At 47.3% G+C, this 69,870-nt stretch overlaps 15 protein-coding genes across 15 annotated transcripts; 10 read left to right on the forward strand and 5 right to left on the reverse strand.

Annotated features, from left to right (window-relative positions):
* Positions 1 to 7,625: 7,625 nt before the first annotated feature.
* On the forward strand, positions 7,626 to 8,724 carry CLAFUR5_11717 (uncharacterized protein; the record flags this gene model as incomplete). Its single annotated transcript, XM_047910865.1, has 5 exons — positions 7,626 to 8,118; positions 8,179 to 8,263; positions 8,314 to 8,344; positions 8,397 to 8,472; positions 8,528 to 8,724. 5 exons carry the CDS (start codon positions 7,626 to 7,628, stop codon positions 8,722 to 8,724), a joined length of 882 nt encoding a protein of 293 aa, XP_047767216.1.
* A 1,037-nt stretch (positions 8,725 to 9,761) lies between these two features.
* Positions 9,762 to 10,649, reverse strand: CLAFUR5_11718 (uncharacterized protein; the record flags this gene model as incomplete). The annotated part of the gene is made up of 2 exons (XM_047910866.1): positions 9,762 to 10,398; positions 10,504 to 10,649. 2 exons carry the CDS (start codon positions 10,647 to 10,649, stop codon positions 9,762 to 9,764), a joined length of 783 nt encoding a protein of 260 aa, XP_047767211.1.
* Positions 10,650 to 11,856: 1,207 nt separating this feature from the next.
* On the forward strand, positions 11,857 to 12,459 carry CLAFUR5_11719 (uncharacterized protein; the record flags this gene model as incomplete). The annotated part of the gene is made up of 1 exon (XM_047910867.1): positions 11,857 to 12,459. One exon carries the CDS (start codon positions 11,857 to 11,859, stop codon positions 12,457 to 12,459), a length of 603 nt encoding a protein of 200 aa, XP_047767212.1.
* A 574-nt stretch (positions 12,460 to 13,033) lies between these two features.
* Positions 13,034 to 14,179, forward strand: CLAFUR5_11720 (uncharacterized protein; the record flags this gene model as incomplete). Its single annotated transcript, XM_047910868.1, has 2 exons — positions 13,034 to 13,946; positions 14,001 to 14,179. 2 exons carry the CDS (start codon positions 13,034 to 13,036, stop codon positions 14,177 to 14,179), a joined length of 1,092 nt encoding a protein of 363 aa, XP_047767085.1.
* A 1,289-nt stretch (positions 14,180 to 15,468) lies between these two features.
* CLAFUR5_11721 (Sporulation protein RMD8) lies at positions 15,469 to 17,394 on the forward strand (the record flags this gene model as incomplete). The annotated part of the gene is made up of 2 exons (XM_047910869.1): positions 15,469 to 16,921; positions 16,976 to 17,394. 2 exons carry the CDS (start codon positions 15,469 to 15,471, stop codon positions 17,392 to 17,394), a joined length of 1,872 nt encoding a protein of 623 aa, XP_047767445.1.
* A 913-nt stretch (positions 17,395 to 18,307) lies between these two features.
* CLAFUR5_11722 (uncharacterized protein) lies at positions 18,308 to 18,772 on the forward strand (the record flags this gene model as incomplete). The annotated part of the gene is made up of 1 exon (XM_047910870.1): positions 18,308 to 18,772. One exon carries the CDS (start codon positions 18,308 to 18,310, stop codon positions 18,770 to 18,772), a length of 465 nt encoding a protein of 154 aa, XP_047767447.1.
* An 860-nt stretch (positions 18,773 to 19,632) lies between these two features.
* Positions 19,633 to 20,289, forward strand: CLAFUR5_11723 (uncharacterized protein; the record flags this gene model as incomplete). The annotated part of the gene is made up of 1 exon (XM_047910871.1): positions 19,633 to 20,289. The coding sequence occupies one exon, from the start codon at positions 19,633 to 19,635 to the stop codon at positions 20,287 to 20,289; it is 657 nt and encodes a 218-aa protein (XP_047767087.1).
* A 967-nt stretch (positions 20,290 to 21,256) lies between these two features.
* CLAFUR5_11724 (DNA-directed RNA polymerase II subunit RPB2) lies at positions 21,257 to 25,030 on the reverse strand (the record flags this gene model as incomplete). Its single annotated transcript, XM_047910872.1, has 1 exon — positions 21,257 to 25,030. One exon carries the CDS (start codon positions 25,028 to 25,030, stop codon positions 21,257 to 21,259), a length of 3,774 nt encoding a protein of 1,257 aa, XP_047767434.1.
* Positions 25,031 to 27,545: 2,515 nt separating this feature from the next.
* On the forward strand, positions 27,546 to 29,272 carry CLAFUR5_11725 (uncharacterized protein; the record flags this gene model as incomplete). The annotated part of the gene is made up of 4 exons (XM_047910873.1): positions 27,546 to 27,609; positions 27,687 to 28,110; positions 28,161 to 28,494; positions 28,556 to 29,272. 4 exons carry the CDS (start codon positions 27,546 to 27,548, stop codon positions 29,270 to 29,272), a joined length of 1,539 nt encoding a protein of 512 aa, XP_047767009.1.
* Positions 29,273 to 29,793: 521 nt separating this feature from the next.
* Positions 29,794 to 30,123, reverse strand: CLAFUR5_11726 (uncharacterized protein; the record flags this gene model as incomplete). Its single annotated transcript, XM_047910874.1, has 1 exon — positions 29,794 to 30,123. One exon carries the CDS (start codon positions 30,121 to 30,123, stop codon positions 29,794 to 29,796), a length of 330 nt encoding a protein of 109 aa, XP_047767439.1.
* A 195-nt stretch (positions 30,124 to 30,318) lies between these two features.
* On the forward strand, positions 30,319 to 30,792 carry CLAFUR5_11727 (uncharacterized protein; the record flags this gene model as incomplete). Its single annotated transcript, XM_047910875.1, has 1 exon — positions 30,319 to 30,792. One exon carries the CDS (start codon positions 30,319 to 30,321, stop codon positions 30,790 to 30,792), a length of 474 nt encoding a protein of 157 aa, XP_047767435.1.
* Positions 30,793 to 32,814: 2,022 nt separating this feature from the next.
* CLAFUR5_11728 (MFS-type transporter ucsD) lies at positions 32,815 to 34,565 on the forward strand (the record flags this gene model as incomplete). Its single annotated transcript, XM_047910876.1, has 2 exons — positions 32,815 to 34,435; positions 34,483 to 34,565. The coding sequence occupies 2 exons, from the start codon at positions 32,815 to 32,817 to the stop codon at positions 34,563 to 34,565; spliced, it is 1,704 nt and encodes a 567-aa protein (XP_047767605.1).
* A 97-nt stretch (positions 34,566 to 34,662) lies between these two features.
* CLAFUR5_11729 (uncharacterized protein) lies at positions 34,663 to 35,814 on the reverse strand (the record flags this gene model as incomplete). The annotated part of the gene is made up of 1 exon (XM_047910877.1): positions 34,663 to 35,814. The coding sequence occupies one exon, from the start codon at positions 35,812 to 35,814 to the stop codon at positions 34,663 to 34,665; it is 1,152 nt and encodes a 383-aa protein (XP_047767604.1).
* Positions 35,815 to 36,512: 698 nt separating this feature from the next.
* CLAFUR5_11730 (U4/U6.U5 small nuclear ribonucleoprotein component snu23) lies at positions 36,513 to 37,154 on the reverse strand (the record flags this gene model as incomplete). The annotated part of the gene is made up of 1 exon (XM_047910878.1): positions 36,513 to 37,154. The coding sequence occupies one exon, from the start codon at positions 37,152 to 37,154 to the stop codon at positions 36,513 to 36,515; it is 642 nt and encodes a 213-aa protein (XP_047767514.1).
* A 1,476-nt stretch (positions 37,155 to 38,630) lies between these two features.
* Positions 38,631 to 39,191, forward strand: CLAFUR5_11731 (uncharacterized protein; the record flags this gene model as incomplete). Its single annotated transcript, XM_047910879.1, has 3 exons — positions 38,631 to 38,672; positions 38,734 to 39,054; positions 39,111 to 39,191. The coding sequence occupies 3 exons, from the start codon at positions 38,631 to 38,633 to the stop codon at positions 39,189 to 39,191; spliced, it is 444 nt and encodes a 147-aa protein (XP_047767515.1).
* Positions 39,192 to 69,870: the final 30,679 nt, after the last annotated feature.

Genomic DNA, 69,870 nt, shown 5'->3' on the forward strand with positions numbered 1-69,870 from the left:
TAGACGTGCTCGCGGTGCTCCTCCTTAGTCTCGCTATAGACTAGAATGTCGTCGATATAGGCAGTATAGAACTGATCGAGGAACTCCTAAAGGATATCGTTAATAAAGTTCTAGAAGGTACTAGGCCCGTTATAAACGCCGAAGGGTATAACGAGCGACTCGAATAGCCCGTAGCGAGTACGGAAGGCTATAAGATACTCGTATCCTTCTACTATTCGTAACTTATTAAACGTAGCGATAACATCGAGCTTAGTAAAGTACTTAGCCTTAGAGAGGCGCTCGAGCGTCTCCTAAATTAACGGTATTAGGTAGCGGTTCTTCTTTATAATAGCGTTGAAGCCTCGGTAGTCTACGTAGAAGCGTAGGCTACCGCCGGGCTTCTTAACGAACATAACGGGACTACTAGCGCTAGAACGGCTCGCTCGAATAAACCCCTTCTTTAGGTTCTCTTCGAGGTATCTCTTAAGGACGATAAGCTCTTCTCGGGACATAGAATATAGCGGTCCGAACGGTATCTCTATACCTTCTTCTAGCTTAATCTTATAGTCGTAAGGGCGATAAGGAGGTAGCTTGTCTACGGCTTTAGTATTAAATACGTAGAGGATATAGTATGCCTAAGGAGGGACCTTCGTAGTAGGGTCGGTAGGTGTACGCTTCTTATCAAGCTTCTCGAGAGCGATGTCGATATTGCGGAGAGAGGCGGCGAAGACTTAAGCTTTAGGCTACTCGGTAGTAGTAGTAAAGGTAGCGGCGTTTACCTAGAAGATCTTAGTATACTTAGGACCGCGCTAAGGCGGCGGAGAAGGCGGAGGTGCCGGAGGAGCTTCTAGAGGGAAGCTAATAGTAAGGGAAGTCTAGTCGATAATAGGTTAGTATCGTCTAAACTAGGGGAGGCCGAGGATAAACTTCTAATACGGCAGGGACGTAAGGAAGCTAGTGATTGACATACGCTTATCTCCGAGGGTGATTAACGTGTATATAATATAAGTAATCTTACTAGTAGTAGTCTCCGTGCCGTTAAAGAGTTTAAGGGTACGAGGGTACTTTAGTTCCTAGGGTTCGAGGTTAAGAGAGGTCGTGAGTTTATAGTCTATAAAAGACTCGCCTAGTACGCTAGTATCTATAAGAGTGAGATTAGAAGAAGAGAGTTTCTTTAAGCCGATATTTATATTTGTAACGAACGGTTTATAAGCGTAGTCCTTACCCGTCTCGTCGTATAGGTCTAGCTATACTATATTAATCCTTAACTTCTTTCCTCTCTTTACTTTCGGTAAACGTTATTCTTAGTCTTTATCGCGTCAATAAGGAAGACCTAGGCTTTTTCCTACTTAGCGGGAGTAGTAGGAGTAGGCTCGATAGCGCCGATAGCGCCGCGAACCGGGTTACGGGCGTTACGGGTAGCGAGCTACGGATAGTTAACTACGATATAGCCTAGACCGCCGTAGTAGGTATAGAGTCCGGCCTAGTAACGGCGAAGCTTCTCTTCGGGAGTAAGCTTACCGTTAACGAGGCCCTAGACTCGAGGGACGGCGGTACTAGCGCTAAGATCTATAGTATTACCTATAGAGACGGGAGGGAGAGCCGTAGGAGCGGCGGCGCCTAGTAGAGTAGCGAAGTGGCTTCCGGGACTACGAGGCTAACGACCTTAAGAACGGGAAGCGAGGAGAGAGGCGGTGTATTTTATATTAGAGTCGAGGCGCTAGTAGGTCTCGACGAGCTTACGGAAGCTTATAGTACCGACGTCCTTATCCTCGAGGGCTCGAAGAAGCTCTACTAATAAGCTACGGCGGAGAGTGCTCTTCTTAGTCTCTTTGTTATAGCCGGTAAACCCGATGTCGCGGTTAAAGGCCGCGAGGTACTCGGCGAAGCTCTTGTTCTTCTAGAGGAGGTTATAGATAGCGTTCTAGGCGGTAGCTCTACGGTCTAGATTACTAAAGGTAGTACGGAGGTCCTATATTAAGGTGAGGACGTCCGGGTAGCTAATAGTCTACGTAGCGTTATCGATATAGTATTATACCTAAGCCGCGGCGTCTCCCCGAAGGAGGGAGAAGACGTACGTAACCTTGTCCTTCTCTTACGGAAAGTGGTCGGCATTGGCTAATAGCTTAATAGTAAGCTATATCTTAAATGCCTCGAACTTACTCTTATTACCGTCGAACTCGTCTAGGTCGTTAACCTTCTTAGAGAAGTACTAGCGGCGGTTATTGTCGGCGTACGGTACGAGGTTCTAGAAGGTGTTTATAATACCTTAAAGGTATATTACTTAGTTGTTTACTTGCTCGACCTACTAAGCGGTCTCGCGGAAAGAGGAGACGGTACGGTTAATAAGAGCGTAGGCGGTATCGGGGTTAGTATTTACCTAGGTACCGAAGGTAGCGGCGTTCGAGAAGGGGATATTAGCCTACTTACTAAAGTAGAATAGAGTGTCTGAGTTGTCGGGGTTGACACCTCTATCGGTAGTATGGTCACCTATAAGGATGACTCGAGTAGTTAACGGTTTGTTAGTCTTTCGTAATGTTAGGGCGAGAGCCTAGCCTATAAGATATAAGAGTAAAAGCGAGAATATAGGTACGAAGTACAGATACAAAGGGTATAGTATAATTGCTATACAAAACGAAAGACGAAGAAAGCAAGAGAGGCCTAGGGAAGGCTAGATACTTATACGTAACCCTCGCGAGTATATATCCCCGTATTAATAGGCCTAACCCGTACGAAGCCGCGCTTAGTAGCTTTACTCAAAATCTTATTCTAACCTGCCCTACGTTCCGAGTCTTCTACGTACTTCTTCTAGGGTCTAGCGTAGTCGCGGGTGCTTACGGGAGTGCCGTAAGTTATATAGTCACGAGCCGAAGTGAATCTATTAAGGGTTAGTAGAGTAGTAAATTTAGAGGGCTAGGTCCCGTAGTAAATGTTACGGGGTATATAATTCTTAGCGCTTATACACTAAGCTAGACTGTTACTTCTTGACGACTTCTAAGTACTCTAAGGCTCTTCTGTCCCTACCTTCTATACACTCTATAGGGAGACTATAATAGGTATAAAGCCTAATAGTCTTACTAGACGATCGTAAGATCTACCGTCGGATCTAAGCGATCTATATCTATAGCATTAGAGCTAGGTCATCCTACCGCCCGCTCGCCTCGATATTAAGCTTAATTTAAGCGAGCTACGGAAGGGGGAGGTAGCGTAGTAGGTAGTATAGTAGGATTTACTTATATAAGTTAAGGCTCTATATAACGAAGAGACCGTTTAGGCTACTATATAACAGCTATCCTAGAACTAGTATATACCCCTATTACGTAAACATAAGATTGACGATCGTACGTCTAAAGTAGAAGATAGTATAATCTATATAAAGAACGCCTACGGAGGATATAGCTTATTTGTTCTAGAAGTTACTAGCGTAGTAGAACTTCGTACTCTAATTACGAAACGTTTCTACGATATACCCGCGGCTAGGTATCTCGGCCGTAAAAAGATATTCGAGTTGATTAGTAGATACTACCGCTAGCTACGTATAGTATAAACGATTAAGAGATTCGTCCGTAATTATATTATATATAGAATAACGGTTCCGTTAAATCAGTAGTATTAGGGCCTCCTTATACTATTACCGGTACCCTTCGGAGTATAGGATAATATCGCTATTAACTTCGTTATAGATTTGCCCGTAAGTAAGAGCTTAACCGATAGACAAACGTATAAGAACGTCCTTATAGTTACGGATAGGCTTACTAAGGAGAGACACCTGATTCTAGTACTATAGATAGACGCCCTATATATTATATACATCTTTATCCGCTATATCTTCGTACGTTACAGCATTCCTAAGAGTATCGTCTCGGATTAGGGCTCCTAGTAGACGTCTACGTTCTAGAGACGAATTTACTCCCTACTCGGTATTTAATAACGACTATCAACGGCCTTTTACCTAGAATCCGATAGATAGTCTAGAAACACGAATAAGGTTATAGAACGTTACCTTAGGGCCTATATTAACTACGCCTAAGATAATTAGGTTGATTAGTTACTACTTACCGAGTTTACTACTAATAATTATATATTAGCTACTACTAGAGTATTACCCTTTAACGCTAATACCGGTCGTAACCTAGAATTTATAGATACTAGTCTAACCACCCCTATAAAGCTCATACCCTATAAGTAACGACTCGATATAGGATCTACGAATACGTTTACTAAGCGTATAAACTAGATATACGTATATCTAAGGCAAGAAATTGTATTGGCCTAAGCGTTATAAGTAGATTTTATAAACGTATATCGCTAGCTACCTCTAAAATATAATATTAGCGACGAAGTTTATATTAATACTACTACCTAGTCAATAATACGCCCGTCTAAGAAGCTCGATATTAAGAACGTAGGGCTATACGAGATTACCGTAGCACTCCCGTATTAAAATGCTTACCGCGTTATAATATATTAAGAACATATAGGCCGTAGGACAAGTATGTAGGTGTGGGTATGTCATGTGACTAGATCACGTGACTAGGGTTTGCCAGCCTATAGGCTAGCAAACATCCGGACACCTAGCATCTACCTATACTAACACCGGCGATACTATATATAGATACACGCTATCCTATTAGGTCCTTCTTCGTCTTTTGTATAATCCGCCGTCTTCTACTACTACGCAACTCGTACCTATTTAATATAATACCTAATTAGTTAGGTAATCTCTATAACACTTTCTACGCCTCGCTCCTATAACTAGCTACTAATAACCCCGAACCTAGACAGATCCTAGTACCGCCGCCTCTAATCTAGATTACCCGCGACGACGACGGCGAAACATCCGAAGAGTACTTCGTAGAGAGTATACTCGATAGGAAATATTTTAAGCTAAAGGGAAGACTACTAAAATACTTACTACCGAAGTAAGACGAGTATAAGTACCTAGTAAAGTAGAAAGGATACCGCGATCCGAGCTAGGAGCTACTAGAAGTATTAGTAGGAGTAGCCGCCTCTATTATAGACTTCTACTATAACTTTCCGACGAAGTCTATACCCGCCGACTTTAAGTAGCCGTACGACTAGGTACCTAATAAGGACCGAGTTACTAGTATACTACGATATTATACTAAGTCTAGCTAGATACTTACGGAGAACGCGAGTACGTCTATACTAGTAGTTATACCGTAAACTAATACGCCCGTAACGGCATCTAAGCTATAAGTAAGGACATTACGCCGCTCGATAAGACCTAATATAAGTACGATAGAGTTTTATCCTATAGCCGCCGTCGATACGCCTATAGTTAACCTATAAAGCTCTATAGAAACGAACGCTATAGATATAGGCTCGGATACTTAATACGCTAGGGCTACTATAGAACCGCGTATACCTACTTCTATAAGGATAATAGCGGATAGAAGTCTCTATAATAAGCGTTAGAATAAGTATGTCGCTATATACCCTAAGCCTCTATATAGCCGTACTAGCTTAGCCGCCCGACGGATATAGTAATCGATAGTAAGGAGGATATTAAGGGTTTAGAGGATGCTTAAGCTAAACAAGGTGGACTAGAGGATAATATAGTTTTCGTAGATATACTACTATAGAGACAGAGCCGTCCGAGGACGAATAGCGATCTAAAGGGGGGGGTCCTATTACGGTTTACTACTACCGTAACGTCGCGCCGCGGCTCTTCTCCGCGGGGAACCCGTACCCCCGCGTACTAGCGCCTTAGCGCTTCCTTATATATCTCGCGCGCTTCGCGTTTCTCTTTCGTAGCCTTACCGAATACCGCTTGTTTTACGGTAACCCTATACTATCGTCTTATAGATTACTACCCGTAATATATACTTAAGGAAAAGTATACGTTTTAGATAATAGGGACTTATACGAGTAAATAATTACTAAAAGCGAGAGTATTAAAGGTAAGGCCGCCTTATATATAGCGGAACCCGTATATCTAGCGGAGAAGAGAGAAGGGTAATATAAAGGGCGACCCCTTAGGTCTTACTACGGGCTAAGCCCGTACTTCCGACTATAGACTTTGTCGCGGCGCCCGATAGTTTATATACTCTCTCCGTATCGAACTTACTATATACTACGACGAACCTTAGTATATATAACCTACTTTACTACCGAGCGGGCTATACTACCGAGCGAGCTACTTTTACTAAGAACTATACTACTTCTACTTTTATTACGACGGTATCTTAACATAACGACATCCTATAGAATCGTTACTAGGAGAACAATTCCTCTTTAGATTCTTCGCTATCTAGCAAGTCTACTTAATAGGTACGTACGTTATGCCCCGACTCGCTATATCGCTTATAGCGTCGTAGCCTTAGTATAAGCCGAACACTATCTAGCGACTCTCTACTTACTTCCTACCTCCTAGTATCCTCTAGAGGTATTAATTACGACGCCTTATCGAAGATTAGAGACCCTCTAGACTGAATATACTTGCGCTTTCGTACTTTCCGCTATATAAGGGCCTTGTTAGACTTACGTAGCTTACTAATCTCGCTTTGTATAAGAGCTATCTAATGCGCTATCTCTCTACTCCCTCTCTATTATCCTATTAAACGACCTTCCTCTTTCTACTACGCCTTTCTAAACCCGTAGCGACGCTCTAAGACGTAATAACACCTATTATAAACTCTATCTCGTCGAAGTTATAGGTGTCCTAGTTAAGGATACTATACTTCTCCTTTATATTACGTATAAGTAAGAACTACTTCTCGATAACGTCTAGATCTTCTATTAGGGCTCGCTAACGATCGTATCTACGTATTATACAAACCTTTAGCTCATAATGCCGCCTAATGAACCTGTCTGTCCAATTAAGACTAGCGGGCTTAAGACCCTTCTCTTATAGTAATGAATTGGCTATTACTTGTATACTAGCCTTTAATAGCGGGAAACCTCTAAGATCTAGCTCGAGTATATACTTAAGTATCACCCCCTCTTCTAGCTCTATAAGCTTCTTCGAATTAGGCTCGTAGTCACCCCGAGGAGGTCGTCTATTTAATCGATACCCTAGTATAGTTCGAGACGCGTCGTATACCTTTGTAGTAAGTCGATTTGTGATTGTCGCGTCGCGTTTCGTAGCCTAGATAGCTAAGGTTAGTTAGGCCTCGTTTGAAGACAATATACGCTATAATAGTGGTTGTATAGCTATTATCACGTTAGAAGTGTAGGAAGTTATTATACGGGCTCATATAGGGTGTTTCAAAAGCAGGTTATGTATTGCATATGTCTATCTAGAATGGACAAGTGTTGCTCTTGAAGAGGCTGTAGGTGACTAATCAGTCACCTAATTCTTAGCGTACGTGGCCTCAAGTTTCGATAATAGGATGTTGCCCATGTGCACGCTCGGATCGCGACAGCTATATCTATAGAAGTGGTACAGTTCTTGGCAAAAGTGGCCCGCTCGGTGGTGTGGCCTGCTCGGTAGTGAAGTACGTTATTATTTACCCCGTAATAATTTTGGTATTAATTTATATATATAGCTTAGCGTATTACGGTAGTAACGCTAAAAATGGCCAATTTCAAGTCGCTATATATTAAGCAATAATCTACTTAAGTTACGACCTATTTGACGACTTTCTAGTTTAGCCGCGCTTGCGAGATGGTGAGGATGCGAAATGGCCCCGGCATATGTTACCATCTTGCTCTACTCAACTCTCCAAGATTTTGCGCACATCATGTCGCTCCAGACTGACCGTCTGTTACTGAAAGATCAACTGCCAACACTTGAAGACAACCGTCGCAAGCATGTTATATCGTGCGATCGCTGCAGCTTGACTGACCGCTGTGAACAGGACGATGCTCACTCGACGTCGTGGTACCGGCGTTTGGCAATACTTCTTTCCGCCACATGTATTCTCCTTGGCTTGTCGGTACTCTACCTCTACCACCAGATCTCTGAGTGCTCGCTCGACGAGGGATTCGCGAAAGGGATGAGTACTGAACTACCAGCAGCTAAGGCCGCAATCCAGCTTACCAAGCATCGGTTCACCGGAGGTCTCTACTTCGATGAAAACGGGAGGGTGTATCGTCATATGTTCAAAGGTCAGCCGCAGTATGTTGGCATACCGAGCCCAGCCATCGACGATGCATGGGCACAGCTTATTCCGGGTGAGTGTAACCGTGACTTCACGTGCTCAGATAGAGTGAACTGTCTGATGATAATACCAGGCCTGTATGAGAATCTTGTTGGAAGCGAAGCTGCCTTCGTGGCGGGCAGAACCTGGCAGGATCCAGACGGAAGATACATGATAGGGTCAGTCCAAAGCCTTCTCTGTCGTGGAAGGCAATACTGACGCGTGATAGCCTCGAAGTCATGCACACCTTGCACTGTGTTGTGAGCTCTGGGCAGCCGTTTCGCCTTGATAGAGGCTGACCATGTTGCATAGAACTTCATCCGCAAGGCCTTGGATGTCGACTACTACGGTGGGAATGGGACGGCTCACTCGCATCGTCTGCATACTGGTAGGGGGACTCGCGCCAGATCGGTAGCAGTGATACGCTGACCTCGCTCTTCCAGATCACTGCATCGACCATATCAGGCAGTTCGTACAATGTCATGCTGACCTGACGCCACTGACCTTCAGCTGGTCGGATGAGAAGGATAATATAGTGGCGGATTGGGACGCACTGCACACTTGCCGTAACTTCTCCAAGATCCAGGAGTGGGCAGTGGACAGAATCCGAACGCAGCCGATACCGCATCATGGTGGTTGAGGGGATGTCGCCATGTGTCCACGGCTCCAAGTCTTCCTGTTGGAGTTCGAGAGTCCTCAGCCGAGTCGGATAGAGCTGTGCACCCGCCCGATGGACTGGGTCACTTAGAGGCTGGCGATCAGAGGTCTGCGTTCTAGTCTGTCCAAACAAGCCTCCCGATGCTGAAGCAGCAACGTCGTCGTACTACGAACTACGCAGGCTCGCCGTGTCTTCAAGCAACAACAGGTTGAGAGGGGTGGGCACGTCTGCGTGGCAAGCACAGTATGGTGCTGGTGGACCAGCTGGTGGTGGGGTCCGTTAGCTAGGGGTTCTATACGCGGAAGGGTATGCCAGATTAGGCGCATGCCTTTGATGCCATAGCCCAACATTAGGATGTGATCCGTCAGCCACCGGCCTTGAACGATCCCAGAGCCACCATCGAACGAGAGCTAGCGATAAAGTTGATTGCCACCGCGCGCTTCGAAGCGAAGGTCTTGGCTTATATACGCTGGCGTATAGCCCACCAGCTAGGCCGTATTCATGCAGTCAAGCTTGCACCGCGTCACCGTATGCTGAGCCCGGGGCCATACGTCCTTTGGGCAGCTCTTCAGAACTGAAGTCGATACCCGCACCGGCACTATACTTTGTCACCAGCCTTTGGAAGCGGTCCCGCATCATGGCTCGCCGATCACGATGGTTCAGCCCTCGGCAGGCCTCCTCAATGAGGCTGGTCATGCCATGCCATGTCTTGGCGATTCTGCAGAGGACCTTGCGCCGGTAGTGATGGTGATCCTCGAATGGAACATGCTCTTGCATAGCTTCGAGTAGTCTCTAAAATCGATGTGCTAGTATGTATTGATGTGCTACATTATATGTCCCGCCAAAGCGAACGGAGGACTTAGGCTGTCGTGAACCTGATTGTGAGTCCCATGTTCGAGCGGGTCGGGACTGAAGATCTTGTGGGCGACTGGAGGTATCAAAAATCGGCAATGCGAACATGGAAGCAGAGGTATGACCATCTGGGTAGGTAGGCAAGCAGAACAACGATCTTGACATCTCTACACAGGCACCACCAATGGCGTGAACGCCACTCTCGCGTTCCCAACTCCAGCCTCACTAGGACTCAAATACCACTGGTTGACCAGACCATTGTCCGACTCCACCTGGTTGTTCACCCAACCCGGCCTACCTTCGCAAGCCAGGTTGCAAGTCTGGTCGGCCCCGGCCTCGACTCGGCATATCCAATCGTTGTCACACGCGAATCCAGGCGGGTCATACCACGCCGCAGCCTCACTCCCACCGCAATCATGAATTGCTCGGGCAAAGTAGGTAGACCCATCATTCGCCAGACTTCGTACCGTCGCTCTGAGGCCACCTGTGTTATTGAGACTAACAACCTGTGCATCTGCGAGGGTAGTGTCGAAGGTCGAGAAGAGGTTCCGTATTTGCATGAACTGCCCATTCGCTGGACTGCCGGTTGCCTTGAGCTTGAAGCTGGCTGGTGTTACTGCAACGCGCACAGTGCTTGTCGGTGTGACTGTGGTGGTGAGTGGTAGGCATTTGCACGCTGACGAAATCTCTGCTGGCTTGGAGAAACCTTTGAGGCAGGCGGGTTTTGGTTTGCTCTTTGATTCGCGCGCGACCTTCTGCAACGTTGCTGGGGTCGGCTGGCAGATTTGGGTGGATGTCACCGTCCTGTGAACGTGTCAGTGCTACGCTGTTTCCGGGGACAAAGAGATGACGAACACGGTCTTCGATGCTGTGACGGTAGCAATGCCCTTTGATGGTATCGAAAGCTACGAGCTGCAGAAGTCGAGCGCCGGCCTCTGGGCTTTGGCGCTGGCCACAATCCCTTTCACGGTGCTGCAAAACTTCGCGTTGCTTGCGGCGAGGACATTACGTCCAGCGGTAGCACAGAGAAGAGCTGCGAAGAGTGGAGATCGCATCGCAGCGGTGGTGGACGGTTGCAAGAGGTGACAGCGTGGGACGAAAGAAGGCGGCCGCCCACCGTCTGATAGCTCTTTTGCGAGAGCGGCACATCACACTCTTGCCATGGAAGCATGACACGCCAACATCTTGATCGAGCTGCTCGATGTGCATCCCAGCCAGCCACGTGCGAAGTGCAGTACGGTATATGCAAGCCTCTCTCGTGGCAACGCCCCAGCTTGGTCGTAGCGATTGGGCACAGCCTTGGTCCTGCAGCCATAAAGTTCAACCTCGATCTAGGCTCTGAATATGTGCCTTGGCAGACATTATCACGGCAGGACTGCAGCTGCCTGCGAGGGCTCGGACGGTGATACCGAGCGTGTCATGGGGAACATCCAGTGTCGCTTGCTGCGGTCTACAACAATGCAGAGCCCAAGGAGCATCAGATCGAAGATAGAATGGCTTTGTTCATCACGTTCGTGGGTGTCCGCCGCTCTCTGCAACGGACCGCCTCACTATGTGCTCTCCTGGGCCAACACCATTTTGCCCACAGCTACGAGAGTCGGCGCATGTTGGCTGAGACAATCAATCGTGTCCTCTCTTCCAACATGTCAAAGCTCTTCACGACATAGGCTCACTGCTCTTGTGCAACACTCTGCTGACCTACTACACTCGGTTGGCACTGCCGGTGTCGCAAATGGCTTATCGTGACCGTTAGGAAATCATTCGATGAGCGCGAAGACAGATCGAGGGCGAGAGCAGTGAATGCTTCGTCTGACTGTCTCTGGCCAAGTCAGTGGCGAGCCAGTACACATCGTTCGCCATGTTGGGCGCGAAATTGCTGCCTCGAGCCACACAAGGGAGGATGTGGACGGAGTCTGACTGGATGACGTTGATTGTGATGAAAGAAAGAGATAGCACAAGTACAGGCTGCAGGTGGAGGAGAACCACATGACTCAGCCTTGGCGTCGGCGACACTTTCTCCCATCGCACTCGACACATGAGGCAACGACTGTCAACCCATACATTACTAGATATCCGCCCCGATATAAGGGTTAAAAACTCGCATCCAATGCGAATCCGCCTGTAGTGAGGTTCATAGTCATCCACTCTACGTCAGACTGGAGTAGGAGCTCACACCATTCCACGACAACCGTGCCGGAGATACGTAACTTCGCCTTCGACTACAGCGAAGCAAACACAAACCAACATTCCCCGATTGGAATCATGGCAGAAGCACGTGCACCTACTACGCCAACATACGACTTCACGTTCGACAAAGCCTTGGAGCCGTGGAACATGCAACAGCAGGAGTGGCTTGGTCGGCATAACCTACAGAACTCGCCCTCGAGATTGAACGGCCTGGCAACGGCCTGCGCCGTCTTCAACCCGCAAGGTCAGATACTGCTCGTTCAGCGTGCTGCCCATGACTCCATGCCGAACGTGTGGGAGCTCCCGGGAGGTGCTGTCGACAATGAGGACCAGACTATTCTCCACGGCGCAGCTCGAGAGTTGTGGGAAGAGGCTGGTCTCGTCGCTAAACACTTCTCCCATGTGGCATCTGAAGGCCCAGATCGCCCGCCAGGCTCGGTGTTCCAGAATCGCAACAAGACCAGAACCTGGAGTCGTTTCTGCTTTCTTGTCGAAGTAGACGACTGCACTGCAGTGAAGCTAGACCCCAATGAGCATCAGGACTTCGTCTGGGCTTCCGAGGACGATGTGCGGGCCCAAAGGCAGGGAAATTTGCTGCTTACCATTACGACGGACAGTGTCATCGTGACAATCTTGGAGGCCTTCAGACTTTGCGAGGCGGAAGGCGACGACTCATGAAAAGATGGTCCTCATCGATGTGACGACAGAGAATCTGCGCATGAATAGGTGAACACCTGTTCTCGAATACGCTTCACGGTTGAGCATTCGCATGATCATCCGGTCGCCGGGCCCCGGCGCCTCCTGGACAAGAAGCGAAAATCACAGAATGCGGCATCTGGCCGATCGATAATGTGTGCAATGCAAGCTGCAAGGCCGTGGGCAGCGATGCTGAACATTACGACCAATCTTTGCAGCTACTATGTCCTGGGGTCTGCCTATCAAGGTTTGGCCGCGGCCGAATGTCTCTTCTCGCTGGGCTATCACCAGCCGCACGTGATCTTGCAGCAGGCATATCTACTGCTGGCCTTTCTACAAAAGGTCAATGCAGCACGCATTTCTGGTATGCTATGCGTCAGCAGTCATCTTATCTTCCAAGTGGAGCTATTTACCCCTCAGCAGCTTCTTCCCGCCTGAGCATTCTCTTCTTCGGGACTTCATCACCTACAGCTCCATCTCTGGCCCTTCAGGAGAACATTGGCAGCCGCACGTTTTAGCTTGACAGCCCTGCAGCTTAGGTGTTGACTCAGCAATCATGGCGATTCAATCCACAGAAGTGCTGATCTCCTCCAACGGCATCGCTGAAGACATTGCATTCTGGACTTCGGACGAACTTGGCTTTCGCATGGACCAGATCTACCCTGCCGATGATCCAGCAGTCGCAACCTTATCAGGTCATGGCTTGCGCCTGCGGCTCGACAAAGCTGCTACGACCCATCCCGGCACGATACGTCTGCTATGCGACCATGTGCCACCGGAGAGGAAGACTTTGACCTCTCCATCAGGAACAACAGTCGACTTCGTCTCCGCCGACATTGAATTCCCCCAGCCCCCAACCCAGCATGCCTTCCGGGTCGGCCATCTTGCCGATGATGCACCGTGGATCGTAGGACGTGCTGGCATGCAATACCGCGATCTCATCCCTTCGCGACTCGGCGGAGCCATAATCGCCTCCCATATCCGCATCCCAGACGCCGGACCTGTCCCAGACAACGTCCACTACCATGCGATCGGCTTCCAGCTGATATACTGCTACTCGGGGTGGGTACGTTTGGTGTACGAGGATCAAGGACTACCTTTCATACTTCATGCAGGTGATTGCGTCATCCAGCCGCCCAGGATTAGACATCGAGTGCTGGAGTCCAGCGCGAATTTGGAGGTCATTGAGATCGGTGTGCCTGCCGAGCACATCACGACTCTGGACTGGGACATGGAGCTGCCCACGCCGACGAGGAGACCCGAGCGCGAGTGGGACGGGCAGCGGTTCGTGCATAGCCTGGCGAAGGATGCCATGTGGAAATCGTGGCGTATACCCGGCTTTGAGGCACGAGATACTGGTATTGCTGCAGGTACACAGGGTGTTGCAAGTGTCTGCGTAGTCAGACCTGATAAAGGGTCTACGGACGCGAACGTAGTAACAACCCATGACTCGGACATCTTGTTCACCTGTAAGATCTCACTGCTCGATCTTCCGGGTGTGAATCTGTGCTAATCTGCTACAGTTGTCCTGACTGGTTCCTGCTCGCTACGCGGAGTTGGCTACGGCGATCATACTCTGCAAGCAGGCGACGCGTACACAGTACCACCCGGAGTTGAGACTAGCCTTGATGCGCTATCGGCTGATTTGACTTTGCTTGAGGTTGCTCTGCCGGGAGATTTCGTGACTACTGTACGATCTTGAGAATAATCACAAAACGCTGCAAGGCTGCGAAGTGCGACGGTGTCATTAAGCTAAGAAGGACTGAATTGCCGCTGCAGTTGGGAGTGTGAGAGTATGTGACGCAGGAGACGTACGTGAATGATGCTGGGACGTCGTTGAACCCCATACCGGGTCTTGGCAATACGACGTATTGTCTGGGTGGGTAAGGCAGTATCACATCGGGCAAGCATGATCCTGACACAGGGCCCAAGGGCTGATGACAAAATTGACTGCTGCCGGGCGCTTCGTCTCCCTATCGAAGCGCAGGCCGTTGCTTCAACATGCTGGCGTATAGCTGGGTAGCGAGGTCCGATTGCAGCAGTGGAGCTTCTGAGGTTACTCGCGTAACGTTGGCAAGACATCTTGAAGGGCTAGGGGAGCACTTCAGGGCCTGCGAGACGTAGATCCTTGCCAGAGTACGCGGGCAATGTAGTCTCGAGGATGGTTAGGGTGGTCTCAAGGTATAGCGCCCTCGGATCGCTATCTTTCCGCAGGGTCGCCGTGCGAAGGTTCATCAGAAATTCCCTCCTAAACCCGAATAAAGTCCTCCTCGTTGTGGTGGTGTCGTAACATCGCAGAAAAGGCATGGCATTCCGCGGCCTCATAGTGCCTCCACGAACCGCAGCTCAGCGGCAGGAACCGCATAGTCCAACTGCTCAGGTGGAGAAAGATGGAAATGCCCTTACCTCAAGCCGATCAGAGGTGCTCCTCGACCGGGAAGGTCTCCATGAATAATCCATCGTGATGGATCGCGAGGAGTGCTGCGCGACCTGCAGCGGTTCTTGACTCCAGCCGCACCGCGTCTCAATTGTGGAGACGCCGTGAGCGTTTTCCATACAAATACATGGTTGACATTACCGACAATGGCGAAAAAGCTCCAAAGCACGAGGATGATGACATGTGTCTTGGAGGAGAGGAACGTGGACGCGGAGTTGACTACATGTATGGAGGGCATTGTCTCGGTTTCGCATTCGGCTCTCGGCAAGACAGGATGATCTCATGCTTTGATCTGGGAGCTTCTTGTGTGATACAACCAGACGACAGCATTGTACAGTAATTCTAATCGAGACTCTTGGTTGCATTGGACATTCACTTCACGTGTTCAATATTGTGATTGAGCGATAGTACATGGGCGCATACCAACAGACGTACCTGACCACCTGAAACCGGCCCAACAGCAGAACCATGTCGGTCGCAGGTCCGCGTGCAGGGCCACCAAAGCGCAGCCCAACTGTGCTGGTGAGTACATACAGCAACACAAGAACGCCGCAATGGCTATGGTACTAAGCCCTCCCCAGGTCACAGATTCTCGCGACACGAAAGACAGCCGACCAGCACCACCGCGACCGCAACCACAACGCGCCGGCACGCGCATAATATCAGTCGACAATGTGCTGCAATATGCCAGCGAAATACCCTCAGCGCAACGACGAGCTCCACCTGGAGTGCGGCCATCACATCACAGCCGAACACCGTCTGGACGACACCCTCTAGATCCGAAGCTCAGGGGGAGGGGGGTGCCATTGACAGCGGCGCACATACCGGCCAGGAGTAGCAAGACGAGTGAAAAGCTGGTATTGCTGCCAGAGACTGCTGAAGAACCTGATTCGCCGGAAGAGGATGAGGATCGAGCACCGCCTACGGACGAGGAGCTGAAGAGGAGACGGAAAGGAGGCAAGAGTGAGGCTGAACGTCTGCCAAAGAGCCAGAGAGTGGCAGATCCGCAGCTTGCAAGAGTCACAGCATATTGTACAGCGCAGAGCTACAAGCTGAAGAGCACAGCGCAGTTTGTGAGGGAACAACACGGTGCGAAGACGAAGCTGTACGATGATTGTCTGTATTGTGTGTACCAGCTACCTTTGCTAGGAGGCAGCGATGGGTACCGCGTACGCAGCAGTCCTGTTGTCAAGCATCCTGGTGGGCGGAGCGTATTGGACGAGCAGATCGAGGCCAACGAAAGGAGACAGTATCGAGAAGGCTGGGGCGAGGAGAGTGAAGAGTACTCGGTGCGAGGCAATGCATCACCCTACGACGGCACACCAAATCATGGCACACCACCTCAAGAAATGGAGCAGAAAGACTTCGAAGCATCAGTCACGACCAATGGTATACACGACTCCTGGGACCAGGAACGAGAAGCGCGGAGGAGGGAAAGCAGCGACTCCTCGGCCTTCAGCTTCCCATCACCTCATGCTGGCGTCGCACCCAACGCTCATACAGTCGCCGAACTCTTCATCTTCAGCTATGGCGTGGCAGTCCTATGGAACTTCACACCGAACCAAGAAAAGGATCTCCTCGCAGACATGACTTTCTCCGCCCAGTCCGCCATGCCCTCCGGCAAGCACCAAGCACAACACCTTTCGCAAAAAGCCGCCGCCCTCGCACCACCTTCAGCACTCCCGCTCATGACCCGGCCGCTGGACGAAAGTGACTTTGAGACAGAGGAATTCCACTTTCAATACGACAACACAGCTGAGAAACCACGGATATACAACGACATGATCACATTACGGACGAGCGATCATATGATCAAGCTGGCAATGTCTCACGCTATCGCTCAGAGCACGAAGCTTTCATTCTTCGAGGAGAAGATGCAGAAGACCATGTCCGAAGCACAGTACGTCCCGCGCCAACTGGCGTTGGAAGGTAGCCTAGGCATGGATCGGAAAGAGATCGTCGGTCTAGTCGGTCGTCTCTTCGAAGGAAGAGTCGAGGTCAACCTTTGTAAGCATCACCCTCCCTTCCCCCTTCCGTCCCCGACTAACACCCCTCCCCCAGCCTCCAACATGCTCGACACCCCCAACTTCTTCTGGGACGCCGAACCCACCCTCCACCCCCTCTACGACGCAGTCCGCGAATACCTCGAAATCAAACCCCGCATCCAAGTCCTCAACGAGCGCTGCCGCGTCTTCCTCGACCTGGCGGAAATCCTCTCAGATTCAATCGCAGATGTGAAGATGACGAGGATTACGTGGATTATTATTATTCTGATTGTTCTGAGTATTATTGTCACGTTGAGTGAGGTTTTCCTGAGGTTTGGCATGTTGGCGAGTGGGGCGAAGAAGGAGAGGGAGGATGCTGCTGCTGCTGCTGCTGCGATGTTGATGGCGGGGTGGGTGCCGTTGGGGCCGATGGGGATGGTGGGGAGTGCGGGTGGGAGTGGGAGTGGGAGTGGGAGGGTTTTGGGGGAGTTGTGAGGGGCGGAGGGTGAGAGAGTGAGAATGTGAGAGAGGGCGTGGAGGTGTTGTGTACAGTTCTACGTGTTCTGAAGCGTGGCGTTTCATGGCTGTACAGAAGTTGTGCCCAGTGCTCTCAATGAACTGAAAGAGTCCCATTCAGCCGGACTTCGGTCTGTGTCTCTTCTGGTGGTATGGTGCACTGCATGAGTTGAAGGGGTTCTCATTCAGCCGGACTTCGGTCTGTGTCTCTTCTGGTGGGCATGGTGCGCTACAATGTCTTGTGTGATGCGCAGCACTTCTGAGCAAACTTTGCGGTCTTCGGCCAACGGCGATACTGTTTCGCCCGCATGGATGATGGTGCAATCCTTGTGCGACAGCGGACCCCTCCCTATTTGGAGAGGGAGTCGTTGCCTTCTTTTGGACCCTGCAGGTGCGTCTGCATAATGCGGGCTGTGTAGTACCGTGTCACAAGCATGCTGCCATGACCGAGACTCAGCTGAGGTTTGGATCACATCTCAACGCACACATGTCGTGTCTGGGATGCATGCCGATTTGCAACAGGAGAAGCACCCGTGCTCATGGCGAAAACGCAGCCTTGGTGGAAACGACTTCACTATGGACCACTTCTGTCCACAGTGCGAGGAATCTACCAACCGCTGGACGAGGCTAGACAGGAGATTCGGGTGCTTATAGTGGAACCTGGAAACTTCACGGACGAATTGAGATGCAGCTTGAGAGTGGTCTCATCGCTGGACACACCGATCCCGAAGTATGAGACCATATCTTATGCCTGGGGCAATGCGTCACGCCGGACGACTCTGCGACTGCACGGAAAGCATGTTCAGGTGCCCAAAGGCTCTCTCGCGGCTGTGCGCAGGATGAGGTTACCCTCGCAGAAAAGGTATTGAAGAATATCGCAGAAGTACAACTCATGGCCAACAATGTCATTGCTGCTTGTATCTCCAACAAGAGCACATCATCTCAAGCCAGCCAAGAGCGGGCAGGCTTTCTACTGTCGTGTGGCAATTTGGACTCTCTCCAGTATCGGTTCGAGGACGCAGAGCACTTGGTGGAAGGCTTGAATCGTTTTCATGACTGCGATCCGAATGATCCCGGCAATGAGCCTAATGCGCTTGCCTCACGCTTCCATACCGTGATACGTGAGGCCGCTCAAGATCGGACTTTTTTGGCTACAGACACTGGGCACATGGGCTCTGGACCTAAGCTCGCTCGCAAGGGCGACGTAGCTTTCATCATGCCTGGAGGTCGCTATGTCCATATCCTACGACCCGTGGACAATTACTACCTGTACGTGGGAGCTGCCTACGTTTACGGCATGATGGAAGGCGAGGTCTTCGATCTTGGACTGGAGCCGGAGTGGGTCAATATCAGATAACGCTCGGCCGCAGGCACAATTGACCTGCCCACTACAAGTGCTGTAGCTGACAACTCTAAGTAGTCACTGTGTGCAGGAAGACTTCGATGCTTGGTAGCTGACTTTTTCCCTCTCGCAGCTGAAGTAGCTTGTGCACTCTCCCTGAAGCAAAGACAGATGACAACGGGACTTGACGACGACAGAACTCCTCAGAGATAGTGCACGATGAATGATATGCTTAGCTTGATACTCATTGCACTGGTGTCGATTTGTCAGCTGGCCTGTAGCTGTATACTGGCTCGCTCCGCTGTCAATGTACATAGTCTCCACTGTCAGCTGGATGCCTCGGATCAGATCGACGACCTCAAGACGTATGAAGAGGACACTAGACCAACTTCCGATCATCAACATCACAACCCTTTCGTACCTCGCAAAGTCCTCGCCGTCTTTGGTGCAACTGGCCAACAAGGCGGAGCAGTAATTCGAAACGTCCTCGAAGATCCTATCCTAAGCGGGCAACGCACCATCCGAGCCATCGTCCGGAATCCAATGAAACCATTGGCACGGTCTTTCTGAGCCGCAGGCTACGAACTCGTTCAAAACGACCTAGATGACAGGCCCCTCTTAACGTCTCGCTCTCGCAGGTGCAACCTGTGCCTTCCTCGTAAGCTCCAGCGTCTTCGATCTACGAACGCGAGGTCGCTCAAGGCAAGATGCAGCAGACGCCGTAGTCGAGACCGGGTTGAAGCACATCATATTCATCACGCTACCATCTCTTAGAAAGGTCTTCAACGGCAAATGTACGAAACTCTTGCTTGCCCTTCGATCCAAAACACGGCATTCAGCAGTATATACGAAGTCTCCCGATCAAGCGTTCTTTCATGGCGGTGGGAAGTTTCCTGCAGAATCTTGAGAATCTGCTGAAGCCAACGCCAAGAGAAGATCACACATTCGTGATCTCTACGAGTATGAAGCCAGAGACGAGTTTGCCGAGGGTTGATGCGAGAGATGCTGGGGTGGTTGTTGCGGAGATGTTGAGAGAGCCAGAGGAGTACTGGGGGAGGATTGTGTATGCGGCGGCGGAGTTGCGTACTATGAAGGACTTGGTGGGGATCGTTGGGACGGGAAGCGGAAGGGATGTAAGGTATGAGCAGATGCCTGAGGCCGATTCGAAGGACTTCCTGAAGGGCATGACTCTGGTCTTGGCTGAGGACTTTGGGCAGACGGTGGCTTACTATCAGGAGTATGGACACTTTGGCCAGGAGACTGCGGATTGGACACAGCCTGCGATGGAAGGTAAGTTGGGCAGGCTGACTAGGGTGGCTGAGTTTGTAAATGATTTGGAATTCCGAACGTATCACTACTGCGATCGTCAAAGCACGCCATCAATGCAACCCGCCAAGAGGCTGTACATCGAGACTCAGTTGACCCTGAGCACGCACAATGACCCCAACCACTTTCCTGACAAACCTGAACCGCTGTCATGTGCACGCAGAGTTTCACTCACTTCGCCCCGACCTTATCGGGCCGCGCCGTAAGCACCCGCGAATAGCGCTCATTCAGGTGCCATTGAAGCATCCACCAGACTTCTCCCATTAGTTCGCCACGGAAATTATATGCACACACCAACCAACTGACAGCGTGCGAGCATAGATAGTAAGCACGGCATTACCATTAATTACGTACGGCTCTGTGCTCCCAGTGTGGACCTACTTTCCGTCAGGTAGTAAGAAGACCAGCACCATAGATGAATAGTCCTCCCGACGTGGTTGGACGGAGATCCAGCTCGATGGAGAACGATTCGGACGACTCTTGCGGCGATTCATAGTCGTGGCTGTTGAGCATGACGAAAAGTGAAGGACTTCAAGCACAAAACAGACGAGCGCTTCGGGAGCGTTGAAACTTGTCAGCCGATGCAAAGGACAGCAAACATCGACCATGGCTCAGGATCTATCGCTGCTCAGGTCATTTCGATAGCTAGCCTATCGAATCTCGCCGGAGTGGACTTGGTCCTAACGGACATCTGGCATCGTGCGACAGCCTCACGCAGGTCGCTCTTCTACGCATAGGTCCAGCACGGCGGCACATCCAAGCCACAAAGTCTGTGGCTAAGACGGCAACGCGCTCGGGGGCAAAGGACTTATTCGCCAGCCGTCGGAGCCATAGGACTGGTGGACTTTGGAATAGCGCTCCCACGCGATGAGGCCCGAACGATGGCAGCACGATAACTTCAACTGCTTAGAATTGCGGAAGAAACCGAGACTCTCGAGAAACTTCGGTCCTATTTCGCAGCTGTTGTTTAATCAGTCTACTCAGCATCACAATATTGGTATAGTAGTAGTTACTGTTACAGACCTGGTCCTCAACACACCAGGCAAAGTTCTTTCTTTTGCGCTTTCACCTCCAAACCGCATCGCAACCTCGTAGACGCTCCTACGTTCTCATGCTCAACGTCAAACACTCACCGAAACTCCATCCCATGCTGCTTCCTCCACCTCATTCGTTCTACCGAATGCTGATACCACTCCGCGTGGTAAACATCCTCGTAGCCACATTCATAGCCGCCAGCTCCTGGAACAGAAGCTTCGCTGCATACGGAATGATAATCTGCGCAATCTTCGTCTTGTTCTTGCAAGGCCTGCACTCGAATTGCTGCTTCTTCAAGCTCGCAACCGGTGTCATCAACCCACAGATCTCGCAGATGTGAACGCGGAAAGCGTCAGACACATCCAGCAATCTCTCCTTCAAGAAAGCTGAAGCACCGTGCGCAATCATACAATCGCGCTCCATCTCTCCAAAGCGGAGACCACCATCTCTGGCACGACCCTCGACAGGCTGGCGCGTGAGGATCTGGAGCGGACCGCGAGCACGCGCGTGAATCTTGTCGTCGACCATGTGGCGAAGACGTTGGTAGTAGGTAGGTCCGAGGAAGACTTGGGCGTTGAGTTTCTTGCCGGTGTGGCCGTTGTACATGACTTCGAAGCCACGTTGCTGGAAGCCGTGGCTGGCGAGAATGTCGGAGACGGATGTGACTGTGACATCTGTGAAGGGTGTGGCATCACCTTCTTGGCCGTTCAGTGCGCCGACCTTGGAGAGGAGACACTCAATCAAGTGAGCAATTGTCATACGGGAGGGAATGGCGTGAGGGTTGATGATGATGTCGGGTGTCAGACCATCTGCTGTGAAGGGCATGTCCTCTTGTCGATAGGTGATACCAACAGTACCCTTCTGTCCGTGACGAGATGCAAACTTGTCACCGATCTGTGGGACTTTTGTAACTCGTGTTCGCACCTTGACGAAACGAAGACCTTCCGTGTTGGTGGTGAGGAGTACCTGATCAATGACACCATTCTCAGTGGACCTCAACGGTGTGCTGACATCACGCTTGATGTGCAGACTTGTTCGTTGACCAAGCTCCTCAGCATCTGGAGGCATCGGAGCGGTCTTTCCGATAAGTATGTCCTCGCCCGAGACGCGCGAGCCCGGAGTGATGATCCCATCTTCATCAAGCTTGTCGTAGGTACCCTGCTTCATGCGCATGGTATCAGATCGGATTGGTTTCTCGAAAGCCTCAACCACACTCATTCCGACTCGCTTCTCTTGATCCGTGTATGATCGGAAGAAAAGTGATCTGAACAGACCTCGATCGATACTGCTCTGGTTCATGATGACGGAGTCTTCTTGATTATAGCCAGAGTAACACGCGATCGCGACAATAGCGTTCTGTCCTGCAGGCAATTCTCGGAACTTGAGATACTCCATGCTGCGCGTAGTCGCAAGTGGTTTTTGGGGATAGTACAACACATTCGCCATAGTGTCCATCCGCGTGTTGTAGTTCGTCAAGGTCACACCCATGGCTTGCTTTCCCATGGCACTTTGGTATGTGTTCCTTGGAGACTGGTTGTGATCAGGGAAGGGAATAATGCTGGCGCAAATGCCCAAGATCATGGCTGGGTGGATCTCGCAATGTGTCCAAGTCCGGACATACGGATTCGGCTTCGACTTGATACGCCGATGTGGATCAGCTCTCGTGTCCTCCATTGGCACGCCTTGTCGCATCAGCTTGTGCTCTTCCAGGTCTTCAGGTGTCATGATGATCATGGCAGTCTCTTCTTCCTCGGCATCGAGGTACTCGACAACACCGGCGTCAACGAGACCCTTCCAGCCAAACACCTTCTGCTCTCGCTCTTCCTCGCTGACACCAGCGAGCTCCGCAAGGACGTTTTGGTCATCCGCCAGTCTCTGGCAATGCTCGCGCTGTAGGACTAAGCTGCCGTTGTTCGGGTTCTTGGGATCATTCTCGACGACGAACAGCGGTCGGCAAACCCTGCCAGCATCGGTGAAGATCTTGATCTCACGCTCTCTGACGTCGCGAATGATGGTCACCTCGAAGCTGAGTACACCCTTTCGTCGAAGGCTGCGCATCATGTTGGTGAGGTCATTTGCATTCTTGTGCACACCGATCCACGTTCCGTTGAGGAAGACTTTGGTGGCCTTCGGATTTAACACCGGATCGTACTCCTCCAGCAGATCCATACCACGTTGTCGCATGAAGTCGACCAGAGGTTCTGCAGGAGTACCAACAGTGACGTAGCACATCAGGGATAAGTTCTTGACCAGACCGCAAGCCTGCCCTTCTGGTGTCTCTGCGGGACAAACAAGACCCCAATGAGTGTTGTGAAGTTGTCGAGGCTTCGCGATCTTGCCGTCACGGCCGATGGGGGTGTTTGTTCTCCGCAAGTGGCTGAGCGTCGAAGCGTATGTGTATCTGTTCAGCACTTGACTCACCCCAGCCTTGGCACTTGCCGCCTTCTTCTGGTCGCCCCAGTTACCTGTCGCCAAGCAGTATCGCAGACCAGATGTGAGAATGTTCGTCTTCACCGCGAGTGTGATGTTGAACTCCCTACCAGTCTCCACGCAGCGATGAAGGTAGGCCTTCATGTCCTTCACCAGCTGCTGAAACTTCAGGCGGAACACCTGCGCCATGAGCGGGCCTGCAAGGTCGAGACGCTTCTTGCCGAAGTGGTCACGATCGTCCTCATCTGTGCGACCAAGATGGCATTGTAGCAGTCTGTTTACCATATAACCCAGGAAGAATGCTTTCTTGGTCTCACTGCCCTCTTCTTGCGATATGTGGGGCAGAAACTCCTTCTGCATGATGTCTTTTGCGTATCGTATTCTGCGGTCCTTCGTACCTTGCTGCTGTCCACGACGACCGATGTGATCCAAGGCACTATCCCGATCCTGTATCACGAATGCCTCTTCCAGACACGGCTTGAGCATTTCCAGCATCTTCGTGTCGGACTTGTTGCAGATGTGATTCAGGATATCCTCGTCGGAGACAACGCCGAGCGCCCGAAAGACGATCGCAATTGGAATGTCACTCTTTATGTATGGCACCGACACCTTGATTGTCTCGCCGTGTGCGTTCGAGTTGGCGGACTGCTTGTAGAGCTTAAGCTGCATCGAACTGATCAAGCGTGTACCTTTTTCAATTGCACTTCTGATCTCGGCCACCACAGGTGTGTTTGTACCCTTCTTCTTGAATACCTGCACAATGTTTGCAGCACTCCGCTCTTGCGCAATGAGGACTTTCTCACTGCCGTTGATGATGAAATAACCTCCTTGGTCGAAAGGGCATTCCTGGAATGCATACAGCTCTTGCTCGCTACGGTTCCGCAAAGTACAGATCTTGGATTTCAACATGATGGGTAGCTTCCCGATAAAGATCTCTTTCTGTGTCTCCGGCGGGTTGTCTGGGTCATCATCCCAGTGCAACTCTGTCTGCCCGTCGTGGTCCGGCGGGTCATTCCAGTAGCCTGTATCATCCAGCCACCCACCCACAGATCGCTCTCGACAAAGCTTTTGCCTCTTTGTGATTGACAGAAACATGGGTGAAGCATATGTTAGGTTCCGGAGCCGCGCTTCGTGAGGGAACAATGCTCGAGTACTGCCGTCGCCTTCTGTCATGGCTGCTTGACTTATGGCGACATCCTCAAGATGCAGCTCGACGCGTCTTTTGATGATCGGCTGGTTCGACTCCTCGTCCTCTGCGGCGATGTTTTGGTCTATGATGATGGGCGGCGTCTCGGTGACAATCTCTTGCATCGTGGTACTCGCAAACTCGTCGAACGAGTCGAGCTGTTGCGATACCAGGCCCTTGGCGTCGAAGAAAGAGTGGATGACAGTCCAGCAGTCCTCGGCGGTGATCATGTTCACATCGATGTCGTCCTCTCCGCCGTCCATCTGCGCCATCATGGCGTCCCCGTTGTATGCCATGTTTGCGAGCCCTCACTCCACTTTGCCGGACCTCCTATCTCCCCCTGTAGCTGTGCGCTTACCTTCGAGTACTGGTGAAGGTCAAGTGGTGGCAAGGCACGCGCTGCGCAAAGGCGCGCTCCTTTGTCTGCCTGAATGTATCCAGCGGCGGCGCGTTCGGTGGATGTCGGAGGCGGTGGTGGTAGTATCGGCCGGGTGGATATGTCGTCGGCGATGGTGAGAGGAAGAGGCGATGGGGCGGTGGGGTGGGGAGGTGTGTTGATGTGTCGGTGATGTGGATTGGAAATGTTCCTGGCATGCCTGGTCTCGCATGCGACTTGGGCTTCACGCGATGCCGAACGGAAACAGCCGCAAAGCCGCGGGGACAAAGCGGCTTCACTTTCGCGTCAGAAACGACCTCCTCCGTTCTTTCACAACTAAAAACCTGTCATCTGCACAGTGAACGGTACATGTATCTACACATTCCGACGCAACCGCTGGACGCTCCTCAACCTTGCTGCAATGTACACTCGACAGAACGCAACCACACAACCATAACGTCCAGAGCATGAGGCCCCTCCGAAACAATCTTGTTGTTTTGCTATCGTACTGTCGATGGGCAAGAAGAACATACGCCTGCGTGTCCCAGCCCGCACTGCGCTCATCGCACACTCTAGTCAACATCAGAGTCGCTTCGTAGCACCTACTGAATGAGGCACGAAACTTGAGCAGACTGCTAATGTCATATCACGGTGCACTGTATGCTTTGACCTATGCGCCGTGGGCTTTGCTGAAGCTGTGTGAACGATGGCTGCTGGTTGCACTGGCTGCACATAGTCTGCCCGCGTTTAGATCGCATGCTCTGATTCAATGCACCCACGCTCTCGGCACCGTAGATAGAAGCTAAGTTATCTCCTTCTCAGGCGCTCGCTAGGTGATGGCCCGGGTTATTTAATTAGGCAACGCGGGCCCTGTTGCCAAGCGCCTAAGAGCAAGATCGCAGATTCGGCCAGAACTCCACTATCGAGCCGCCAAGACTAGAATAACTTTTGAAACAACACAACAACGAGGCTGAATCTCGTCAACCAAAAAGCGCGGTTCTAGATACTTAAGGTAAAGATAAGATGCATCGAATCTGTATATCCCTCTAGCTAAAGCCGCTCCCGTAAGCCCCTAAAAACGAGGGCCCTCGTTTTGGCTTATCTTTAAAAGCTAGCCCTCCTCGACGACGACACGGTCGCATCGGCAGTCTACGACAGGCGATATATAGGCGCTTCGTCTCATCGCTCCGTAGAGCAGCCTCTAAGTCTCCACGAAAGAACAGCCCCGTTATACGTCGTGTTGTAGCCTTCGAGGGCACGCAAGCTTAAGATTGGCCGAATCTGCTACTTCCCTTTTAGACCCTCGCAAGCTCGGACAGCAACACCGAAACACCGAGCGACAGAGATGTGTCTGTGTAGGAGATAGGATAGAAGCATGATATTGCTGTGCAAGCGTCGGAGTACCAGAAGGCATGGCGTGACTGGGTCAATGAGATCTCCGTCAGATTCTCCGTCAGATTCTGATTTGCAGCTAGGGTCTCGGATCTTGTCTTCGTAATTGACAAAGCTCAGCTCGTCATCGCGCCACCGGTGCGAAAGTATCGCATATCCTGGGATACGATCTATGTGTTCCTGGATTTCGAGCGTGTTGACGTCAATGAGCCTCACTGCAAAATCGGCAGCATGAGACGTATGAACCCAGGGTCGTGACGGGACATTGTCCATGCTAAATGTCATGGTTCTCGTGGACGGCGAGTCGAGCCGGCGGCAATAGCAAAGCTCTTGTGGATGCGCTTACGTTGAAGGATGTGGCACTGCAGCAACATCATGGATGTGCTGACAAGCCTCGTTGTCGCCGTTTCCGTCGCTCCGTTGTGTGTTGCGAAAAAGTATGGGCCGAAAGGCTTCGGAGCAGTGTCACCTGCTACGGCTGCAAAGGACAGCATCGCGAGTGATATGGAGTGGAAAGCACCGATCATTGAACGTGTTTGCCCGCTCCCCTGCTATGTTCTGTTAGTCCACACAATCTACTGTGTAGTGTTCATGAAAAGATGATCTCTAATGACTTGTATGAGAATGCGTGTCTTTTTCATTTTATCGATGGGGAACGACACCGTGTCGGTGGTCACGAGGATCGAGGGCCTGGCTGTACGGTCCTGCCAATGATACAGTACTGTGGTCCAGACCATGGCCGATGGGGCCCAGCGTCGCATGTATATCACGCCGCTGTCGGGCGATGGGGAAAGATGGAGTGAAGTGGAAACAAAGACGGTTGAAGTGGAGGAGAAGCTTGTTCAATGGCAGACGTGGCAGACCTGCGGGAGCGGGTAAAGGTTCAGCGCGGGCCAGAACACACTTGGCAGCTGCGATGGACAGGGATGACCGCGTCTTCCAGTGAGCTGCGCCTCAACCAGCCCTTCAATATGAACAACCAAATGCCAGCCTGATCTCGTCACCTCATACCTCTCCTCCAGCGTAGTCATACATCAAGCATAATGTCTGGTCTACAGCCTCCCCGCGTCAACACGCAAGACGTGAACGGTCAGGACACCGTCTCAGGTACATCTCAACCAATGCATGAGCATGCGCATGGTCAAGCTTGCGATGTGGAGAACTGATCACACGATGATATCCAGAATCTTCCGATGACCACTTCTCCTCCGCCTCAGAAGGCACTCCCAACCCAACCCGCCTCTCCGTCGAGATCCCCATTACACGAGTCGAGCGAGTAGACGACAAGGCCGCGCACGGTGAAGTCCCAGGCACACCGGCATATGAGCAACGAACGGCAGATGCAGTCCCAGACGAGGTAGAGATTGTGCCTGAAGGCAGGAGATCACGAAGCGCAACAGTGAGTAGGAGTCGTAGCGCATCACATCTCAGCCAGAGCAGCAGACCGCAGACGCCAGGTGGCAGCCCGATCCCCAGGACGATTGTCGAGAGAGTAGACAACAAACCAGCATATGGTGAGGTAGACGGCACAATCGCAAAAGAGCAGCGCATGATGGACGCCGCGCCAGATGAGGTACGGCAAGCGCCAGCCGTGGCTATCGATGGTAGGTGAGTTGGCTGAGGATGATATGTCGGTGATGGCTGCTGATTCGATGCAGCGGACAAAGTGACAGCAAATCTCCAGCGAGAGGGACGGATCTAGATCAGGACCCTGAAGAACGACAGACGTGGTTCAGAACGATGTGGGAGAGTGGACTACAAGGAGACAATGCAGCCCAACCAGAACCACAAGCGGACGACGAAGAGGCAGCTGACGATGCGGATGACGACGATGACTTCGGCGACGACTTTGACGAGTTCGCTGAAGGCGGAGGAGATGATGACTTTGGCGACTTTGACGAAGCAGAAGAGGTCATGACACCCAAACCTCCCGCGCCGTCTGCGGCAGAACCACAACATATAACGCCAATCGCAAGCATATTGGCAGGTCTTGTAAGTAGCTCCTTGAACAATCGATCCCACTCTCAATGTGCCACAAGCTGACTTTCACCAGCCGCCCTTAGATCTGAAAATCGACCTTTCAGAAACGGACCTCCAAGACACAATCTCCCCATACCTAGACACCATATTCCCGGACTCAGCGCCACCTCCGTCTTCCCTCCCATCTCTGGACATGTCCAACTCCTCACCCTTCCTCTCCGACCGCTCCCTCTCGCTCTGGCAACAACTCGTCTCCCCACCTCCCATGCAACCACCCAACTGGACGCGAAGCAGAATCCGCCGCCTCTTCCTCGTATCCCTCGGCGTGCCCGTCGACTTGGACGAGATCCTCCCACCATCAAAACAAAAACGCCTCATCCTCCCAAACATCAGCCTCACCTCCCCACGAGCCTCCAACGCAGCGCTGGACCACCTCAAGCAATCCGACGTCAACGACTCCTCGACATCAATAGACAGCAAGACCGGCGCATCCAAACGAGCCAAGAAGCGGGAGACATTACGAGGTCCCCCTCCCGAACCAGACTTCGACGCGAATAGAGCGATGCTCATCTGCAATACTACCGACGAGGTGATGAAGGGGATGGAGGATGCGGAGTTGCGGGATCATGTGTTCACGTTGGAGATTTTGAATGGAGAGGCGAGTAAAGTGCTGGAGTATTGGTTGTTGAGGAAGGACGAGGCACTCAAGGAGAAGGAGGCGTTGGAGGGGGTGATTGAGAATCTGGTGGGCTTTGTGAAGAGTCGAGCGACGGGCAAGGGGAAGAAGTGAGGTGGTAGCGGTAGCAAGGAGATGTGATGCATTCTCCTGAGCGCTTTCTCGGATCTGGTGTTGGTGTCACTGCCCCAACTTTGTGGCATTGAAGGTAGCCAGTACTTGGTGGCGTAGCTAAATGCATAAGCGTAAGATGTTATTTCCCGCCATGCTTCGGGGAAATTCTTTCGCGCCATCGACGCTTTTCTATGATTCATGTCCTACTCTATCAAACACCTGACTGACATGGCCTCCCACATCTCGCATCTAGTCTTCGTGACATGCGTCCTCCCATCGTGCTGACCCCTGCATGGTAAAGGTGATGATGCATAGCGAGACTGATAACGATAGAAATGATCGTTTGGTGAAGCCCGTCCATTGCTGAGCGCTTCTTCTTATACACCGGAGATACTGTTGCTTGGAGATATGGACGCGCTAAAGATGTGCGGTCGTACTATCGCACAAGTCGTGGCAGGCGAATTACTGCAATCGATGAAATGTCAAAGGCCCATTCACCAACTCCCCCACCGCTACCCCCTCTAATCCCAAAAAACCCCCCTGGCCCTCCTCTCCTTTAACGCAGTAATCTTCCGGTCTCGCGCTGCGAAGGGAGTCTGGTACGCCCGATACCCGTCGGAATACAGCTGCATCGCTTCGAGGTATATTTGCCGGCAGGTTAAGAGGAGAGCGTAGTTGGGTGGCTGCGATTGTAGGAGGTTGATGTGCTTGGTTCGTTGGTGTGAGTATATGTTTGTGGCGCCGCAGAGGTAGACGGGTTCGGGGGCGAAGACGAGATCGTAGATTTCGTTGCGGAGCTCTGCGGGGAGGGAGAGGAGGAGTGCTGTTGCTGGAGGGGTGGGGTTGGACATGGTGGGGGAGATGGGGGGTTGGTGAGGAGTTGGTGTTCTTGGTACTCTTGATTGATGTTGACTCGATATCCCTTGATCAAATGTGGCCATGGTGACGTTCCGAAGTTCGCGCGAGAGCATTCACCTCGCAAAGTCACCGATAACAGCATATCCCTGTCAACTCATGGTTCCGATAAGGACCATCTCGTATCAACCATGTCCTCCTCCCTCGAACTTCTCTGTCCCACATCACCTCCCCCTCCCGCCAACGCTCCCACCTCAACATGGGCCGCCTACATGATCCTCGTCACCAAAACCGTCGTCTCCGCCCTCAACAACCGCAACTGGTCCCACCCCTACCTCGAGCAATACATCGCCCCCAACCTAACCGCCTACATGGAACACGTCGAAAAGCCCTACATCAAATCCCGCGAAGAGTTCCTGACGGCAATCAAGCGCAGCAGCGAGAATAGTCCAGAGTATCAGTTTGAGATTGTGAGTATAACGCCGGAGATTGATGAGAAGAGGGGCACGGCGAGTGTGTGGTATAAGTTGTTGATCAAAGGGCATCCGCCGGGGACGGCGAAGGAGAGTGTGGGGATTAGTTATTGTACGAGGAGTAGGGGGAATTGGAGGAATGTTAAGCAGATTAGTATGAGGGGTATGGGGCCTGGTGATGCGGGGGTGTGATGAGGTCTTTGTCGTGAGGTGGTACCTGGTCAAAGATGCTGGGATGGTGATCTGCGTGTGAGAGATCACAACTCGAAACCATGGGGACACAGCACGTCTCGTTCGAGAGGTGGAACCTCTCCTGCCGTGCGTTTGTAAGCGAACGGATATCATATAAGAGCTGGCTCCGCGCTCAAGAGCGTGAGGTGGAGCCAGATGACCCTGGTGTTCCTGCAGCTCCCAGGCAGAAGATCCACAAAGCCTTCCGACCAAGCAACATGGAGCAACCACTCCCAAGCGGACAGACGCACCACGAACCATTCGGAACGATCGCTCAACTTTCGTCTAGCGTTACCCTCGATGTCCTCCACGACTTCGCAGTCGGTACGGACAGTCCTTTGAAGTCGCCAGTCATCGAGCTAGCCATGTCGGCGGCGGGAACCTCAGCCGGACTCTCCTTGCAGATAGCACTAGCGACGGCCGAAAGCCACAATGTGATGACCTGGTCATCCGGGTCAATCTTCACATCTTGCGGGCCAGACAAAGGATGCTCGTGGAGAGGGACGGATGACCTGCGGACAAAAAGCTGTGGTAATGGCAGGCGACGATGAAGGCCGTGTGTCATCGAAAGACGGTTGTGACGCGGGATGGAATCTTGAGTCTACTGCCAGAATATTGGCACGAGTGCGGTGAAGTGGCTTCTCTTCCTCGCAGGCCAAGAGGACAGAACCCGCACATGTGCCACACCATCTGTATAGTGAGTTGAAGGAAACGGGAGCGTGTCGTATGGACGGTACATTACCGGCCGAAGATGTCTCGTCGTGGGCGATTACTCACACAGCAAGTATGCGTTCAGGTCTGCAGCGTGGAGCGGACTAGCTTCAGAGGCACAGATTGTTTTGGACAATGACGCCTGGGCCATCGAAGTCCGCCATGGGAGATAATATGCCAGTGATGGTCCTCACAAGTGGTATGCGTCTCATCAGCCAAAAGCTCCCCAGTCGAGCGCCACTTCGTATCCTTTGACAGCACGATGGACTGGAAGTAAACGGCGTGACTCGCCCAACGCAGCAGCTCTCACATTCTCCGCCAAGCCTTGACCCTGTGGCAGTCTCCCACGTGGCAGCGCCGGGTATACTTTGACAGGCGATCCACTTTCGAAAGATCAACAGCTGAAGTAATCTCCACACACGGACTAAAGATGATGATTCTTGTTAGGTATCAGTGGTATCGCCCGGCTCGCCAACATCAGCTCAACGGATATGTGGGGTACACCGTTCTTGGCTTCCTGAGGTTCCGGTGGCGAGTGGTGGCTTGCCCAGACATAAAGCCATCGAAGCCCACGAGAGGGGTTGATGCTTGGTAGCAAAGACTCGGGACTTGAGAACGGTTTGCGCTATGCTGACTGATGAGTATCGCTACAGTGTGCTTCACATCTTCCGGTTTGGCTACGGTGGTTCGCGAGGGAACGCGAGGTTATGACTAGGACGATCGTGATAGCACTCGCAAGGCGCACTGCTAGCAGACGGCTTGGTCGCAACAATACTCTTGAACACTGTCACTGGCTCTGAAGCCTTTGTGGACTTGGAAAAGCAGTGCGTTGCGAGCGACATGATTGCGTGTCTTTTAGTGCCAATACTCCTTCCTGCTATCACAAAGGTGACAAAGCCAACTCCTTGTCAGCCTGGCCCTGATATGCCTAGCGTAGGTCGAATGCTTTCACTGGTCTTGCCAGCACGTTGCTCGGCCGAGTACGGCAATAGTCATGCACTTCCTGTCGGCAAATCACTTAGCACCTCTTGAATCCATCTACCGCCCGTCTCGATCTTTCGTGGCGTTCTGGGGCAATGTGGGGTTCCGTATCTGCTTCTTGGCCCGCATATGAAAATCTCAGGACGTGCTCTCTGGTTCTTATATCACCATCACTGTCTGCGCATGACGGTATCACGGCGTCTCTGGAAGTATCGTGTTGCTGGCCACGAGTAAAAGGGGTCGTCATTTCCTGCACCATCGACCCAAATATACGACAGGCGTCAGGTCGACATGGCCACCAAGGACGAGATCACCCGCGTCGAGACTGCAATGGCGGTCAACGATAACGAGCTGCACCAAATCCCAACAATCGAAATCGACAATTACAACGGCCTCACCCTCAAAGCCTCCCTTGTCTACACCTCCCTACTCTTCGTTTCAATCTGCCAACTCTGGACCGTCGTCGGCTCTGGTGCCTTCTCCCGCGACATTGCCACCTCCTTTAACCGCCCCACCGACGCCGTCTGGATGTCGCAGACACTAGTCATTACCGTCATCGTCCTGGGCCCGTTCATCTCCCAGGGTGCTGATCTGTGGGGGCGAAAATGGTTCCTTTGCGGTCTGACGGGGCTGGGCGCTGTTGGGAGTGTTATTACCGGTCGAGCGGATTCTATGGAGATGGCGATTGGGGGGCAGGTTATTACGGCGTTGTCGCTGGGAAATCAGACGTTGCTGTATGCCATTGCGTCGGAGATTCTGCCAAGGAGGTTCAGACCGGGAGCGCAAGCGGGTATTACGGGTTCGGGAGGGTTGGGGGCGATTTTGGCGTTGTTGGCGGGGTCGTATGTGGTTAAGGAGTACACGGAAGGCTGGAGGATCGTGTTCTACATTGCGGCGGCTCTGTTGGGCGTGTCGGCGATTACCTGCGTCATCTTCTACAACCCACCACCGAGAGCTCTGCAACAGACTCTGAGCCAGAAAGAGAAGCTGGGTCGAATCGACTGGCCTGCTTTCGGACTACTCGCCATCGGTGTTACACTCCTATCCATCGGCCTATCCTGGGGCCAAAACCCATACCCCTGGAAATCCGCTCGCGTCCTCGGTCCTCTGGTAGTCGGTATAGTGTTCCTCCTGGCCTTCGCCGTACACCAGACGGTGCTCAAAAAGAACGGCATCATACACCACACTCTCTTCAAGCAAGACCGGAACTTCGCCCTAGCATTGGGCTGCATCTTCGCAGATGGCATGATCTTCTGGGCCGGCAACAACTACTACCCCTTCCAAGCTTCCGTCCTGTACGAAACAGACCCAGTCCGAGTCGGCTTGATGTTTGCCATCGCCTTCATCACAGCCATCTTCGCATCGGTCGCTTGTGCGATTTACTCTTCCTCCTTCAAGGATGTGAGAGGACCTCTGGTAGCGTCGTTTGCCTCGTTTTGTATCTTCAATGTCCTCATGGCTACGATCAAGACTGGGCAAGTAGCGATAGCTTGGGCATATCCCATCTTCCTGGGTATTGGACTGGGTTTTAGCTTGACTTCGCTGGTCACGATAGCTCAGCTCAGCACGCCGCCAAACCTGGTCGCTGTCGCTACTGGGCTGATTATCGCCGCTCGCTCGCTGGGTGGTTCGATTGGTCTTGGTATCTTCACAGCGATCCTCAACTCTGCGATCGCTGGGAAGCTGCCGGCAAAGATTGCAGCGGCTGTGGTACCTCTAGGTCTCAACCCTCAGGCGCTTCCGCTGTTCATTGGGGCTCTCGCTGCGCATAATGATGCTGCGCTGTTCGCCGTGCCTGGAGTGTCGCCTCAGATCATTGGAGCTGGCGTACAAGCTCTTCAGCAAGCATACCTGGAGTCTTTCCGCGGCGTATGGATTGCTGCAGCTGTGGTGTCTTTCGTCACCATGATCGGTACGTCTCTTCTCATATCCCAAGAACTCCTGCTAACGCTTTCTTAGTATCCTGTTTCTTCGTCAACCCAAAGCCCAGCTTTACTATGCATGTCGATGCCCCTCTGGAAGCAGATTCGAAAGAGATATGAGTGGTGGGAGTCGTGTGTACATAGGAATATGTAGTTTCACCAGAGGCTCTCGTGGAGTGTTGCGCACCTCTCCCACTGATTCACAGCGGCATCCACTCTACGGATCCAACGGATCAATAGGATCAACCACCTCATTCCTCCCATTAGGCCTCCACTCGACCGCAAAGTCCCCAATCTTCGGCCCAACATCTCCAGTCACATATCCCAGCTCCCTCACACACCTCGCTGCAAAACTCTCACTCGCGATATCATTCCTCTGACTCTTATCCGAGATTATTAGGACCGGCTTATCCGTCGGCACACCTAGCACCTTCAGCGTTCTGGCAGTGTTGCGTAGATTCGTGGTGGTGTGTCTCGCATTCGGCTCAAGGGCAATGGAAGCGTTGTCCATGCGGTATTGGTCGATGAGCCAACGTCCCATCTCTAGGCCTTCGTTGTAGATCGTCTTGTTGGGGTGGACGTTGCCGCCTGATGGAATGAGGAAGGGTGCGACGCCGCCTTTGTTGAACTCCGCTACTGCGATGCGGAGGCGTGTCTTGCCCAGGAAGGAAAGTGGGACGCCGTAGATTTCTGGACCGAAGCCGGGGATCAGGATGGCGGAGTAGTTGTAGTTGCTCCAGTCGAGGGTCTTGGCTTTCGTGAGAGCTGGGGCGTTTTGGCGCTGCCAGAGGTCGGGAAAGTAGAGGACGTTGTCGCGGTCGTTGGCATCGAGAAGTGTCAGGCCAATGTCGATGGCGTCGCAGGGTGGAGTCTTGATGGAGGTGGGTTCGGTCAGCTGGTAGGTTCGGAGAGTCTCCAGGAATAGCTTGTAGTCGGGAGAGTTCGCCGGGTACGAGATGGCATGGATCTCCGGATAGAGTGGCTCAGTGCCGTTTCCATACACTTCCAGTAGACGGTTGGTGGCATTGACATACTGCGGCCAGACTTGAAGTAGCGAGGCCGGAGCACTACTGGCATTCAGGGCGCCGGTCAAGATCCGCTGGTCGTTGCTATTGATCTTGATAGCCTCGATGATGCACGCTGGCTCGGGTGTGCAGCCTATACTCTGAGCGAGACGATCCTGTCGTGTATTCCGGAGATTGTCGATCGTCTGTTGCACACTATGCGGCCATGCTTTACTGTTATTGCTCCAGAACTTTGTCAGCTCCGGGAATAGTCGCTGCGCAAGAGCTGCTTCGAAAGCTGGAGCTGTTGAGTTTCCCGCCAGAGCAGCACTTCCAAGCGTCAAGCATATGCCAAGCGACCACATCTTGTTAGTACAACTACTATATCATATTTCTCCTGCAGACACGACAGGCCAATACTTGTATGTCCAAAGGTACTGACGTCACGAACTCACGTTCTGCTGCCAAGGCAGTCATTGGCTGCAAGGCGAATCCTGCGGGCCGTTAGAGGCTGCCGGTCAACAAGACAAGTTCTGCAAGGTCTTGCCAGTATTGAATCGGTATTGATAGCAGTTTGGCATGTGGCTTCGCCAGGGTGTCAGTCAAGCCAACATCGTTGGGGGATATGTGGTAGCCTACCTTACGAGCCGTAATGTACGTGTCGGCACAGCGTGCATGACAGGATATGCGATCCTACGACAGCATATATCGTTTCGAAGAGATGTAGCGGGAGACCATGCTCTTTGACATAGGCGGCATTCCAACATGCTCTGAGCGAAAGATGCCCAAGCTGTTGCGATCTAAGCCAGAGGTTTCTGGAAGATTGAGAGGGCTTGACACCGATTCGGTCGTGAAGCGTGGATAACCTCTCCCGGATGTTGCATCTCGGTGGTCCGGTCCTTCCTAAATGATGCTTCATTCGTGTGCCATATTTGATGATTGGGCTCAATGTCTGATTCTCTCGGCCAAGGTGTGACTGACTCTCGGACTCCGGCGTTGGCCTCGATCGTGCCCTTGGGTATCCTGACTTGAGGACGCCATTTGCCCAATGTTCTTGCCCACCTCAACATATGACCCCATCATTCTCCATCTTCACCTCCTGATGTCCCATCCCATCCTTCGTCTTCCTTCTCTTCGCATTCCTCTTCTGCCTCTTCTCCTCCCGCTCCCTCTCCTCCTGCTCCTTCGCAACCTCAATCCTCGTACCCAGATCCACCACCTCCCTCGCCTTCTCCTCTTCCCGCTTCCTCTTCAAATACTCAAACCGCTCCTGCACTTCCTCCAACGTCGCCCGTCTCACCTCCCCACTCTTCCCCGTCGCGAGCAAATGCTGCTTACTGTTCAGATGCTCCACCCACTGCAAGTTATCCTTGAACGTCAGGTCGCAGGCCTCACAGTAGAACCCGGCGCTCTTTCCGCGCTTTCCTTGGCCTGCGCCGGCTACGACGAGGGTGGTCTTGCCGACTTGCTCAGCGACATTCAGACGGGCTTGACGCGCTTCGGTGTCGTGGGTGTCGGTGGGTGTCGAGGCGCGGCGAATGTACTTCTTGCCGGCGAGAGCTGCTTCGTGGCGCGCTTTGCCCTCTTCCTTGATCTTGACATCGCGGTCTTTCGCTTTGGCGGCGTAGGCGTCGCGGTCCCATGTTTTGCGGAAGGAGGTGTCGCTGGCCTTTTTATCGCCGTATGCGCCCTGTTTTGACGACATCGTGGGCCGTGTTGTGTGGGAGAATGAGTGAGAGGAAGGTGGAAGGTGAGATGGTATGATGGAAGGTGGGTCAAAGTTATGGCTTACTCAGCTAAGAATTGGTGGGCTGTCACACTCTTGTGCTACTTTGGAGAGCTGTAATGCAACACACTTCCCTATCTCCCTTTCACTTCGGCACCTCATTCACCATGATGTGCCCGAGAGTTCGTTCTCTGGTAACGATCACCAAAAAGGTTGTGATATCAATCCCCAAGACGACTCGCACCTCTTTTCACTCCCCGCCGAACTACGAGTACAAATCTGGTCATACGCCCTGCACGTCCCGCCACATGAAGACAGTCGATATGGCATAGCATTACTACACACGCCGCGACATTTGTCCAGTGACTCTGCGCTATCACTCCTCGCCAACTGCAAGCTCATCAACCAAAACGCAGCCGGTATCTTCTACCGCGATCATCGTCTGGTCATACAAGGCACATCTCCAAAACCGCTTCACAGCGAACCCCCCCTTTCGCCACTGGTTTCCTTGACATCACGTCCACAGCCCGTCTGTCAGAGATCCGACAACTGACCGTCCGACTGGCAGCGGTGGAAGAAATCATCATGATCTGCGCGAGGCTTCCACATTTCTGTCCAAAGCTGACAACGCTACGCTTCCTGCTGCCGTATCGCCTCGCGTACTCCTTTATGGATACCATCATGGACGAGTTCCACGACGTCAAGGCTGCAATCGGCACGCTTACCACTAACGAGGAACTGTGGGTCAGGGGGTCGGAGGAACACGAGCCGTGGTGTTGGGAGGAAGACGTTGTTGGGCCTAGTAGCCGATCACATGTGCCTGAATCTTCAAGCTGCGCTGCCGCGGCGTGTGACTGCGAAGACGAACGTTCGTGACGTATTAGGGGCTGTTTGGCGTTCCATCTTGTGTCGGTGTGCTTAGGATGCGTGCACGGCTTGCTGAACTGAATTGGCATTAAACGGTCGTAACACGATAACATTCTATAGGACTGGAAATCCGATGCTGCAAAATCAATAAGGGCTTGACATGCTCGTCGACTTCAGCATCGGAAGGCAGACGGCTAGCAGACATGCCATTTGTGGCAACATGATGTCAGCAGCCAATCCCACAACGTTCCATCGCATCTCTGTATCCGCTGAATGCGGCTTGGGTCGCATCAGAGGATGGTTGCATGCGACTTATGAAGACCCATGAGCAGTCCAGAGACAAGCAAGAGAGAGGATCAAGAACCTCACAAACAAGCACATGTCGGCGAAAAGAAGGTTTGGTGGGGAAAGTTCCAGGCGTTGCGATGTGCAAAGTGAATGGCGCGCTACTACACACTATTGCCGAGGGAATAGTAGAGGGGACTGGAAGCCAACGTTCGCAACAACACCTTGACTATTGATGAGCATATCAATATTTGTTAATACCGTAACACATCAAGGCCAACAGAAAAGTACAATATCGCCAACATGCCCACCAACCTCGGCCTCGGCCTGAACCCGCTCCTACAGGTACATCCGATCCACCACCTCCTTCCACCTCACTTCCTATACTAACCTATGAGAAAATCAGCCCGTCACAGTCCTAGCAGGCTGGACCTTCGTAATGCAAGCCTGGATGCACACGACCCGCATCTTTGCCATCGGCAAATACAACGTCTCCATCGACGCAGGCAAACTCAACGCCGACTTGGAGGCCAAAGTGCCCAACAGCATCCAGGCTATCGCTCACAACTACAACCATCTCCACGAGCAGCCGACTGTCTTCTATGCTGTTGCCTTAGCCCTAGCGATGGCGGACGATCGTCATGATTACACGCTCAATGCGGCGTGGACGTATGTCGGGATTAGGGTTTTGCATTCGTTGTATCAAGTTTATGTTAATGAAGTTTTGGTAAGTTTGAGCTGCGGAGAATGATAGAGGTGCAGTCGCTGATGCAGTGTGGGTAGACACGATTCCAGATCTTTGCGAGCAGCTCGGTGGTTGTTGCGGGGTTGACTGCTCGGCTTGCGACGATTGTGTTTGCGTGAGCTGTGGATGGAAGGACGAAGAGCCGCCTGGCTGCATAATGTTTATTGTAAGATCGTGCACATCAAACCAAGCCTTCCACGCATGAGGCGTTGCTGTCGGCTGTGCTCACTCTGCATTTCGCGTCTCTGGTCATGGCATTGCGGCGATCCATTGTACGGATCCCAAGACACGGAATGCGCGATCTCAGCAGTGGAGACATGGAGAATCGTCCAGTGGAAGCCAGGTTGTGTTGTGACATCCCACGCGATCCAGGCTGTCTCAGGCTCCGGAGATGTGATGCTAGACTTGGAAAGGCGTCACATCCGCTTTCACGAGCAAGGTCTGAGTGCCGTGAGATAGAAGTCTTCCCCGCAACGTGCACTCACCACATTAAGAGAACCTAGGGTCCTGGAACCGCGTGATATTACGGTATAGTAGATAGCAGCGTGTTAGGCACCGTGTTAGGGGCTATTACGTAATAGTATTAGCTTATATTATATATATACCGTATTGCCTTAACGTATTTTACTACCGAGCGGGCTATACTACCGAGCTAGCTACTTTTACTAAGAACTATACTACTTCTACTTTAATTACGACGGTATCTTAATACGACGACATCCTATAGAATCGTTACTAGGAGGACAATTCCTCTTTAGATTCTTTGCTATCTAGTAAGTCTACTTAATAGGTACGTACGTTATACCCCGACTCGCTATATCGCTTATAGCGTCGTAGCCTTAGTACTAGCCGAACACTATCTAGCGACTCTCTACTCACTTCCTACCTCCTAGTATCCTCTAGAGGTATTAATTACGACGCCTTATCGAAGGTTAGAGACCCTCTAGACTAAATATACTTACGCTTTCGTGCTTTCCGCTATATAAAGGCCTCGTTAGACTTACGTAGCTTACTAATCTCGCTTCGTATAAGAGCTATCTAATACGCTGTCTCTCTACTCCCTTTTATAAGCTAATGTACCCCTTCCTATAACGAGTTTAGCAATAAACCTGCCCGGGCACGCATTTTGTTCGTTACTAGTGTCGATTAAGAGTCGAATTCTTTTATAGTTTGTAGTATCTTCGACTTCTAAGGGGTAGAGTCCGGAGCTAGAGGGGTTAGCGTATATAGCTTGATATTAAGCTTATCTATTACTACCTATAGATTAAATAGAACTAAACTAGCGCCTCTAAAGCTCGATAGGATGTTCTCCTGTCTAAATATAGCGTTATAGGCTACCCGGAAGGCGCGTAGAAACTCTACTTTATCGATATAAGTAATATGCTAGCGTGCTAAGCCCGAGAGCTAAGTACCGTATACCTTCTTTAAAGGCAAATAGCAACCTTTATCTAATAGCTAGAGTAAGTACAATACGTACGATAGTATATATAGGGCCAAGATCTTATATTCCTTATATAGATTCTAGAATGCCTTCGAGTTATAGCTCTCGTAGCCACTAATAATAAGTAGTCTCTATGCCCTAGTCGTACGAGCTATAGTATACTTCTAAAAATGCTCTAGCTACCGTATACCGAACTTATTATTAGTCTAGCCGTTCTCTATTAGCCCGATTATCTAGTCTAGACCCAAGTTGCCGTCTTAGTACTAGGTACTAATGTGCTATTTACCTATAAGGATAACGTAGAGTAGGAGCGCTATTCCGTCTATATAGATAGTCTTAATCACTATTACCTAGTCTTTATTACCCTATTAAACGACCTTCCTCTTTCTACTACGCCTTTCTAAACCCGTAACGACGCTCTAAGACGTAATAATACCTATTATAAACCCTATCTCGCCGAAGTTATAGGTGTCCTAGTTAAGGATATATACTTCTCCTTTATATTACGTATAAGTAAGAACTACTTCTCGATAACGTCTAGATCTTCTATTAGGGCTCGCTAATGATCGTATCTACGTGTTATACGTACCTTTAGCTCACGATACCGCCTAATAAACCTGTCTGTCTAATTAAGACTAGCGGGCTTAAGACCCTTCTCTTATAGTAACAAATCAGCTATTACCCGTATACTAGCCTTTAATAGCGGGAAACCTCTAAGATCTAGCTCGTATATATACTCAAGTATCACCCTCTCTTCTAGCTCTATAAGCTTCTTCGAACTAGGCTTATAGTTATCCCGAGGAGGTCGTCTATTCAATCGATACCCTAGTATAGTTCGAGACGCGTCGTATACCTTTATAGTAAGTCGATTCGTGATTATCGCGTCGCGTTTCGTAGCCTAGATAGCTAAGGTCAGTTTGGCCTCGTTTAAAGACAATATACGCTATAATAGTAGTTATATAGCTATATCTATAGAAGTGGTATAGTTCTTAGCAAAAGTGGCCCGCTCGGTAGTATAGCCCGCTCGTTAGTAAAGTACGTTAATAGCGAACAAGCGTAAGCCTATATTAAGATACGCGATCGGCGATAAGGTTTAGCTAGATACTAGAAACATCCGTACTCGACGGCCCTATAAGAAACTTGACTATAAGAATATAGGTCCCTTTATAATTACCCGTAAGATTAATATAGACGTGTACGAGCTCGACCTATAGGAAAGTATACGTATATACCCGAGGTTCTATACTAGCGTACTACGCCTAGTAAACGACGACCTATTCCCTAATTAAAGCTAAGGTTAACTACTTATCGAGGCCTCTAAAGGCAATAGCGAGGAGCTAGATAAATACGCGGTGAAGGCGATTATAGATAGTAGATAGACTAGTAGAGCTAAGATATATATAAAGTATACCGTCCGTTAGGAAGGTAGTACTATTATAGAAGTGCCTTATAGCAAATTAAAAGGTAGTGCCGAGGAAGCGATAGCATATTATTATTTTAAGAACCTATTAGCGGCCGGTCTACTACCTAGATAGCGTAAGCCTAAAGGTTAGATATTAGACGACCTAGACATCGTTACCAATAGTCGACCCTACGACGCCCGCGTAATATAGATATAACTTAAGGTAAGCTAAGGCTTAATATATAGTTAGCTTATCTAAGGTATACTACGGTATAATATAGACTCGACTTAAGGCTTACTACGGTAAGATATATAGTCTCTCTACGGTTAACCCGACGTAAGCTAGCGCTTCCTAATAGTACGGTTCTTCCTTATAGATATACCCCGCGGCGATATATTTCCGCGTACGAGGGTGTACGGCGGTTTAAGAGGGGGGGTAGTATTACGGTTCACCTCGTAAGACTATACTTAGTATTACGTAACCTAGTACGCTAGCGCGCCTAGACCCTAGACCCTAACCTCGACGCTTACTTTATCGTAGCTTCGCGACTTTCTTATCTCCTCTTCTTCGTAGAACTTATTCGATTCTAAGGTATTAATACGTTTACGTCCTATCTTACGCCTTATCCGTATTAATACCGCCGATCGACCTATATATCTAGGGGCTACGGACCTCCTACTTAGGTAAGTCAGTATAGTACCTAGTATAGAAGGTTATCGCTAGTATAGTCGTAAGGGCCCGCAAATTAGTACTAGCGTATAAGGGTATTCGACCCGGAAACGAGCCGAACTACCGGGTAAGAGACGAATAGCTAGTAATATAATAGGAAGGTAAGAAATTGTTTATAGAGTAACTATAGAAAGAGAGGTAGAGTAACTAGGTTATAGGGTATAGTAGACGCCCTTAGCTAGCGGGACAACCTAAGGAATAGTTAGCTACGAAATCCGCGGTTAAGTACCCCCTAAAGCTTATCTACTACCGCCTTACGAGGGTATAGAGTAGTATAGTAACCTACCTACAAAGCGAATATATCGGCCTCTAGGGGTACCTATTATAGAGGAAGGTTCTAGAATATACGAATACTAGCTATCCCTACGGCTATTACTCCTAGAATATACGGTACGTACTCCTTATCTATCCGAGGTAGTCGCTAGAAAGGGGAGAGTAGATAGTAAAGGCGAGGAACCTAACGATTAGGGCACTTCTTAATAACGTTAAGGACCTACGGCGTATTACGAACTAGATACTAGAGAAGGGCTAGCTAGAACAATACCGCCTAGTAGGAGTAGTATAGGAAGAGAGGACACGGCGTAGCGCGACGAGACCGGCTAGGAGCGGAGGCTAACGGGGTAGTAATATAGACTACGTACGTTTAGAGGGGAAGCTAATCTAGATAAGGAGAAGTCGGGGGCGGGAAGAGTTTTCACCTATTCGGGTTTCCCTTTATATAGAATAATAGATATAACGTGCTTTACTACCGAGCGGGCTATACTACCGAGCGGGCTACTTTTGCTAAGAACTGTACTACTTCTATAGATATAGCTATATAACTACTATTATAGCGTATATTGTCTTTAAACTAGGCCAAACTGACCTTAGCTATCCAGGCTACGAAACGCGACGCGATAATCACGAATCGACTTACTATAAAGGTATACGACGCGTCTCGAACTACACTAGGGTATCGATTGAATAGACGACCTCCTCGGGATAACTATAAGCCTAGTTCGAAGAAGCTTATAGAGCTAGAAGAGAGGGTGATACTTGAGTATATATACGAGCTAGATCTTAGAGGTTTCCCGCTATTAAAGGCTAGTATACGGGTAATAGCTGATTTGTTACTATAAGAGAAGGGTCTTAAGCCCGCTAGTCTTAATTAGACAGACAGGTTTATTAGGCGGTATCGTGAGCTAAAGGTACGTATAACACGTAGATACGATCGTTAGCGAGCCCTAATAGAAGATCTAGACGTTATCGAGAAGTAGTTCTTACTTATACGTAATATAAAGGAGAAGTATAGTATCCTTAACTAGGACACCTATAACTTCGACGAGACAGGGTTTATAATAGGTGTCATTACGTCTTAGAGCGTCGTTACGGGTTTAGAAAGGCGTAGTGGAAAGAGGAAGGACGTTTAATAGGGCAATAGAGAGGGAGTAGAGAGATAGCGTATTAGATAGCTCTTATACGAAGCGAGATTAGTAAGCTACGTAAGTCTAACGAGGCCTTTATATAGCGGAAAGCACGAAAGCGCAAGTATATTCAGTCTAGAGGGTCTCTAACCTTCGATAAGGCGTCGTAATTAATACCTCTAGAGGATACTAGGAGGTAGGAAGTGAGTAGAGAGTCGCTAGATAGTGTTCGGCTAGTACTAAGGCTACGACGCTATAAGCGATATAGCGAGTCGGGGCATAACGTACGTACCTATTAAGTAGACTTACTAGATAGCGAAGAATCTAAAGAGGAATTGTCCTCCTAGTAACGATTCTATAGGATGTCGTCGTATTAAGATACCGTCGTAGTTAAAGTAGAAGTAGTATAGTTCTTAGTAAAAGTAGCCCGCTCGGTAGTATAGCCCGCTTAGTAGTAACGCACGTTATACCTATATAGGCCGAATAGGGTCCTAAAATAGGGGAATAACAAATCTATCTATTAAGATATAGCATCTTAAAGCAAGTCAATAATTAGGAAGTGATCTAGTAGCCTAAGGTATCTACGATAACTTAGCTTATAGGGAGATACCTTCTCTCCCCTTTAGCTTAGATAGACATCTAATACAATTAATATATTAGTTCCTAATATATTACTATTTACTCGTACTATTAGTTAGTCAAAGATTGATCTCTTACTCTACTCCGCTACTATTAATCCGTACCTGTTTAATAGGTTATAAGTCCGGGTCTATATAGGAATAAGAGTAACCTATATTAGTATAGGTTACTTATATCCCTTACTATCGTAGCAGAAAACATCTAGGAATTAGAAGCCTACCCCGTCTATCCTATTAAGGAGCTTAGTTCGATACTAAGTAATAGGTAACCTAGACAAGGACTCTATACGGCTTACTTAAAGCTAATATCTTAAAGATACTCTATAGGCAGAACTACATCGAGATACTATTAAGAAGGACTTTAAGTAAGTCATTTGAAGCTCTACTAGAAGAGATAGACCTATGTCCTAGCCCCGAGACCTTATACCGCTCCTTCTTTACTTTACTAAGTAGGCCTTAGTATCTATACCTACGAACTTTCCTATTCTATACTAGAAGCCTTAGTAGGATCTAAGCCACTACTTTAGAATATACACACCTTGTTTTATCATATCTAATCTATTATAGATTTATACTAAAAGAAGATAGAGGAGAAGGGAGGCAAAATCCTAATTCTTAGGAGGGACAGTTAGAAGAGATAGTTCAACCTTTAGAGATATAAGATAGAGAGCCAATTAGCATTCTTTGTAATTAATGACCTTATAGAAGTGTCTTTTAACAACATCAAGGGCAAGACTCTAAAACTCTAAGAAGAGGCTATAACTAAAGAGATCCTTAATACGTTAATATAGACAAGACATAATGTAGTATACAACTTCAGTATCCTTAGTAGGATTATAGAAGAAGATGAATTTGAGCTTAAGGGCTTATATAAATCTAGAAGAGCTGCTAAGAAGTAGGTATATCTCTAGAACAAGTATAGCTAGGTGCTACTAACCTATATATATAAGCTTACAAAGCAATTTGTGACCTTTATGATAAGGAAAGAGTTCACTATTAGATCTATATAGACACACCTAGTTTCTCTTAGAAAAAGGATTACTAATGTTGACCTAGAGGGTTAGTATTATAGGAAAGCTAATATAAGGATGACCTAGCTCTTAAGCTCACTACTACCTAACTACTATATAGCTAGGGATACTATTATAGCTTAGCTAAAGATAGATTATAAAAGGACCTTAAGGATCCTTAAAGCTTAAGAAGCTAGGTTAGATCTCTCTAAGGCTAAGTATAGTATAGTAGCTACCTAGGTCAAGCCCCTAGGTCTAGTAAGACTACTCTCCTACCTTCTCTATAAGAAGGATCATCTAATTAAGGACTGCCCTAGTCTACCTAAGGTAAGAAAGGTCCTTAGATCTCATTTCTAACTACTATCTTCCTAGAGTATGATATATATTAAGAAGAAGAGAACTCTACTACCCACTTTAAGGAGGACACTAAAAGAGAAGTCCTCTATAGAAGAACTTAAGAAAATAGTGAAGAAACTTAGCTCTGACATACTGTCACTCTAGAAGAACTAGGCCTAGTCTTATACCTCTAAAGTAAAGAAGACTAGAAAAAGTTTTTCCGCCTAAGAGTCACGTGACTTATATAGCTCATCCCTAGAGACAATGTCTAATAATAATGAGTATAATAAAGTGGCTTACTTAACGATAGAAGTCTAAGGCAAGTTCCCCTCGTTAGAGTAGTTACTTAACTCCTATACTTTATCCTATATAACTAACTAAAGCTACCTCTTTAGATCTATAACTCCCTTAATAAGGAAGAAATGGATCAAAGTAGGAGGTAGGTTTTTATTAGCCACCTATTTTAGGAATGTAGAGATGAGTAGGAGAGCTAGTAGAAAAGTTGTTTTAGAAGATGTCCTACTTATACCTAAGCTAGGAGTAAACCTAGTTTTATAGAACTAGTTTAGTAAGCAGTTTAGTGTTTAACCTCTATCATTTCTCTTATTTCCCCCTCTAGTAAGATAGTTATCTAGACAAAGCTCCTTAGGGGGGTTCTATTTATTAATAAGATTTCTTCTCTCCTATAAGAACTAGTATATTGCTTATTATGTGTACTACTAATAGAGAATGCCTTTGTAACTACTTAACTAGAGACCGACCTAAAGTAGTAGGAGCTTTAGTATAGAAGATTTGTATACTTTAGGAAGAATTTGCTCTAAAATCTTTATAAGGTAATAGACTTAAAAGAACCTATTCCTATCCCTAAAGATAGCTTTGTATAGTATAGAGTATGTTCAATACCAAAGATAAAGAAGTATAAAGGCAAAGCTATAGAGAGAAGACCTAAAAGACTTGCCCTTATATCTATTAATATATAGCCTACTACTAATCTTAAGACTAGGATTTAAATACTAGCTTAAGATTGTTAACAACTTCTCTAGGAAGAAGTGGACCTTTCCTCTTAGGAAAAGAGAAGATACTCTAGTTGCTCTCTAGAACTAGAAGATCAAAGTAGAGAGGAAATCATTAGCGTAGCTAAAAGTAGTAAGGCTTAATAATACAAAAGAACTTATTATATTAGTAAAGTAGTAGGAGAGGGATTTAGGGATTAGGCTCGAGCCTACTAAGGTATATAACTCTCTATATAATAGACTAGTTAAGAGGTCAATACAAACCTTAGAGGACTCTATAAGGGCAATGCTTAAAGAGGCTAAAATGCCGGTTCAATTTTGGCCTAAAGTACTAGAGGCCTAAACTTATATAGGGAAGAAACTACTAGATAGCCTAGATTATAATAGGTTTAAGGTTTCACTAGATAAGACTTTTGATAGTATTCAACCGACTATTAACTATTTAAAAGTTTAGGGATATAAAGCTATTGTCTATATAGATATAAGGGTATATATCTAATCGATCTATTTGACTTATACCTTATCCGACTACGTACTTATACCTGCTTATAATATCGTACTTATTAATATCGAGTAGGCATTATATACCTACTTATATAGCTTACGAGCTCCTATTAAGATTAGAACTAATCGCTACTATCGACGAGGACTATCTATTCGACAGCCCTTATTAAGACGAGCAATCTACTTAAGTAGTAGCGACCCGCCTACGCTAGCGGTAGCGTAATCGTAGTATAAAGAACCCTAAAACTAAGGTTCCGTTCCCCTAACGGTAGACTCTAGAGTTACGGAGTTACGGAGGATAACTACCTAATTAGGAAGCGCGACCTCACCCCGAATAGTAGCGAAGGATAGTAACTAACGAGAGCTATAGCCTTACGAGGCTAACGATAAACAATATAGCGTAGACGACCCTATATACGGAGGCGGAAAACTTACTAGAGGATAACGAATGCCTAGCCCGGGTATATAAGTACACTATAGTATAGCTACTAGGAGCGCTAAAAGCGCTATTTTACTAAATGCCGAAGACAATCTAATAAGTAATATAGAAGGTAGCCTAGAGACTAACTATATAGGTAATAGTAGTAGTAAGTAAGAATTGTCCCTCTACGAAGGTAAGTAATACGGTACGCCTATATATTACTAATCCGGCGGAGAAACAGGAAATTGTAGCCCTAATAAGCAAAGAGATTGTCGATAGAATCGGTTAAAAGGAGGTAGTCGGAGCAAAGGTAGAGGCAATAGGCGTAGTAAGACTCTTTACCGTATAAGAGTCTAATAGACAAAAACTAGAGACCTATAAGGAGCGGACTACTAAAGTCGCGAAGTCGGCGCGAGTCTCCTACTAATAGTATACCGTTATCGCCTACGGGGTCCCTAGGACATTTAAGGTCGAAGACCTTCCCTAACTCTAAGTATAGAACTAGAATATATCCCTAGGAATACGACTAGCGAAGGCGGCGTAGTTATAGAAGACAGTAGACCGAGAGAAGACGTATTTATTGCTTATTATCTAGGTAGAGATAGCGGAATAAGCTAACTAGATACTAGATAATAGGCTATTCTAGAACTACGAGAGAATAGATACGGAGATCTATTAGAGTAGCTATAGGGTACTATAATACTTCTAATACTAATAGTACGGTTATATAGCCCTAAAATACGGGGAGAAGACCCTAAGGTACCCTTACTACGTAGGTATATACTAAGGAAGGGAATGCCTAAAAAAGGAGAGTAGGTATATATACTACGGTAGAAGGTACCTAGCGTATTTAAACTAATACCTAGCTAGAATAGTAGTATAAGAACGAGCGAGACAAGTAAGGATCTCTATACTAGCTAGGTACCCCTAATAATAGTAGGAGGGACCTACCGTATATAAGGGCTTCGAGCCGAGTAAGAGGAAGAGGGTAGAAGAGACGAATAAGGGAACCTAACCCTAAATATATCTACCTCCCGATAGGCCTCGACACCTTAACCGGGCTACTAATAAACTAGGCTAAATACGAATCTTTAGGGCGCCCTAGCGGCCCTAGGGCTAGCCGAATAGCGGGATATAGGCTTAGGAGATATAGTAGGCTAGTATAGAAATAGACCTTACGGATAACGAATAATACTATACGACGACATTACTATCGTATAGTATAACGTAAACAAAAGTAGAGACAAGGTCTAGCGCTACTTTCTATAAGAGCTAGACCCGCTACGGTACTACGTTATTACGGTATAGGAACTATAGATCAACTTATACGTAGGACTCCTAGCTACTTATAATAACCGGAGATACTATACCGTAATCGCGGGCAAACGAGGCGTTATCCCGAGGATATATAGATAGATAGATATTTCATTAAGCTGTTATAGTGCCCTTTGGCCTATATAGCTATACTATCTTGTTTTTGTATATATAGAGGGGAAACCGTATTAGTAAAAACCCCTCCTCCTTCCCGCCTATCTTTTCCCTCTCGTTATCGTCTTAGATTTCCCTTATTAAGGGTACGCTAGTATTATAGGCTTGCCCTAATAACTACCCTATCTATAACCCCCCTAGCTTCCGCCTCTTATCTATCTACTCCTCCGTCTCGCTAGCGAGGCCAAACTACTAGAGGTATCCCTACTATAGTATCTACCTAGAGATTCGGCGAATATTACCTTTGTCCCTAGTAATTGACTTATAGTCTCTCCTTCCCGCTTAGTGCTTCTAATTTCCCCTACCTCTCGCCTACTACGGCCATCGTAGTAGTATATGTTCTAGGTTTTAGGATAGGTAGCTATACTAGTAGGCTAGGCTTTAGATGTCTAGTACGCGTCTCCTAAATAGGTAGGCCCTTAATCTAATATATTCGGACCTAATTTGGATCGCTATACTTGCTTCGGCCCTTATTAGGTCCCTATATAGCTAGTAATTATGTCTCTAGAAGGCTCGGAGTACTATCGGGCCTATTGTCTTAGGGGGCTTCCTTTTCTAGTCCTACTCCTATAGGTAGCTCGCTATCTATTCCGCTAGGCTTTAGGTCTTAGCCTTGCTCCCGCCGGCCTAGCGAGTCCTACGCTCCTCCTCTTTTCGTGCTAGCTATTCGGTGCTTGTCTATACGGCCGTAAAGGTAGTAAGGTCTTCCTCTTTTTAGCTTGTCCTATGTCTAGCCCCTCTCCGGTAGCGGTTTTCTATCTTATTCTTTACCTCCTAGATCGTAGTTTATACTAGGTAATCTATCGTCTTTACCGTATATTAAATTCTTATTCCCCGGATATATTAGCCGATTAGTAGTGTTCCCGTCTCTATTTCTACCGTGCTTATTAACGTTATCTTATATACGCCTAGTATCCTACGTAGGTTACCTACCTATATCCTATTTAGGGGTTGCTCTATCTGTTTCGAGATCGGCTTGCCTACGCCTCCTATTCTCTAAATCTATGCCCCGTATAATATAGCTAGTCTAACGATCGCCTTATATATTACCCTTACCTTATCGAATATTACTCCCTATATAGACGCCGTAAGCCTCTTTATCGAGGCTTTGTTAACTTACGCTCGACTCTAGGCTTTCTTAATCTATACGTTCTGGCTTAGCTTCGGGTCGAGCTAGATCCCTAGTACTCGTAGCTCCGCTAATAGCTTAGTGTCGTAGCCTAAGATTCTTACCGCCGCCTTTATATTATAGTATATTCTCGCTTTACTAAAGTATATAAGTTAGTACTTTTTAGGGGCGAACCGGGCACTATACTTCTTTACCTACTCCTCGTACTTCTTATACCTATCTTTAAGAAGGTAACAGTTCTCCTCTATCGAGTCTAACTAGGCTAGAATGTTTATATCGTCTACGAATCCCGATACTAAGGTTTATAGAGAGGTAAGTAGGGGGATTAGATTATATATAAATATTAGAAATAGGATAGGGGAGAGAGTAGATCCCTAAGGTATTCTAGCCTCTACCTTTACCGGGTCGGACGTATACCTCCCTAGGACTAGGTATGTCGTCCGTTCCTAGAGAAAGGAGTAGACGAACTTTGTTGCCTACTAGGGGATGCCTTTCTATTATAGGATATATATTAGCCTTTAGTATAAGACGTTATTAAAGGCTCCTACGATATCGAGAGATAGTAAGGACGCCGCTCGGTTCCTACCGTAGTACTAGAGGGTCTGAATTTGCTCCGTAATTAGCTCTATTACTATTAGTATCGATCGCTAGCTTCTTCCCCCTATCTATGTTACTAGGAGTACGTAGTTGTCCTCGGCTAGCTTCGTAAGTCTCTAGGCTACTATCTTCTCTAAGATCTTCCCTTTTATATTTAGAAGCACGATTAGCCTATACGATTTGGGCTAAGTATAGTCCTCCTTCTATAGCTTACGTAGCACTACTATTATAGACTCTCTATACGGCTTCGGGTAATACCCTAGCCGTAGGTATACGGTAAATAGGTTTATAAGGCTCGGTATTAAAAGGGTATAGTATATATATATACGGAAGTTAGGACGCGTAATAGGGAAGGAGGAAGGACTAATATAGTATATAAAGGTATATAGTAGAACAGTGTTTAGTACTAAAGGTATCTCTACTATTAGTATAGAGACTACGTCTCTTATACCTATATAGAGGGATCTTACTCTAGTCCTAGTTCTATTTTACTACGCCTTATCGGTTTTACCTATATCTTATCCTACGACGACAGTTCCTCCGACAGTCTCGTACTAACTAGCTAAGCGACTATAGGTCCTCTAAGTCGCTCCTACTATTCGTACGGTGTCGCGATAGTATTGCTATACTATTGTCTCGACTAACTTAGTATATACTAAGTTAGTCTTAGTACCGTACGATATACCTACTAACCTATATTCGTAACACTCCTACTTAGGTCGTAAGGTAAGGAACGATTGTTCCTACTATACTAGCTATAGCTATCGTACGAAGGTCTAGAACTAGGGACCGGCTAGCGGTTTAGTCAAACTATCTACTACTATCTCCTTAGTATAGCAGTACTTTACTTTGATCTTCCTCTACTACTAGAGGTGCCTAATATAGTTATAGGTAACATTAATGTACTTAGATCTTTCGTAGATATAGGCGTCCTTAACTAAGGTTAGAGCCGCCTAGTTATCCCCTATAAGGCGTACTAGTCTTAGTTCGTCGACGGTACTCTTATCGGCTAGGACTATTAGTTAGAAAGAGTAGTCTCCTACTAGTCCCGGGTAGTTCATCTCTCGGAGGATAGCCGCTAGGAACTAGGATTGTTTCGCGGCGGCGTTTATTGCTATAAATTCTACCTCTATAGTAGAGGTTACTATAGACTTTTGCTTCTTACTTATCTAGGATATAGGCGTACTATATACTAGGTAGATATGTCCTAGAATTAAGACCCTATCTACTCGATCTATCGCGTAGTTAGAGTCTAAGTATCCGGTTAGGGCACCGCTACTACGTCTAAATATTAACCCTAGGTCGGGGAACGACCTTAGGTATCTCGAGACCTTCTTTAGTACTTTTATATACCGCTTTGTTAGATCCGCGACATATATACTAGTTCTCCCGAGTAGGAAGGCTAGGTCCGGTCTCGTTATAGTTATTAGCTATATCTAGGTCCTATTATCGCTCTAGTAGTCATCCTTACTATACCTCTCGTCGTTCGGGGCTATAGGACGGAGATTATCGTAACTATCTATTAGCGAGAGTGTTAGGCTTGTCTTTTCTTTTGCTATGTCTATTTTAGTAAGGGCCTTATAGATATAATAGCCCTAGTCGAGTTTTAGGGTACCGTTACGCCTATCGCGGGTGATCTTTAGTCCTAGTAGTTTCTCCGCTCCCCTAAGATCCTTAATCTTAAAGTATTACGCGAACTGCTTCTTAAATTATTAGATATCGGCTAACCTTAGTACTATAATAGGTATATCGTCTATATAGATAAGTAGTATAATGTGTCTCTTAGTATAAGTTAGGAGACATAGGTCTACCTCGGACTAGTAGAATCCTATTTTAACTAACGTAGTGATATAGAGCTTGTTCTAGTCTCTAGCTACCTACTTTAAGCCGTAGAGACTCCGGAGTACCTTAAGGACTATATTCGGTAGGGTTTCGACTCCTAGTAGGGGTTTTATATAGATGTCTTCGGCTAGGTAGCTTTGTATAAACGTATTATTAACGTCGACCTAGTATATATCGAGATCCCGCTCGTAAACTACTACTATAAAGATCCCTAGGGTGTTATAGCGTACTATAGGTACGGATGTCTCTTCGAAGTTAATACCTAACTTCTATAAAAACCCTCTTACGACAAGTCTTGCCTTGAACTTCTCGATTACTCCGCTAATAAGTCTCTTTACGTCGAAGACCTACTTAGAGGTAACTATATTCGCCCCCCTTAGAGCGATAGCCGTTTCCTAGGTATTATTCCTTAATAACAAGAGTAGCTCGGTATCGATAGCGTCCTTCTATAAGTAGCCCTATTTAGGATCCCCTACCGTAGCCTTATATATCTTCGGGATAGGTACTTCCTATTAGTAGGCAATACCGGGTCTAAATATAGATAGATAGATTTGTTATTCCCCTATTCTAGGACCCTATCCGGCCTATATAGGTATATATCTATTATTATATATAAAGGGAAACCCGAATAGGTGAAAACTCTTCCCGCCCCCGACTTCTCCTTATCTAGATTAGCTTCCCCCCTAAACGTACGTAGTCTATATCACTACCCCGTTAGCCCCCGCTCCTAGCCGGTCTCGTCGCGCTACGTCGTGTCCTCTCTTCCTATACTACTCCTACTAGGCGGTACTATTCTAGCTAGCCCTTCTCTAGTATCTAGTTCGTAATACGCCGTAGGTCCTTAGCGTTATTAAGAAGTGCCCTAATCGTCCGGTTCCTCGCCTTTACTATCTACTCCCCCCTTCCTAGCGACTACCTCGGATAGACGAGGAGTACGTACCGTACGTTCTAGGAGCGATAGCCGTAGGGGCAGCTAGTATTCGTATATCCTAGAACCTTCCTCTATAATAGGTACCCCTAGAGGCCGATGTGTTCGCTTTGTAGTTAGGTTACTATACTACTCTATACCCTCGTAAGGCGGTAGTAGATAAGCTTCGAGGGGTGCTTAACCGCGGATTTTGTAGCTAACTATTCCTTAGGTTGTCCCGCTAGCTAAGGGCGTCTACTATGCCCTACAACCTAGTTGTTCTACCTCTCTTTCTATAGTTGCTCTATAAACGATTTCTTACCTTCCTATTATATTGCTAGCTATTCGTCCCTTGTCCGGTAGTTCGGCTCGTTTCCGGGTCGAATGCCCTTATATACTAGTACTAATTCGCGGGCCCTTACGACTGTACTAGCGATGACCTTCTATACTAGGTACTATGCCGACTTACCTAAGTAGGAGGTCCGTAGTCCCTAGATATATAGGTCGATCGGCGGTATAGCGGTCTCGTACTTAAGTATCCTCGTTAGTATCGACTTATATACCCCGGTGACCTTCCTTAGGCATTAGTTTTAGATCTTCGCTAGCGGCGTAACGAGTCCCTTCGATAGGTAGGCCCTCTCGCCTAAGGACTATACTTAGCTACTATAGGTAAGGACTAGCCGTATAATAGCCGTATATAGAAGTCGTAACTACCGGAAGTCCGCCCCCTATATAGACGTAGTAAGCCTCTAGTATAATGCTATATTCTGTTTAGCTTTATATAATATCGCCTATACGTACTTCCTCTACCGTAGCGCCGGGTCTACCTATAGTCCGAGGATCCTAAGCTGATTTGCCGGGTTAGTCGTATACCCCTATATCTAGGTAGAAGCTTGTATATTATAGAACCGTAGCCGGCGCGTAAAGTGTATTAGATTGTACTTTTCTAGGGCAAACCGGGCCCCGTACCTCCTAGCCTAGTCGTCGTAGATCTTATGCTTCTCTTCTAGTAGCCTATAGTTCTCCTTAGTTAAGGAAGACTACGCTAGGATGTTTATGTCGTCTACGAAGCCGCTCGTAGCGGTGTTCTAGGATTCTAGGGCTAGGAGTAGCGTCGCTATAAAGAAGAGGAACAGAATAGGTACTAGCGTTAAGCCTTACGGGATTCTAGTATAGACTACTTGAAATAGGCTTCTATACTAGCCGACTAGGATCGACGTACTATAGTTTTAGAGGTAGGACCGTACGAAGTTAATAAGCCACTTAGGGAGTCCTTTCGACTTTAGGATATAGAGTAGCCGCGGGTATAATACGTAGTCGAAGGCTCCCGATATGTCTAGGCTAAGTAAGGAAGCTACCTTGTCCCTATTCTTATACTAGATAGCCTTTACCTAAGAGGTAATAAGTTCTATCGCGGATAGCGTCGATCGCTATAGGCGCGTACCTATCTAGGTGTCCGGGAGGAGGGAGTGTTCCTCTACCGCCTCGGAGAGTCTCGTTATAACTAGCTTCTTAAGCGCCTTCCTAAGAGTATTAAGGAGCGCAATTAGGCGGTACGACTTTACCTATATATAGTCTTCCTTCTACGGCTTACGTAGGACTACTATCGTCGATTGTTTAAAAGCTATCGGGTAGAATCCGGTCTATAGGCAGGCGTTAAACATCGCTATAACTACTAGGGCTAGTTGATCTCTACACTTCTTTAGTAGCTCGTTTAGGATCCTATCCGGCCCCGGGGCTTTCTTCGCCGGCAACTTCCTTAGTATAGCGGCAACTTCTCCCTCGGACACCTCCTATTAGACCGCGATACTAGGGGCTAGGGGAGTAGAGCTGTTTATATCGCTTAGATTAGCCTCGACTAGGGGCGGGAAGAACTTACTAGCTAGTAGACGCGCCTTAGCCTCGGGGTCGCTAACCGGGCTACTAGGGGATTATAGCGCTAGGATAGAGAAGGAGGGGCCCTATATAGGGTCCTGTTGGGCCTATTTCGCTAGCTTCCACATCCTCTCTAGCTTGCCGGCGATTTCTTCTACTATAGCCCTCTAGCCGACTGCTTTCTCCCTCCGTATTATAGCTTTCTTCTATTAGTATGCCTCCCTATATACGTTCTAGGCCTCCTCGCTATAGCTACTCGTCTATACCCGGCGGGCTCTCCTTACTTCTCTTACTACCGTAGTGTACTCCGGCGTCTAGTATAGTTTAGACTATGTCGTTAGTTAGGTAAGCGGAACGTAAAGTAAGGTCGCTTTTCTTATTTCGTCTATTAACCCCTAGACTGCTTCGTCTATCTCGTCTTTACTATTATATTGCTACTACGCGATCTAGACTAGCCTCTTAGAGTCATCGAGGTACGCCTAGATATTAGCCTAGTAGGCCTTTTCCTAGTTTAGCTTAGGGGTTCTTACTAGTATACGTTATATCTATATCGTAATAGAGGTCCTAACTAGTATATAGTCTAACGACGCCTCGAGTTTATATTCGATCCTATAGTAGGTTACCGTGTAGTAGTAGCTATCTAAGATCTAGGAGAGGTCGATCGTGCCTTAGAGTCCCCCTCTCTTCTAGGTACCTAGGTCCTTCGAGGTATTAAGGGCAATTACGTTACTCGCTATTAAGTCGAGTACTTCGTCGGCTATAGGGTACGGCTATATAAGGCTTTCCTAGGAAGGGTGGTATATATTAAAGTCTCCTACTACGATGTAGCACCCTTGTCTCTTAAGCGTACTGTCTAGGTGTCTATAGACCCCTAGGTCGCGGCTAGACCTCGAGGCTAGTAGTTGTATATATAGGTTGTATATCTAGGTGCTACCTACGTAGAGGGAGGTAATATCGCCCCCGCCTTCTTCGTCTACGTAGTATACTACCTCCCAGTCGGATTCTAGTATGTCCTTACTAATATAGAAGCACGTACGGGGTCTGCCGTCGCCTCGTAGGCATGTCGTATAGCCTAGTGACTTGTAGGTCGTTATTCTCTTATAGTACGGGTTAATCTATAGCTCCTAGATTATAAGGACGTAGTGGACGCGCGGGTCCGCCTCGTATAGGAAATGGTTCTAGACTATATCCTTGCTATAGTTAACGTTATACTAGGTAATGCTAAGCGTGTCGAGGCTAGTTATCGGTATTAACAATCATTTCCTCTATATCGTCCTATGTCCTACTACCCTATACGTCCTAGTCTACGCCTATCGGCTATATAATAAAGGGGAGCCGGGCCTAGTTAGATTCCCTCGCCGTAGCTAGTAGAGTACGTGGCCTCCCGTACGCCCTAGGTTACGTATCCTTTATATCGTTCTCGGCCCTAGGGCGCTTATGCCCGACCGCCGCTAGTTAGTTCCGGTATAGGCTAGCCTTACGGTCGCCGTAGAATCTTAGGGCGACGGTTCTATTTGTAATTGCCTTGTTTTTCGCTAGTTTCCGCTATAGGCATTCCGTACTATACGATAGGTAGTACCCCGGACAGTTCGCGTACCGTCTCGTAGTCGATATATAGTCCCTAGATATATAGTCTCCTATATAGTTTGAGCAGGCCTACTTGTTTATATACGTATAGGTTTAGTGTCTATACTATTAGCATTTGAAGCATTAGAGGACACGAAAGGATAAGGAGTGCTTTTCTACTATCTTAAGGCTATATTACTAGACTAGGCCTTGTTCTATCGCTAGATCCGCCGCTTTCGCGTCTTATAGCTATACTATTAGCGCCGAGGCCTTCTTGCCTTCTAGCCATTTCCTATAGAGCCAAGTCGCCTTCTAGATTAGAGAGTTAAGAGTGACCGGGTTGTCCTCTTAGAGAGCGCGTAGGTGACCCTAGTTAGTTAGGTCAAACTCCTTAGGTATATCGTGGACTAGTATCGTAAATTGTTTTGTTAAGACCTTCGCTAATACCGTAACCTTAGATGCCTACTATAGCTATGCCTCTAGGTGCCTCCTAGTAGTAGTAGAGCTAGTCTAGATCTATAGAGTGCCGTTAGACTATTAGTTCACTACGACTACCCCTAGTTAGTTAATTCGTTAGACGAGCTCCTTGTTCGATAGCTTCGTAACTTCGGCCTAGTCTTCCTTTACTATAATACGGATCGTAACTATATCGTACGTTAGGCGGGGACCTAGTATCGATACCGCGACCGATGCCTAGCTATAGGGGTGTTAATCCCGGGTAGCCTTACTAATCGCCTAGGACGTCGTCCTTATTTCTTATTGCCCTCGGTAATACGATAGTATAAGCGCCGTGCGTAGCTAAGTGATCATTACCTATAGAGACCGGTAAGGGAGCTAATCGTTAGTTTCTATACTTTTTACGTCCTCTATAAGTTGCTACTAGTTGTCTTAGAGGGGCTTCGCCTATAGGGCCGTAGGCGCCGTTAGTACCGTAGCCTAGGCTACTATTGCCTAGGAGTTGCCTAATGTAGCTAGGCACCTCCGCGGCGTTTAGAGCTAAAGAAATAGGGTGAAGAGAGCTTTAAGCTATCTAGATTAAATAAGGTAGAACTCCCTTAGTCCTAGGGGCAGTGGCCTGCTTTATATATCGTTAGAATAGCCTTGATAAGAGCTTTCGAATGTGTCGTGTTTTGGCGTAGAGATCGATGATTCCCTATACTCGCTCTCGGGTCCGAATATAGTAAAGGCGTATTCTTAGACTTCGTCGAATAGTTCCTCTACCGTAGCTATAAATATACGTTCGTCGGTATATTTACCTATAGTAGTTAGTAGAACAAAGCTATTATAGCTTTATAGTACTTAGCCTTATAGTCCTAGTCCTAGCCGTAGTTATCGTCGGGATCCCTAGTCCTTTTCCTCTAGACGATTAGTTCCGGTAGCTCCGGGGTTTCCTCGATCTTCTTATAGTCCGCGATATTATCTAGTCTACCGGGAAGTTAGACATAGAGCGGTCTTAAGACAGTTAGTCCTTTATCCTTAGCCGTAGCGGGTTCGGTCTCTACGTAGGGAGCGGGGATTAGCTAGGTCGGTTCTTCTATAGAGGACTCGGCTACTTTAGTAGTAGAAAGTTAGGGTATTTTATACCCTATCTCGCTTACGTTACTCTTATCGGGCCTAGGTATACTACCCGAGGATCGTAAGATTGCTATTAGGGTATCCACTAGTCGCTAAACTAGTAGTAGTCGCGAGACCGCCGGTAGTCGACCGACTAGCCTTCGTTCGGGTATCTTACTAGGTTAGTTCGTAAAGGGGATACCTAAATCTAGATCTTCCCCCTTCTCGTTTTCGAACTAATCTACTTAGCTATACTACCTAATAGCTCGTATATCTAGCTCCTAGAATAACTATCGCTTAGTCGATTAACCGTATCTAACGAAAATAGCTTCCTTACCCGGGTTTATTAACTTATCCTATCGTAGCCCTTTTAGATATCATTTCGGTTCTATATAAACTACTACTCTATAACCCTATACTCTTAGGTGATCTACCGTCGGTACTTTGCTAGTAAATACTTCTTCCGGCGAAAGTTAGATACCGTTAAGTAACGGTCCGTTCGGTAGTAGGTTACGTATAGCCGCCTATACCTCTAGCGCTTTAGGCTAGAATTCTACCGATATCCCCGACTCCTCGAGTATTACGCGGATCGCGTTCTCCGATACCTAGATTAACCTTTCTACTACTCCCATTTGTATAGAGTTATAAGTATCTATTGTATCGTACTAAATACCCGATTCTTTCTCCTATTCTTTTAGAACTATTAGTAGCTTAGGTATATTGTTACTCCGTACTACTCTTACGTAGTATTTAGATACTTTCTCTATAGTTAGCCGCTATTGTCGTAGTACTTACGGTACGTCGGATTTATTCTTAAGCGGGATCACCTACTTCTCTCTTAAGAAGTTATCTATAAAATAGGTATAAGTTACGTAGTAGTAGAAGACGGCGGATTATACAAAAGACGAAGAAGGACCTAATAGGATAGCGTATATCTATATATAGTATCGCTAGTATTAGTATAGGTGTAGGTAGATACTAGGTATCCGGATGTTTACTAGCCTATAGGCTAGTAAACCCTAGTCACGTGATCTAGTTATATAACATACCTATACCTATATACTTGTCCTACGGCCTATATGTTCTTAACACTCCTACTTAGGCTATATAGTTTCCTATAATCCCTTTATATAAGCTAGAGCTACCTTATAAAGTTTTAGAACTACTAGCTTTTAAGGGGCTTTATTAACCTATTAGTAGCTATGTCCTTTATATAGTAGTAGTCCACTACAATCTTCTTCTACTACTAGAGATGTCTAATATAGTTATATATAACATTAATATGTTTTAACCTTTTATGTATATAGGCATCTTTAATAAGTGTTAAAGCGGCTTAGTTATTACCTATAAGCTTGACTAGCCTTAGCTCGTTAACAGTGCCCTTGCTTACCCTTATACTCGGCTAGAAAGAGCTCTTTCCTACTAGTTCTAGGCACCCTATTTCCCTCAGAAAAGTAGCAAGAAATTGTGACTACTTTACGGCTACGTTTATAGCTATAAACTTAGCTTCTATTATTAATGTTATAATAGACTTCTACTTCCTACTTATCTAGGACATAGGTGATCTATAAATGAACTGTACGTATCCTAGAATTAAGACTCTATCCACTTTGTCTATAGCGTAGTTAGAGTCCGAGTATCCCTAGAGATTGCCCCCTCCCTTTCTATATATAAGTCCTAGGTCTAGGTACGACCGTAGGTATTAGGAGAGCTTCTTTAAAGCCTTTATATACTACTACGAGGGATTAGTAACATATAAGCTAATTCTTCTAAGGGGGAATGCTAAGTCTAGCCTTGTTATTGTTATTAGCTATATCTAGGGACTATTATAGCTCTAGTAATCCTGTTTGTTATACCTCTTATCTATAGGAGCCGTAGGTACTAAATACTCGTAGCTCTCTATAGGTGAGTAGGTTAGCGTAGCCTTCTCTCTAGCCATGTTCATCTTAGCTAAGTTAGCGTAGACATAGTGTCCTTAATTAAGCTTTAAAGTGCCTTAGGACCTATCTCTTATAATCCTTATTCTAAGGATCTTCGTAGGTTTACTAAGATCTTTAATCTTAAACACTTTTCCAAGCTTAGCCTTAAACTACTAAACATCTAATAGCTTCGGAGCTAGAATAGGTATGTCATCTATATAGGTAAGGACTATAAGGTCTCTATCCGTATAGATAAGTAGGCATAGATCTACCTAGGACTAGGTAAATCTAATCTTCTCTAGCTTTATAACATAGAGCTTGTTCTAGTCTCTAGCTACTTATATAAGCCTATAAAGGCTTCGTAGGACCTTAAACACTATGTTTAGAGGTACTTTAACTCCTAGGGGTTGGATTATATAGATGTCTTTAAGAAGGCTACTTTAGGTAAAAGCATTATTCACATCTACTAGGTGCATCTCGAGATCTCTCTTATACACTACTACTATAAACACTCGGAGAGTATTATGTCTAATAGTAGGTAAAAAGGTCTCTTCGAAGTCAACCCTATATTTCTATAAAAACCCTCTTATAACTAGTCTTGCCTTAAACTTCTTAATAGCTCTACTAATCATTCTTTTTATATTAAAGACCTACCTAGAAGTAATTAGATTCCCACCCTTTGGCGGTACAACTGCTTCCTAGGTATTGTTGCTTACTAAGGTAATAAGTTCGTTCTCGATTGCCTCTCTCTATCTATGTCCCTACTAGGGGTCTCCTACGGCTACCTTATAGGACTTTGGGATTAGCACTTCCTACTAATAGGCTATAGCCTACCTAATAGTAGTAAATATATATTCTTCTACGTCGTTTAGAATCTCCTCTACCTAGCTTATTATAGGGTCTAGATAGAACATCTAGGCGATAAGAGCCTTATAGTGTTTAGCCTTATACTCTTTAGAGTTATCATCTCCGTCCCCCCTTAACCTCTTGTTGCCTGCAACCTGAGGTGGCGCTAGGTGTTCGGATGGGTCGAACTGAACGACATCTTCTTTTTCTTTTATTAGAGTACCCTAATCTCTAAACTTCTAGTATTCCCTAATGTCCTTTAGGGGAGGGGGAAGTTACACAAATAGCGGTTACTATAGTGTTGATGACTTAGGTAGGTTCTGTATAGATCCACCGTTATCGGCCTTCGATAGTGTTGAAACCGCCTTAATATTTTCTCCTAGCCTTCGTAACGGTGTCTCTAATAATCCCCTATCGGAAAATTTCGCCCTAAAGGGCTTCCTCCTAACAGGATTGCGCTATAGCGCTCGACTCGGCTAGTTAGTAAAGGTGATACTAAGATCTATATCTCCCCCCTTCTTATTCTTAAACTAGTCGACGTGACTATACGCTTTTATTGCTTTTATGTCGGGATCCTAGAACAGCTATTGTTTTATAGTGTTTTCTGAGTGGCCTATAAACACGGCTTCTTTTCCTCGGTTTATCAACTTGTCTCTCCTTAAGCCTTAAGGTTGGGCTCTTAGGTCTATATAGACTATAGCTTTGTATCCCTAGACGCGGAAATAGTCGACTAACGGTACTTAGCTAGTAAAGGCTTCTTCTAGTAAAAGAGCAATACTATTAATGATCGGACTATTAGGCAGTCTGTTTCTGATCATAGTCTATACTTATAAAGCTTCTAGCTAGAACTTAACTAGTATACTAGAGTCTTTAAGCATAGCCCGGACTATGTTCTTAGAGGCTTGAATTGACCTTTCTATAGGTCTATTTTAAAGAGAGTTGTAGGCATTAGTTGTGTCTATCTAAGTACTAAACTCCTTCTCCTACTCTTTTAGTAAGGCGAGAATTTCCTTTGTACTATCACTACGGATCGTAGACAGAAAGCACCTTGACTACCGTTCTGCCTAGACCTTCTAATCCCGTAGGGCTGTAGGAGCGTCGCTCCTAGCCTTCAAAGGGATTACCCACTTCTTCCTAGAGAAGTTGTCTATAATCTCAAGCTAATATTTGTATCCTAGCCTAGAGACTACGCCCTAAAAAGGCCTATAGATGTCAATAGAGATGAGGGCCAGCCTCTCCCCTTTCCTCTCTATAGCAGGTCCTTTGAACTTCCTTATATTTATAAGGGAGCAGACCTTACAATTCTAGTATTTAGAAGGAATAGGAATAGGATCTTTCTTATTAGTAACTCTATATAGGTTTCTTAGTAGTCCCTTGCTAAGGTGTGTATATCTTCTATACTATAGCTCCTACTGATCTTCGGACTTAGTATTAGCTATAGCGGTACCGTTACGTTCTTAAGAGAGTATGTTAGTATACTATAGCTTAAGAATTTCCGAGATCGAGTAGATAAACGGTACTCCTCCTCGAAGTTTAGTCTAGACAACGGGTTTACTAGACAAGGATTTTAGGGTGAAACTAGGTAGTTAGATAGCAAACTGTTAGCTAAACTGATTCTACGAAACAAGACCAACTCTAAGGCTAGGAACAAACGGGACATTTTCTAAGACAATTTACTTTCTAGAAGGACTACCTATTACTACACTTCCTATATATATAGCTTATAGATAGCCACCCCTAACCTTGATCCACTTCCTCATTTAAAGAGGCTTTAGTGTCCTAAATAGTAAATCTTAGTTAGTTATATATAATAATGTATAAGAGTTAAGCAACCACTCGGACAAGGGGTACTTACCTTTAGCTTCTATAGTAGAATAGGCAACCTTATTAATATCATCATCTTCTAATAGTATCTTAGAGTCTAATACGTCTTCCTAGGTCGTATAGGCCCTTATAGGCTTACTAGAGGAGGCCTTTAGCTTGCGGCTCTCCTTTATCTACTTTATAAGGTCCCTTATTACCTTAAGGACATTACGAAGGTTTAGTAATAATAACCTCCTACGAGGTAGTGACGGTTATCTCTTAGTAGGGTAGGTAACCCTAGCTAGTTTTTCCTTGTTCCTAATAGCCTACTAAGCTATAGAAAGGTATAGGCACTTGCTTATAAAATGGTCACTACCGTAGAGATAGTACGTAAGCTTGCCCTAGAAACCCTTCTTAGCGAACATAGCTGTCCCTTAATAAATCATTGATTCTTACTTCTCTCTAAGAATTAAAAGAATGTCTTGTAGTAAGAGATTCACCTAGGTATCAATTGTATCGCGAATTGAGCCAAATGAGTCTAGTAGAGCTACTAAGAGTTACTAGATCTTTCTGTCCTTAGTCTTAATGTCTTAGAACTAAGGCGAGATTAAAACAGCCCTCCTTATAATTAAGCTAAGCTCCTACTAGGCGTCATCTATTAACTAGTCCTCTGTCATCACGAAATTAGTGTATTGCTAAAGCAAACTTCTTCTAGTAGCGAGATGTCTTCTCTTATATTTAGCTTTAGCCTATTCCTATAACTACTTTATATACCGGATCTCGTATATTATCTCTTAGTCATCTGTCAACAGACAGATATACATCTTATATAGGGCCATTATATTATGCCGTCTATACAATGCCTTCCTTATCGCTTGATCTAAAGGAAGGGATGACTCCGATAATGTAGAGGGTGTCGCTATAGATAGGGTTATAGCGGGAATGTCCGTAATAATGTCTTCGAGGACCTAGTCAACCTACTTTAATACTAGGTGTATTATTATTAGCTTGAACTATGTTTCGTAGTTCTCTCTTATTAGAAGAGGTGCTGCTCTCTTTCTTATAAACCTAGTCTCGTTCTCTATTTTTTGTAAGTTAAGGGACAGGTTGGCTACCCTTAGGTAAAAGGATATATTCGGTCGTACGCGATCGGATCGAAATAGGATAAAACGAACGCGAGGTTAATAGCGGAGAGGATAGCTATCCGCCGGGAAGGGGAGGAAAGTCGAAGGATCGTATTAGTACTAAGACACTATAGCGTAACTCTCTTAGTAGAGGGGGTTTCTAAGACACTACGGCTCTCTTAGAATAAATAGTTAGTCGATACGAACGTAATGTCCGGAGATCGACTCTTCTTAGTAAGCTCGCCTACTTGTCTAAGGTATTAGTATAGGCTCCCTAACTCGGAGTCTAATAGTGCCTTACTAGGCTCTTTTACGTCTTATATACACCTATAGCACGGCTATAGCTTCCTATATAAGGCGGGTACGGCCTCTAGTCTGCCTTCCCTTTATTCTAAAGAGGAATAACTCTAATACGACTTTATCGAGGGTGAAACACCGAGTTACTAACTCGGGCTTATAACCTATCAAACAGGTACGAGTCACGTAGTAGTAGAAGACGGCGGATTATATAAAAGATAAAGAAGGACCTAATAGGATAGCGTATATCTATATATAGAATCGCTAGTGTTAGTGTAGGTAGATGCTAGGTGTCCGGATATTTACTAGCCTATAGGCTAGTAAACCCTAGTCACGTGATCTAGTTACATAACATACCTATACCTATATACTTATCCTACGGCCTATATGTTCTTAATAGGATATACCGAAGGTAGTCGTAATTTGAAGTATAATAACTAAGACAAGTCTATACTAGTTAACTTCTGTCCGCTATAAGACTAGGTACTAAACGAGACGCTACGCGACCTTAATAGATACTTAGCCGAAGTAGATATATATAATATAGCGCCTTATAATATTACTATAGGCTATAATAGAGAGGTTATACTAGTACCTACTTCTAGTAGTTGTCTAAGCAAGAATACTAGCTCGGCTATACCTTTATACGCTCGTATAGGCTAAATTAGCTATAGCGGAGGACTAGATTTAATAACGTAAGCTTATATAGTTAAGCTACTAGACAATACGACGGATAAAGAGAATAATAAAGCCTTTATATACGTATTAAGAAAGGTTAAAGGATATATACTTCGAGATGAAGGTGTCTTAACGGGGGTAGTATTACGGTAGCCCCGTAAGTAAAGGATTCGAATCGGGTCACGTGACTCGTGATTACGTAAGACCAATGACTAAGCTCGGTCCGAGCGCGACCTCGGCTTCTCTTAAGAAGCCCTCTCGCTCTTCTCTTAGAACTACCTTCTCTCTTTAGCTATCGACTTTGTTAAGAACATATAGGCCGCAGGACAAGCATGTAGGTATAGGTGTGTCATGTGATTAGATCACGTGACTGGGGTTTGCTAGCCTATAGGCTAGTAAACATCCGGACACCTAGCATCTACCTACACCAATACCGGCGATACTATATATAGATACACGCTATCCTATAAGGTCCTTCTTCGTCTTTTGTGTGATCCGCCGTCTTCTACTACTACGCAACTCGTACCTGTTTAATAGGTTATAAGCCCGAGTTAGCAACTCGGTGTTTTACCCTCGACAAAGTCGTATTGGAGTTATTCCTCTTTAGAACAAAAGGAAGGCAGACTAGAGGCCGCACCCGCATTGTATAGGAAGCTACAGCCGCGCTATAGGTGCATATAAGACGTGAAAGAGCCTAGTAAGGCACTGTCAGACTCCGAGTCAGGGAGCCTGTACTAATACCTTAGACAAGTAGGCGAGCTTACTAAGAAGAGTCGCTCTCCGGACATCGCGTTCGTATCGACTAACTGTTCATTCTGAGAGAGCCGTAGTGTCTTAGAAACCCCCTCTACTAAGAGAGTTACGCTATAGTGTCTTAGCACTAACACGATCCTTACCGACCGACTTTCCTCCTCTTCCCGGCGGATAGCCATCCTCTCCGCTATTAACCTCGCGTTCGGTTTATCCCATTTCGATCCGATCGCGTACGACCGAATACATCCTTTTACCTAAGGGCAGCCAACCTGTCCCTCAACTTACAAAAAATGGAGAACGAGACTAGGTTTATAAGAAAGAGAGCAGCACCTCTTCTGACAAGAGAGAACTACGAAACATAGTTCAAGCTAATGAGAATACACCTGGTATCAAAGCAGGTTGACTAGGTCCTCGAAGACATCATCACGGACATTCCCGCTACAACCCTATCTATAGCGACACCCTCTACATCATCGGAGTCATCCCTTCCTTTGGATCAAGCGATAAGGAAGGCATCGTACAGACGGCACAATGCAACGGCCCTGTATAAGATGTACATCGTCTGTCGACAGATGACTAAGAGATGACATACGAGATCCGGTATACGAAGGAGTTATAGAAATGGGCTGAAGCTAAATATAAGAGAAGACTTCTCGCTACTGGAAGAAGTTTGCTTCAGCAATACACCAATTTCGTGATGACAGAAGACCAGTCTATAGATGACGCCTGGCAGGAGCTTAGCTCAATTGTAAGGAGGGCTGTTTCAATCTCGCCTCAGTTCCAAGACATCAAGACTAAGGACAGAAAGATCCAGCAACTCTTAGCAGCTCTGCTAGACTCATTTGGCTCAATTCGCGATGTAATTGATGCCTAGGTGAATCTCTCACCACAAGACATTCTTGCAATTCTTAGGGAGAAGCAAGAATCAATGATTCATTAAGGGACAGCCATGTTCGCTAAGAAGGGTTTCTAGGGCAAGCTCACGTGCCATCTCTACGGTGGTGACCATTTTATGAGCAAGTGCCCACACCTTTCTACAGCTTAGCAGGCTGTTAGGAACAAGGACAAACTACCTAGGGTTACCTACCCTGCTAAGAGACAACCGTCACCACCTCGTAGGAGGTCATTATCACCAAACCTTCGTGATGTCCTCAAGGTAATGACGGACCTTGCAAAGCAGATGAAGGAGAGCCGCAAGCCAAAGGCCTCCTCTAGTAAGCCTGCAAGGGCCCATGCGACCCAGGAAGACGTATCAGACCCTGAGATACCATCAGAAGATGATGATGTTGATGAGGTTGCCCATTCCACTGTGGAAGCCAAAGGCAAGTACCCCTCGTCCGAGTGGTTGCTTGACTCTTGTGCATCATCATATATGACTGACTAAGATTCACTATTCAGGACACTGAAGCCTCTTCAAAAGAGGAAGTGGATCAAGGTTGGGGGTGGCTATCTACAAGCTACACATATAGGAAGTGCAGTAATGGGTGGTCCTTCTAGAAAGCAAATTGTCTTAGAAAATGTCCTGTTTGTTCCTAGCCTTAGAGTTAGTCTTGTTTCGTGGAATCAGTTCAGCCAACAGTTTGCTATCTAACTACCCAGTTTCACCCTAAAATCCTTGTCTAGTAAACCCGTTGTCCAGACCAAACTTCGAGGAGGAGTACCGTTTATCTACTCGATCTCGAAAATTCTTGAGCCATAGTATGCTGGTATACTCTCTTAAGAACGTGACGGTACCGCTATAGCTAACACTAAGTCCGAAGATCAGTAGGAGCTATAGCATAGAAGATGTGCACACCTTGGCAAGGGACTACTAGGAAACCTGTATAGAGTCACTAACAAGAAAGATCCCATTCCTGTTCCTTCTGAACACTAGAATTGCAAGGTCTGCTCCCTTGCAAACATAAGGAAGTTCAAAGGACCTGCCACAGAGAGGAAAGGGGAGAGGCTGGCCCTTATCTCCATTGACATCTGTGGGCCTTTTCAGGGCGCAGTCTCTAGGCTAGGATACAAATATTAGCTTGAGATTGTAGACAACTTCTCTAGGAAGAAGTAGGTAATCCCTTTGAAGGCCAGGAGCGACGCTCCTACAGCCCTACGGGATTAGAAGGTCTAGGCAGAACGGCAGTCAAGGTGCTTTCTATCTGCGATCCGTAGTGATAGTGCAAAGGAAATTCTCGCCTTGCTAAAAGAGTAGGAGAAGGAGTTTGGCACTCAGATGGACACAACTGATGCCTACAACTCTCTTCAAAATGGACCTGTAGAAAGGTCAATTCAAGCCTCTAAGAACACAGTCCGGGCTATGCTTAAAGACTCTAGCATACTAGTTGAGTTCTAGCCAGAAGCTTTATAAGCACAGACTGTGATCAGAAACAGACTGCCTAATGGTCCGATCATTGATAGTATTGCTCTTTCACCAGAAGAAGCCTTTACTAGCTAAGTACCGTCAGTCGACCATTTCCGCGTCTAGGGATGCAAAGCTGTGGTCTATATAGACCTAAGAGCCCAACCTCAAGGCTTGAGGAGAGACAAGTTGATGAACCGAGGAAAAGAAGCCGTGTTTGTGGGCTACTCAGAAAACACCACAAAACAATAGCTGTTCTGGGATCCCGACATAAAAGCAATAAAAGCGTATAGTCACGTCGACTGGTTTGAGAATGAGAAGGGGGGAGATATAGATCTTGGTATCACCTTCACTAACTAGCCGAGTCGAGCGCCACAGCGCAATCCTATTAGGAGGAAGCCCTTTAGGGCGAAATTTTCCGATAGGGGATTATCAGAGACACCGTTACGAAGGCTAGGAGAAAATATTGAGGCGGTTTTAACACTGTCGAAGGCCGATAACGGTGGATCTATACAGAACCTACCCAAGTCATCAACACCACAGCAACCGCTATTTGTGCAACTTCCCCCTCCCCTAAAGGACATTGGGGAATACCAGAAGTTTGGAGATCAGGGTACTCTAATAAAAGAAAAAGAAGATGTCGTTCAGTTCGACCCATCCGAACACCTAGCGCTACCTTAGGTTGCAGGCAACAAGAGGTCAAGGGGGGACGGAGATGATAACTCTAAAGAGCATAAGGCTAAACACTATAAGGCTCTTATCGCCTAGATGTTCCATCTAGACCCTACAATGAGCTAGGTAGAGGAGATTCTGAACGACGTGGAAGAACATACATTTGCTGCTGTTAGGTAGGCCATAGCCTATCAGTAGGAAGTGCCAATCCCAAAGTCCTATAAGGCAGCCGTAGGAGACCCCGAATAGGGACATATATAGAGAGAGGCAATCGAGAACGAACTTATTGCCTTAGTAAGCAACAACACCTAGGAAGCAGTTGTACCGCCAAAGGGTACGAATCTAATTACTTCTAGGTAGGTCTTTGATGTGAAAAGAATGATATTTATACTTAGCCTAAATCGTATAGACTAATCGTACTTCTAAACACGATAGGGAAGGTCCTAGAAAAGATAGTAGCCTAGAGACTTACGTAGCTAGCCGAGGACAACTACGTACTCCTAGTAATA

This window comes from Fulvia fulva, chromosome 10 (assembly GCF_020509005.1).
Source record: "Fulvia fulva chromosome 10, complete sequence".
NCBI classification, from domain to species: domain Eukaryota; kingdom Fungi; phylum Ascomycota; class Dothideomycetes; order Mycosphaerellales; family Mycosphaerellaceae; genus Fulvia; species Fulvia fulva.